This window comes from Semicossyphus pulcher, unplaced genomic scaffold, assembly GCF_022749685.1.
Source record: "Semicossyphus pulcher isolate SPU_LCO1_2020_fin unplaced genomic scaffold, fSemPul1.0.p SCAF_23, whole genome shotgun sequence".
In the NCBI taxonomy this organism is placed as follows: domain Eukaryota; kingdom Metazoa; phylum Chordata; class Actinopteri; order Labriformes; family Labridae; genus Semicossyphus; species Semicossyphus pulcher.
In genome coordinates this window covers 15008910-15080998 of record NW_027211697.1, presented here as the reverse complement: position 1 = coordinate 15080998, position 72089 = coordinate 15008910, and the positions used below count along the sequence as shown (strand labels likewise).

Genomic DNA, 72089 nt, shown 5'->3' with positions numbered 1-72089 from the left:
CGCAAGATTGATAAATGAGGGCCAGCGACTCTAAACGGACAGAATGTGCAGCCTGAAGACACTGCTGTGTATTACTGTGCCAGAGAGCCACAGTGAGAGACAATAACAGGAGAGTCGTACAAAAACTACTTCCTCTGTTTACAACCATCACTGGGAACATTCAGTTCTCTCAGCATCACTTCATAAAAACTGAGTGTTATTATCTGTCAGTGATTAAAATGATGGTTATTGAATGTTTTTTCTTTTCTTTTATTTGTTGGAAGGTTTAATTCAGGTCCAACTTCACAAAAACAGTGAAATCATTTCAGTTTTTACTTGTAAGAAATGTTCACAGACACTTATGAAAGATTATGTCCTGTTTCAATGCTGATTAAATTCATTTTAATTAATGTGGTTGAACTGTGTCCATGTGTATTCAACATGTTAAAGCCCTTTATTATTATTACTGCAATATCTACAGTGGAGTGGGCATTTGTGATGGAACTTCTGAGGCTTCCGTTAAAATAAGCAAAATGAAACATAATTCTACACAAAGAAAGTCAAAAACAAACAGTAACCACCTCTTTACAGCGGTTTGAAGAGACATCCAAACATCTAAACACATTTTAAAGAGTGGGAAACTGAGTTTAATTTGATGTTCAGAGAAGAAGAAAGCTGTTAATCTTCAGTTTTCACATGAACTCTTTTAACAGCAGTGTTTTTTGTGTTGATTTACTCATGGCTTTGCCCGACCATACTGCTGTTAAAACAGAGGAAAATATGATCAAATATGACTGGTCAATACAAAGAGATGTTCTCTCTGTGAGGAGGAGTCAATGCAAACTGTGATGTCTTCCTCCTCTACTTATGTGACTGCAGAGAGGAGGACAGAGAACAGTGGACACACAGTTTAACATGATGGACTACAGGACAGGACTGCTGCTGTTAACTGTCTGCTGGGCAGGTGAAGATCATCACTATATTCATGTTACATAGCGTATATATCTGTCAGCAGCTGATTTCACTTGATGTTTTTATCCTCTCTCCAGGTGTTGATGCTCAGACTCTGACAGAATCTGAACCAGTGGTTAAACGTCCTGGAGAATCCCACAGACTGACCTGTACAGCCTCTGGATTCACAATCAGTGGCTCCTGGATGAGCTGGGTCAGACAGGCTCCTGGAAAAGGACTGGAGTGGGTCGCTGCTATAAACACTGGTGGTAGCACCAAACACTACTCTCAGTCAGTTCAAGGCCGGTTCACCGTCTCCAGAGACAACAGCAGACAGCAGCTGTATCTGCAGATGAACAGTCTGAAGACTGAAGACACTGCTGTGTATTACTGTGCTCGACACACAGTGACTGGAGGAGGCTGAGCAGCTGTACAAAATCCTTCAGGACTCATCTTTACTGCACTGATCGATCAACAATAACTATAGAACTCAAAGGCTGTCTTACAGTAATGATCACTTACTCATGTAACAGACAATAACAGAAAATCCATCTGCTAAAATAATTGTCTAGATATAAATTAAATAAATACTACATGTTTACATTATTGTTGCATTATTGTTTATATTATTTGGCGTCTAAAATCAGTCTCAGTATGAGATTGAAAATAATACTGCAGTTCTCTTTATAGAAACACTAGATGGCAGTCAGTGTCCAGTCTCTCTCTGCTCTGTTACTGTAATGAGACACTCATGTCTACGGTGGCCAGCAAGGGCAAACGTGCTGCAACAGCCCAAACAATTTTGTTTCGAAGAAATGAGCTGCAAATTCAGAAACGATGTAAATTCAAAAACACAAGCAAAAGTCTAAAACAAATTCAACGACGGAAACGCGCTGCAAATGAAAAAACTGCTGCAAAAAAGCCAAAACAAATACATTAACATCAAACACGCTGCAAATACAGAAACGATGCAAAGTCAAAAACACACAAACCCAGAAAACACATGCAAAAGAAAAACGCTGCAAACACAGCCAACACAACGGAAGAGCTCCAGGCCTGTAGGGGGCGCTCTGTGTGACAGGTTAGTATTAACTGGAGAGAGAGGGAGACGAGACAGTGAATTTATTACCTCTCAGACTTTCTCATTTTAGACGCTGCTGGAGCGGAGCGTCTCTGTTGGTCATGTACTACTGACAACTTTAAAATATGAGCAAAGAAATCACACACTTTTGTTGAGACACGGCTCCCGATCAACAACTAGCTTTACTAACTTAACCGCTGCTAATTGTAGCTTCTGTTAGCCGTGCAGCTAGTGGTTCTTTATGATTACTCTGTCCGGTATCGGGCTCCGAGTACAGTTAAGTGTCCGTGTTAACTCAACTAGCAAAAGGTAGTTTGGGTGTTTGGGGTTATCTCGTCCGCAGCAGAAGTCACGGCCGGGCCGCTACCATATGGCCAGAGACCAACACTGCTCAGTTTGAGAACAGGGAAGACAGTAGCGTGGTGGTTTTCTTGCAGAGTTCGGCACCAGTGAGATTTCCCATCTGAACCCCCACTTAGGCTGTCTTCTGTGTCACGAAGCTGCCTTCTTGTTTGCTTTTGTTTTGGACTTTTGCTTGTGTTTTTGAATTTACATCGTTTCTGAATTTGCAGCTCATTTCTTCTAAACAAAATTGAAAAACCAAATTTAAAAACTAAACACTATTAAAAGCATAGACCTAACACTAACACCAGAAGCAGTGGAAGCAGACGGCACTTATTCAGCCGATATTCTAACATTAGCTGCAGCCAAATGCGTCTTGGTGTATGTGTGATGTTATAAAATATGCAGCTTTATATTCTTGTATTGCGTTCACATCGTTCACATCCTGCTTGAAAAAATAACATAAAACATCAAGAGAATTGCACTTTCATTTATTTTCATATTTTTGTAAAACAATCTCTAAACCATTTTAATTTTTATTTAAAATAAAATCCACTGATTTTCTGACCAAGTCAGAGAACTGTGTTGTCTCCTGCAGATGTGGTGAGGTTTTGTCATGTACTTTTGTCACTGTGGTAACTGATAGCAGCTGGGGTGACGACACAGTGTTACACACTGTAACCAAAACCTGTTCATACATTCATCTCTCTTTTTAATCGAAATGGCAGCAGAGCTGCTGGTGAATGACCATCAGGCTGTCACAGGATTGGTTCAGTAAAAGTACTTATGTTCATTTCAACTATGGAGATTGTAGAAATATAGCAAAAAACATGTTTAAGAGAAGTGAAATCCTGTGTTTATATGCAGAGAATATTGTCTGACTTGACTCTGCATTTACTAAACTGAGTCAGCATAAACGATGTCAGCTATAAAGTCATATTTAGTTTGCTTTGCAACATAATGCTTTTGTGACTCTGTGGCTTTGCAGAAATAGCTGTGGCTGTATTCTTATGTATTATTTTCCCATTGCATTGAGTTCATGTTCATTTTATGAAAACACTGTAAACATTGTTTAAACATTAATTTACCTAAAAAAATACTGAACTCTTCATCAATGATGAAGATGAAGGATGATGGTAAGACCATGATAATAAAGTTAAATCTTTCATTTGTAATTTCAGTTGTCAGTTAAACTGTAGTAAATATTATATAGAAAAGAAAGTGGGCTACCATTAATTATAAATGGTACTGTATAGCATAGCACAAATACAATTCAGTATTGTGTCATTACTCTCGTGCACATGAGATAGTAAATCGTGGCCTCGTTTTAAATAATGGTCATAGATTCTCGAAGCTGCAGCTTCGCTCTCATCCTGATGGAGCTCAATTCTGCCACATAGGCACTTTGTACGTCTACTGCCCAAACTTTGCTGTGTTTTAGCCCAGACGCCCGGTCTACGTATAGACGGCAATTAGACTTCTATTAGCTGCAAAATGCTTGCTGGGTAATTCCGTGAGTGCAACCTTAAGAAGTCCAAACTGTGCAGTCGGCTGACGCACGGACATCTAAGTGACATAATGAAAATAGCCACTGCTCAGAAACTAGTTCCTGATGTCGACAGGCTGGTAAGAGCCAAAAGTGTCGGGTGCAAGTGAAAATGCGAGTGTACGGCATTCATCCGCGTTGTACGTCTTGTTTTGAAAGTGTGTCTGTATGTGCGGGGGGTAAGCCTTGGACAGCCTGTACTGATTTAACACCTGGTATTAACAATAATAGTAATGTCTTAATGACTTCACAGTAAACTGGTGAGAGGTGCCTCCTCCCCATCCAGCTCATCATCTGTGAGAGTGGAGGTGCGGACAGCTCCTCTCCTCAATCATACATAAACTAAGAGCAAACTGCACGGAGAAGAGAAACTTTATGCTTGTGTTTGTGCTTGATTATCATTAACACAATATGCTTTGGGAATTGGACCTTGAGACAGGCCTGACATAACCCAGCAAGCAAAAGCCGTCATTTAAACAGATGGGCTCGATATAGGCCCGATTTAGTCTGGCTATGTGTAGCAAATTTCAGCCCGAATTTTAATGAAGTAGATTAGTTAGTTAGTACTGTTATGACATCAACGTGTCAGAAACACATTTTTGTTTAATCATTTTGTTAATTTGTTCATCAAAGCAATGAAAGGGTGATGAAAGTAATGACATAGCTTCATTTCTCAAAAATCATTTGGCAGTGGTATGTGAAATACGGTCCACACAAAGATGTAATTTCAACACATTTTATTTTACATACAAAAACCATAAACACCGCGCTTTATGGGCTGTGTGATGTTAATAATTACATTCAGAGACATCATAAAGGGAACAGTTTGGAACTTTTTCCACAGAAGAAGAAAAACTTCTTTGGCTGTGCAGCTCTGACTGTGAATGCTGAACGATCCCTGGATGCTGACGTAGTTCATTAATACCTAAGGGACATGTGATTAGACAAAGTGTCCGGTAGCCGACAGGGATAAGAGCTCAGCTTGAATACATGCATGCAGTGATGGAATCCCAGTCGATCCTTTTCTGCTTAATATTTTTTGGGTTACTGTGATGCACTGCTCACTTACATAATCATTTTAGCCACTATGAGACTTGAAAGTTGCTGTAAATGTGTGTCAATGTGTGATGAATCTTGTGACAGAAGCAGGTGAAATCTGGTCCGAACACAAACGTTTAATCAAAGTCTTCAAATAGACGTCTACTGAATTATCACGGACAGCCCAAATTTTGCCGTGTATTAGCCCAGACGCCAGGTCTACGCAAAAGATATGAGAATTAAATGTGGTCTGTTAAAGCTGCAGTAGGTAGCTGTAATAATGAACTTAATCTGGCATTGTTAATACAAAGCCCTGAACAAGGACATGATACATCTCCTCTATTCCGTTGGTAAAGAAGCCTAAATAAACCCTAAAATATTACAGAAATAGAAAAGAGAACACCTTCCACTGACTGTTAAATATTTGATTATTATTACTTATGCATTGATGTAGCTGGAAGATGTGGAGTTCATTTTAAACTATTTTGTAATAGTTTTTTTATTATAGGAATGTTGTCACAATAATATAGAGTCTAGCAGGTTTGAATAAATATAAAAATGTGGGGTGCCAGTCAGAGTCAAGTCTGACAAATAACAAAAATAAAGGACAAAAATAGTTTTCTGGTAAGCTGGCGTTCCTCTCCTCCACTCAACAAACAACACATTAGCCTCTGACATACAGTATATAAAGATATGTCTGGGTTTTCCACTGCATGGTTATTTTGGGAGGGTGTGATTGGGTTATTGAATGATTGTGGCTGCTGACTGTGTGAATGAACACAAGGAATATTGGGCGGTGTTATTTGACCCAGATCGCTACAAGAGCTTAAAGGGACACCTTCCGATGTTTTGGTTTGCCCAACCTTTTGCCAAATCTGAACCATGACATGATGAATGGAGATCCTGATAATAGTTGCCAAGTTAAACAGAAAAAGCTTGTAAGCTGTTTTGACATTGCTTCTTGAAGATTCACAACCGAGAATAATTAAAAATCCTCCAGTAAGAACTGAGTCAGAATGACTAAAATCCATACGTTACCTAAACCTAAAAAGTTAATGGACTAAAACATGAGATACTTTCAGTATGGATGTTGTGGATGATTGAGTGGATATGACAGCCCGATATCATAAACCTATTTCCATGTCCAAGTAATGCAGCTAAATCAAGTATATCTGGTTATCCACGCTGCAGTAACTGAAGGTGACAGGAGGATGTGATAAAGCTGTACACCAACTGTTGGCAAACACTTAGTTTTATATAAGCCCCACCACAGGAAAGGAATACCTTTAGGGAAGTGGTTAATAAATGGTACATTGGGGATTGCTTTAGTCAGTGAAACATGTTTGCTTTTCATGGTTTTTTTCATTATAAAAATGTATGTTGGTTAAAACTGTACTCAAACTAACATTTAATCTTTAGTTAAAACATAAGATCAGAGTAAATATTACATATATACACTAATTTACTGAGTAAGTACAACAATTTAGAATATGATACAAGCTCCCAAGTATTTTCCTACTATAGTTCAATTGAAACCTCTCCTTACATTTCAAATGTCATTGATATCACATAATTTGACCTCAGTGGCGTGAAAGGCGTCTTTGAGGTGCTTGTTTTTGTATGTTGGATGTGTTGACATATCACACTGTGACAATGCTTTTGACATCTGGGGAAAAGGAACCATGGTGACCGTCACATCAGGTAAAATAATTCATTTTGGTCTTGATAATGACAATTTGGTGATTACACAGTTAAATATAAGGTATTTTGACCTCAGTGGCTTGAAGGGAGTCTTTGAGGTGCTTGTTTTTGTATGTTGGATGTGTTCACATATCACACTGTGACGGTGCTTTTGACATCTGGGGAAAAGGAACGATGGTTACAGTCACATCAGGTAAGCCAAACACTTATTTTGTCTTTTTAATTTGTTTGTTTGATTTTGAAGCAGAATTAGGAAATCCAGTTTTGACTCCGTAAGTTAATGTATATCTGGAATACTGTATGTTAAAGGTGTTAAAATCCATAGACTCAATTTAAACTGAGCGGATCCAATTTCAAAGTTGGTAATTGCAGAGGCCAATGTAACTATGTAATAGGGTAGATTATTACAAAATCACACACTATGGAACATGTAGATGCTTGAGATCCAGGTTTTTGTATGCAGCGGTTAATTATTTGTTGAACTGTGACAACTGGGCTTTTGACTACTGGGGAAAAGGCACTATGGTCACTGTCACTTCAGGTAAGTGATTTTAATATGTTTGATTAGTGAATGAAACTCCCATTGATCCCATTACTAATGCAATTTCATCTTTTTTCATGTGGTCACAAGTGTTGAACAAGGATATCATAGCCAACAGTATTTTGTAGGCTGGCATAGAATCTCTGATAATATTAAAACTCCTGGCTGGTAGTTCTATGGACAGGTTTATATCTTACTTTGGTTTTGGCAACAGTTCAAATCAAACTGTTTGATGAGAAGTTATTATTAAGGGATATTACAGTAAAAAGTAAGTTTTCGTGTTAAGTCCTTATGACTTTCTGAACTGTGACAACTGGGGTGCTTTCGACTACTGGGGAAAAGGCACTATGGTAACGGTGTCATCAGGTAAGATTTGCACTGCTAAATCCCTTTTTAAGTTACATTTAAATTGCTAAAACCTCTAAAGATTTGGAGTGTCACAAAATGAAAGTGTTTTACTATAAGGGTAAAAAAAAAAACCCATCTGTTTGCCGGTAAAAATTCTCTGAAGACACTGGTGAAGATTTATACTAAGTGTATTTTATTTCATTGGAAGAAAATATATGACAAAGCGAGCATTATTAAAAGTTAGAGTAGAGTAGAGTAGCTCTCAACGTTAGTAGACAGCCTTTTCAGACTAGTGGTTCAGTAATTTCAGCGCTGTGTTACTATGAAGCTTTTGACTACTGGGGAAAGGGTACAATGGTAACTGTTACATCAGGTAAGAATACTGTTTAATCTCAAACATATTTGCCTAATTTAAACAAAAGTTAAAGTTAACAAAATGATATGATGCCATAAACTCAGTACTGTATGTTTGTCAAATGTACAGCTACACTCCATTTACCTTTGAAAAAATAACAATGATTATCATCAAAGTTACGGACTAAAAGTTATCGACATTTATATTTTAAAAAGAGTAGACCACAAATGATATTACTGAGGGAGGCTAGTTCATCAAATAACATCTAAAGAAATGTGATAAGATAAAGATGTATGTACGGAGCGCACTTCTCTCATTCAACATATGAAAAGGTTAAGGTATTAAAATGTATCCTTGATTGCAATGCTTTGCTATGCTTTTGATGAAGTAAGCCAACTTCATTCCATTGTTAACTTATGTTTGATGAAAAATATCTTATTTTAAATGTTCACTTCACTTTTTTAACGGCATTTTTGTTTCTACTTTGTTAGCATGTGTTTCCAAGCCAACCGTGTATCCTCTGATACAATGTGATTCTGGGACTGGTGACCTGGTCACTCTTGGCTGCCTTGCCACTGGCTTCACACCGTCCTCAGTGACCTACACATGGAACAAACAGGGGTCTAACTTGCGGGAATTCACTCAGTATCCTCCAGTACTGAAAGACAATGTTTATACGGGAGTCAGTCAACTCAAAGTGAGCAGACAGGACTGGGACAACATGAAGCCCTTCCACTGTGTTGTGACAAATACAGCAGGAACAGGACAGGGGACATTCATCAATCCACGTAAGTCTTGTGTTTAGTCATATATAAATGCCTTTATAGTAGTTGATTTGAAATTTAGCAGGTTAACATGGCAGAGCTGTTAACATATTTTAGCATTGTGAAACAATTTAAAAGGTTTTCAAATTGATTGTGATGACACAAAGCGTACATGTATTGCCAGTAGATAACAGTAGAATACAGTACCAAATACATAAGATCCATTTCTTACGGTGCACTAATCAATAATAATAATACATTGATAAATGTTATTGGTGCAATGTGTCTCTACTAGTTGGTTTTATTACTGTGTTCTTTAGAGGTGTTATCAGAGGTAGACTAACCCCGTCATTGTACCTTTATCCTGAGCTGATATTTTGACGTTTGAACTAAAAGTAAAAGTGAGCCATCACTGTTGTAATTGTTTTACAATATACTCAATTATGAAGGAACGTGAACACAAAGGAGAGCACAAAAAATAATTTAGCTATTAAAAGGTTAGAGTGTTTCTAAGGTTTCTAATGTCATAATGAGCAGACCTGACCGGTTAACCAAACAGTGTGGTGGAATGAGAAGGTTGGCACTTTCTCGTGCACATACAGCTGCTGACTCAGTCTATATTATCTATTACTAATATTCTGCATGCCCTCTGCACCTGCTGAAGAACAAATTATTGTTGTGTGCTCTGCTTCTTTCCATCTATCTGCATAATCATAGTGATGCAGATAGATTGAACCTTTATGGTGATAATTAATGTTCAAGTTAACTCCATGTTTGCTTGCCTGAGCAGTCAATGTATATGCAGAAGCGAGCATCAGAGCTCTGCTGTTCAATTGTATTTTCCTCGAGTCCTTCTGCGCACTTTAAAAACAAGCTAAAGAGATCCTTTGAGTTTTATCAAACTACATGAACCTCTGCTTCTGCATATATATATTATACACACACACAGACACACACACACACACACACACACACACACACATCCCCTGCTTGCGCATACATATATTTGTTTATATCTTTTTCTTTTTCAGATATGCCTTATCAGATACCAGATGTTAAAGTGTTTGTCTCATGTTATGAGGATCAGGAGGTTGCCTTCACCTGCATTGCCAGTGATTTTTCACCAAGTAATCAAAAAGATCAAATGGCTGAAAAATGAAGCACCAATAGCCGATGAAGCAAATGTGATGAAAAGCTCTTCTGCAGAGAAAAAGACAGCTAATGGACTGTACAGTGTTTACAGTGTTCTCAAAGTACCAGCCAGTGAATGGACTGAGAGCATTAATTATACATGCGAGTTTGAAGGGAAAGGTCAAAATGGTGCAACGTTCAATAGATCCACTGTGTCCTACAAACAGACGTCCTCTCCCTCTAGTAAGTAAATGAATACTAATTATTGAAACATTTTGTGTGAATTTCTATGGTTTATATTCTCATTGGTTTGCAGCCATTCCTGTCCAATAATGTTTCCCTTATTCCTCAGCCCCAAAGGTGACGGATGCAGTGAATTAGCTGCTGACGTAGTGATCAAAGACCCTTCACTGGAGGACTTGTTTTCAAAAGGAAAAGGAACAATAGTATGTGAAGTCAAGGTAAATACGCCATCAGTAGAAGAGGTACGTTGGGAGGACGAGGAAGGAACTGAAATCGCTAATGCCAAATCGAAGGACAAAAAAGGACGTGGAGGCCTTTACAGAGTACCACTCGAGATCACATTTGAGGACTGGACCCGGGGGATAAAACCCAGCTGTGTTGTTATTCATCCAGATTTACATGAACCGCTCAAGAAACCCTTTGAAAGGAATATTGGTAAGAAAACTGAAGGGCTGTCTTTATTTTTTCTAATCATGCCATCAAATCCAGTGATCTTTCTCAGCTGATTATGGAGCAGAGATTTTCTTCAGCACTGTATGTGTGGCAGGAGGTTTAATGTTTCTCTCATGCTTGCAGGAGGACCGACTCGGCGTCCTTCAGTGTTTATGCTGGCTCCAGTAGAACATACTAGACAAGAAATGGTGACCTTGACTTGCTATGTGAAAGACTTCTACCCTCGTGAGGTTTTGGTGTCTTGGCTTGTTGATGACGAGAAAGCAGATTCAACATACACGTTCCATACCACAGAGCCTGTAGAAAACCAAGGATCCTATTCGGCTTATGGCCAGTTATCGCTCAGCCTTGATCAGTGGAAACAGAGTGATGTAGTGTATAGCTGTGAAGTGTCCCACGAGTCTATGGCTCAACCAAACTCAACCAAAGCTATTGTCAGGTCCATTGGGTACAGAATGCATGAAGGGAACAACCTGGTCCACCTCAACATGTTTCGACACATGCCAATACTGCCTTTTTAAAATGCGTTGTTGTCTATTGAATTAACTGACCGAACAACTGTTTAAATCTGGTCTTACCTCGAAGGTTATAAAGTATATAACCCTACAAAAAATGACTCAAATACTTTTGAAATCCAAAAACCAACATTTAGCTTTGAACGTTTTACTTAAACTATGAAGGTCATAATTATGAAGATGTCAGACAAGTACTCATTGTGATATTTTATTATACAGTAATGTAGGCCTAACTGGAAAAGCAGGACTTTGATGACTTTGGTGCATTTTCACTCAACATTTGTTTTCTTTGTCTTCACAGGTTAAATGAAACAAGGTGAACTTTCTGTAAGACTTATTTTGTCTGCCTTTTTTTCATTAACTTAAGAGTCATTATTAAGAGTATTGTGTAAGTATTTTCCTTTGTTTTAATTACAAAAGCTTTATGTCTGCTGAACAAAAATGTTTAAATGTCATTAACCATTGATGTTGATCCATTTTTTGCTTTTCCATTTAATTGTTCATACTATCTATTGTCTAAATGTCTATTTCACCAATAAATATTTTAATACGTAACACTTATTTCTTGTTATTGACATTTTAATTGTTTTATCATGTTATTTATTGCATTACTCTGTTTATCATCTCCATTGCATCTGCAAAAGACAAAAGTTCTCGGTTCTATTATTAAGAGACTTAAACCTTCAGCAGGTCCTGACAAGCAATGCAAAAACTATAGTGCATGTACACTGACATGAGACGACATGAGATATTTAAATGTGCACTCTGTTTCTCTTACTGGCATAACCCCACCTCACACCTGGAGTCTGTGATGCTCCGTTGCTCATAACTTTGTTTCACTTCTGTAATTTGGTGCTTTACTAGGGGCGGCTGTGGCTCAGTGCTAGAGCCGGTCGTCTTTCAAACGGAAGGTCGGAGGTTCGATCCCCAGCTCCCTCACGCTCAGGTCGAAGTGTCCTAAATTGCTCCCGGTGGCATAGCCAACGGGTATGAATGTGATATCTGATTGACAGTTGGGCACTTTACGTAGCAGTCCTGCCATCAGTGTGTGTGAATGGTTGAATGTGAAATGTAGTGTAAAAGCAGCTTTGAGTGGTCGCAAAGACTAGAAAAGCACACAAGTACAGTCCATTTACTTTAGTGGGAGCTGGGTGTTACTCAATGCCTGCTGCTTGCCCTGATCACTCTACCCTGTCATGCTGCAACATCTGTGCAACAGACTTCCAGCCTTCTCTACACCTAACTTTTAGGACACACACCATCTAGCCTAGACACAAAGGTATTACCATTTACAATTCAGGCCCACATAATGTAAAGGTATGTACAACTGCTGATATGATATCAGCTCATTTTTTATAAATAAACATCTAATAGTTAGAAAGAAGCAAGCAAAGGTAAAATAATACTCTCTCTCTCTCTCAGGACCGCAGGTTCTATCTCCAAACATCAATAAAATCAGCAATAAAAAAAAGGTCATAACTTTCTTCAAGGATAGGCTTATACTGCAGTACATTGTTCTCACAATACCAACACCCCTGTGTTACTTAGACTGTCCACAAGAGTGAGACAAAGCTCCACGTACAGCAATGTTGAGCTGCATCCTCTGTGAAACACCAGCTGGGTAGACATTTGATGATTCTGAACTGGACTTGCTAAATGCTAAGACACAGAGGTACATTCACTTGAAGAACAGAGACTGTTTTTCTAACCATTTCTGTTCCTCCATACATACACATGCAGAGTTACTGTCAATGTGTGCACATTCTGTCTTTGAGGTAGAACTGCTTGTTTGTATTGTTTATAGATGCCGATGGTCTCTTTTCCCATTCCCAGTGGAGTGTAGTGCTTTCAGTCTCTTTTCTGCTGCGTCACCATCTGACGTCACAAACGTGCCGGGGACAGGGTTAGTAAAGGTTTTTATTGTACCTATTACTCAGTCTGTTTATCAAACTCGGCACCCACAACTTGGAACGATGTTCGAGCGCTGCTTGGAAGGAGACGGGCGGAAATTGTAGCTGAGTTGACAAGGAGTCACAGAAGTTACCGACGTAGCATGGCATTGCGCCTGAAAGGGGGCGGAGATTAGCGTGTCAACATGGTTTTTGTGTTCCCATCAATGCCGATTGGAGACGAGGCGATAATTACCCGGGTCTACTGCAGAGTCATTTGACCCGGGTCTGAATGTTGATTGTAGCCTTTCCCATTAAGAAAAAAAGATGAGTGTTCCCGGGTGTTAGAGGGTTTTTCGACCAGTGGGGAAAGGGCTTAAGAGAGAGTGTTCAAACATGGTTAGATTAACGTAAGTGGTCCATTCAGGAGACAGGGACTCATATTGGCCCCCGAGCCCACGTTGAGGCACAGATCTTATTCAACATTAAACAGAGCTGAATAAAATTCCAACAAGGTCTTCCACAACATCTATACTTTGATGTTACAAGGGTGATTCCTTTCTTCCTAAACCCTCATTTACAAAAAAACATTGAGATTTCAATTATTTTCATTTTTGGAAATAATATAGTGTAATTATAGTTAATTATAGTGTAATAGTGTGATTAAAAAGCACCTGTAAAGTGCCTTTGAGTGTCATGAAAAGCGCAATATAAATAAAATGTATTATTATTTTAAAATTAAACTGAAATTTAATAAGTGAGCCACTTGTCCCAAACAGTCAAAAAGTACATTTCTATCTGATGCTACTTCAACACACAACCATAAAAATATTGTACCGACAAAAATTGTGACAACTTCAAATCTTCAATACAAAAACAAAAAGACACTTCACCCGTCATAGCTGCAAATGCACAGGTGTTACTCATAAAACTGATAGCTGTTTTATCAGTGTCCCAGTGAGCTGTGATAAAAGAGTCTTTGCTACGTCTTAACTTAAGGATGAGCTCTGTCTCCTCTTGGACCCTTTAACAATATAATGTGATTAAAATGTTTTTCTTGCTCTTTACTTTAATTAACGGGTTTTGCTTTTGCCGAAATTTCAACGTCATGATGCGGATTAGTAAGTAGTAAACATGAAGCTTTGTCAGGTCTGTCCTCAAGAGGAAACTACTTTTACAATGCTGGTTTGTTGAACGGAGGTCGGATTGATCATTTCTTATGCATTTGAAGAAGTCGGGAAATCTAAACGCTGAACGGCTTTTGTGACACCGTGTCAGGAAATGTAACTCAAGTTGAACCTTGATCTAGATGTATCTTTAGCTGTTAGCATGATGTCTGTTTATAGAGATTAATAAAACACTAAATCATCGCCAGACAGCCGCTGATGGGAGCCGGGATGTCATCTGCCTGCTTTTGCTCTCCACACAGACTGTTTTTCCTGCATACGCAGCAGCCTGCTGATATGTGATTGGTCACAGCCTACAGATTAATGCAAATATTAGGTCTGTGGGTAACATGAGCTTTTAAAAAGTATGACATATACATGTATATTGACAATATGTTTATACTGATGACATGTTGGCACTGCAGTAAATATTGTTTGAGAAACTGACCTTGCTTGTTTTGTTCATCTTCTCGTTCTTCGGTGGAAAAAAGCAGCCAGAGTGTTAAGTTTATTACTGCCACCAAACCATGGATGCATGTGCTTCCTGGAGTGACCTTTGTTGTTACTCACTCCTGCAGTCCTTCCAGGGTGGATCGAGCAAAGTTCCCTTCAGTTTTTCAGACAAAAGGAACTACACTTGTTGGCTGCGGGGATACCCCAACTCATGGGAGTAGACACATGAAAGGCATCTTATGTGAAGTCTGCAGAAAGTTTGCTCTGAGGCCTTCGTGGAATGGATGAAATGTGGATTTGGAGAGCATTTCTTTGTTGCAGAAGAACAGTGGTAGAAATTCACGGTGGGAAATGACGTTTTTTGTACGTTTTTGGAGTATGTTTGCTTTTTCAAACATAGAAACAAAACAAGCTCCTCAGACTGGATCAAGTTTCCATTTGTTGGTAAGCCTCAGAAAGAAATACCTTAAGCAGCATCAAGAAGCTGCAGCATCTGTTGTCCGAGCGTTTGTTAGACCTACCTGTAGGGTTGCAAGCCTTTAGGGAAGGTGGCCTGTGGGTAGGATAAGTTTGTGGCATAGACTGGCAGGTTTGTTATGTTTAGTGAATCTCACCTGTGTGTCAATTGTAATTAACTTTAATTACTCAACATGTGTGAAACATTGTCCATCAGCTTTGACTACAATTTGATAATGATGATGTATAATTGATGTAAACACAGTTTACACCAGAGGAGGAGCCCTCAGACCACCAATGATTTCAACAGCAGTTTAGTATTATAGCAGAAAGAAAAACTTTAGACTTCTTCTGTTTTTATTTGGGAGCAGATCTTCAGTTCAAGTTAGTGAATTTAAAACAGTAAAAGAAGGAACGAGTGGTATCTTATTCAAATAGTTGTCGCCCTCCTGTGAGGAGGAGTCAATGCAAACTGTGATGTCTTCCTCCTCTACTTATGTGACTGCAGAGAGGAGGACAGAGAACAGTGGACACACAGTTTAACATGATGGACTACAGGACAGGACTGCTGCTGTTAACTGTCTGCTGGGCAGGTGAAGATCATCACTATATTCATGTTACATAGCGTATATATCTGTCAGCAGCTGATTTCACTTGATGTTTTTATCCTCTCTCCAGGTGTTGATGCTCAGACTCTGACACAATCTGGACCAGTGGTTAAACGTCCTGGAGAATCCCACAGACTGACCTGTACAGGCTCTGGATTCTCATTCAGCAGCTACTGGATGCACTGGGTCAGACAGGCTCCTGGAAAAGGACTGGAGTGGATCGCTGCTGATGGTGGTGGTAGCAGCAAATACTACTCTCAGTCAGTTCATGGCCGGTTCACCATCTCCAGAGACAACAGCAGACAGCAGCTGTATCTGCAGATGAACAGTCTGAAGACTGAAGACACTGCTGTGTATTACTGTGCCAGAGACACACAGTGAAAAACAATAACAGGAGAATCGTACAAAAACTACTTCCTCTATTTGCCAGCACCACATGGGACACTTGGAACACATTTTTGCAATACTGATTGTGATTAACTGTCATGTTCATTCTAACGGTGCCCCAATTGGTCGGCCACCGATCGTGATCAGCCGATATACATACTAACTGGTTTGATCAGTGGCCTGTATTAAAGGCCGATCATAAGAGCTGATCAGATGATGCAAAAAAACAATTTCTCTAAGCGACACTAAAATGGCGTCACCGGTCTGGCAGTTTTACTTGGTGTCTGAAGAAGACAATAAATTAGTCATTTGCAAGGTGTGTTCCAAGTTAGTACCTCGTGGGGGAACGCAAACGATAACATTCAACACCACAAATCTCAGACGTTTGAGGTTGAGTCACGTCAAAGAATATGACGAGTATTCAAAGCGAGCTTGTAGCACTAAGGAGAGAGAGCAGCTGGCATCAGCAACACTGCCACGACTCACTCAAACATCTGCAGCAGAGACATTTCAATGACAGCAACCAGAGAGCAAGGTCAGAAAGAAATCCACCAAAATAATGGTATTGATCACCAGCCGCTGTCAGTTGTGAAAGACGAGGGGCTCAGATGACTCATGTCATACATGGATCTACGTTACTCTCTGCCGGGGCGTAAGTATTTCACAGATGTACGCCAGCCGCAGTTATACCAAACAATCTATACGCTTATCGACAGCCTTATGAAGAACAAGATCACTTTGATGAGTTTCACAAGTGACATCTGGAGTTCGAGTGTGTGTCTCATGTCCATGTTGAGCCTAACTGGGCAGTTTATTGATCAAAACTTCAAACTAAATGTGGCAGTGACAGCGAGTGGAAGCGCATTGGAACAATATCTGTCTAATGTTATCAGATCAATTGAATATTTAGTTGCCAAACAACGCCACTCTGGGAGTTTCACCCAGAGAATTATTTAGTTTACCCACACTTAGGACACACAGATTCATATAGTCAGGAGGCCAGAGACGTGGTTCCAATACTTACAATACCAATACTTTATTTTTAAATCCGTTTTCTTTTTAAAGTACTGAAAACACATCAATCACACAAGGGGGGGGGGGAGGAAAATAAAGAAAAACCTAATCAGGTGCTGAGGCTTACCAGATGGACGAGGGACTAGTGAAGGGCGGAGGGATCCACCAAAACAAACCAAACAAATCACCCAGGCACAAGTGACACACACACGATGGTGAAGTAACTAAATCCCAGGGGAGCACAGCACACAAAGGGGGGGGATACCGCCACCTGGATCACCAGTACCACCACCGGCCCTCAGCAACTGAAAAGGAATAACACATTTAGTGAAGTTGAAACAATAAAACAAACAAACAATATAACAAAACTATACTAACTTATCGGTAGGTTACAAATTAGACAAACTATACAAATTAACTTCCCAAATGAAACAAAACAAACAACTTAAGTTCACACAAAAAGGAAACTACCTACACACCCAAAGGAAAACCCACAAACTACCCAAATTCAAATAAAGGAACTAAGGAACAGGTAATCTGACTAAATCAAAATAATCAAACAACAGGAGTACACTTCTAGAAATTAATCTAAACAAAAAGGGACATAAATCCCCACCACTCGATCACACCATTAAAATGTCCATTAAATGCCAATAAGCGGTGTGGCTGGCATCCGTCTCCCTCTGAAGGAGGAGGTGAAGCAGCCAACTCTAGCAGGTGGCCAGACGAGCAGCATGCAGGGCAAGAGACGGACAACCAAACAACTTCCAAACAGTCAGTCGGATCCTCGAACACAAAGCAGCAGTGTTTCCTCGTCAGCTGATGGTGACGTGACGTATAGCGGCGAAATATTTACAGCCACTCAGTTCAACTTCACCTGTCAGAAATATTAACATTTACCATCTAGCTGACAATGATGCGGTTGCGACCTACAGTGATGGATCTACATACCTCTCAGCAGCAGCAGACCCACACACACACGAGAGGAGGGCAGAAGAGAGAGACCCAGGCAGCTACCGGCATCTCACTTGCGACCACACTAGCATTAGCCAGCTATGAGCATGCACAATAACGCAGAGAGAGATGAGAACACTCACCACAGCAACCCGGAGAGAGACATGCACGCGCCAGGGGCACACCAGTCGCTCTGTCACAGCCGGAAGTGACAGACAGGAGCGCAAAAGAAAGAGGCAGGGGGGAAGTCGCTGCTTAAATGCTTCCCTCTAGTTCAATGATTGGCCACCAGTGGCGCTCCGTTAATTGAAGCCGCACACTGCATAGAGAAATAAATATATTTCTATGCTGCTACATAAACAAAGTTGTTCTTTATCCTCAAGAGTTCTGCAGGTCACACACCACAGTTGCATTCAGTGACATGTTACGAGCAACGGGGATACCGAAGGAAAAAGTGCACGTTATTCTAAGAGATCATGCCAAGAACATGGAAAAGGCCATGAGGGATACGGATTTACCCAGCCTGCCGTACATGGAGCGTACACTCCAGCTTCCCGTTGCCGAAGGAGTTTCGTCACAATGAAGCATCACATTTGAAGCATTTAATAGCCTCTGAAAGACGCATCGTTGGCCAACACTCCCAGCTTGCCTACTGGCGACTTCAAAGTATCCAGAAACAACTGGGTCAGTCTATCAAAAGACTTGAGCAAGACGTACCCACCCGATGGAACAGTTCGTTATTTATGCTACAGAGTCTACTTGAACAGAAACGTGCACTGTGCACTTATGGAGCTGACTACAACAGAGTTGTTACTGTTGATCTCAAATCTACTCACGGCTGAAAGGACATTAAATTAAGCTCTCATCAATTTCAAACAATCGTCATTGCATCATTTTTGTTTATCCTTGTTTACAGCCTCTGGATTCACACTCAGCAGCTACTGGATGCACTGGGTCAGACAGGCTCCTGGAAAAGGACTGGAGTGGCTTGCCTGGATACACACTGGTAGTAGCAGCAAATACTACTCTCAGTCAGTTCAAGGCCGGTTCACCGTCTCCAGAGACAACAGCAGACAGCAGCTGTATCTGCAGATGAACAGTCTGAAGACTGAAGACACTGCTGTGTATTACTGTGCCAGAGAGCCACAATAACACAAACCATCAGCAGAGCTGAACAAAAACCCCTCAGTGCCTGAACACTTGTAACATGAAGCCACCAGAGGAGGAGCCCTCAGACCACTAATGATTATAACAACAGTCTCAGTGGGACAAACAGGCTTTAAATAATATACAATCATATTCGGAAATAATTTTAAAAATGTAATGGTCATATCAGATACTTAAACAAAAAGTCTGAATCTTTTCATCAGTGATCATGAATGAAAAATGTACAAATAGAATATAAACAAAAGTTGTATTCAATTGTGTTAGTGTATGAATTATTAAAACATGTTTAAATGTAAGAGACTCAGATTAAATTAAATTGACCTGCTTCAGTTTAATAAATGGAGGATGTATTTTAAATGGATGTGTTATGAAATGATTGAGCATGAACCTGTTACTTCAAACATGCAGCATAGATGGACAATCAGCTACATGAAATGTTGAATTGAACTCTAACAGTGCTGAGTTCAGGAGCCACTCCCTCTTGATGCAAATGTTCAGTGTGTGCAGAGTACTTGTGTCCTGCTGACTGCTCTCGTCCTCTGTGTGGAGCTTCAGAGGTCACATCTCCAGCCTCAGGATGATGAACACACTCACTCTTCTGCTGGTTGCTCTCTCTCTGCCCTGTGAGTTCTCCTGCTTCTTGCTCTTTAATATTTTATCAGACAACATCGCCTGATGGTCAGTCAGTGATTCCAGATCCCCGTCTCACTTTCTCCTGTGGTTCCTGTCTGCTTTCCTCTCATCAGGTTGTACAGGTCAGAGTATGGAGTCCATTCCTTCCAGTTCAGTGGTGAAAATGCCCGGGGAGACTCTCAGTCTCTCCTGCAGGGGATCTGGCTTCACTTTTAGCTGCTGTGTTATGAGCTGGATAAGACGACCTGCAGGAAAAGCCCTGGAATGGATAGGGAGCAGTTTCTCTGATGCCAGCAGGAACACTTATGCCAGATGACTCTAAGGAGAGTGTAACACACTCTAAAACACACACGCATGAACACACTGAAGGCAACAGCTGTAGTTGTGGTTTGTGACTTCCTGTTTCTTAGTGTCACATTAAACATGAGCTTTTCTACAACAACAATGGTCAGTGCTGTTATCATTACTCACTTTTAACAGCAGCTGTCAATCATTTATTCGGTCATGTATAATATATCCAGGTTATGGATGAAATGCTGCTGTGCAGAATGAATCTACATTTAATGGTTCTGTGGCTTAAAAGGCCTCTTCATCATTTAAAAAAACATGTTTAGAATCATGATGTTAAAAAATGTCTACATCAGATCTCTCTCAGATACATGTATGAGGAGGAGGAGTCAGTGCAAATCTCTGATGTCTTCCATCACTACATATGTGTGTGTCAGAGTGAGGACAGAGACTGAATCACTGACACACACACTGGAGACTGGACAGAGACAACCGGCTTTAACAACGACAACACCTGATTATTTGGTTGTTTTTCTCATACTGTCTTTTCACTGGGCAGGTAAGAACAGTCATTGTTTTTCTGACAAACCTGTTGGAACATTACAGGAACTAATGAGCTGTTGAAATGTCTGCAGGTACTGACCCTGCAGACCCTGACCCTCTGAGGCAGTGGTTAAAAGTCCTGGAGAAGGGCACTGGTTTAGCTCAGTTGGTAGAGCAGGCATCCTATGTCCAGAGGCTACATTCTCGACGCACTGATTGCAGGTTCGACTCCAGGTTCCTATATAATAAAGGCAAGGCAAAGGCAAAATAATCTAAAAAAGAAAAGTCCTGGAGAATCCCACAGACTGACCTGTACAGGCTCTGGATTCACATTCGGTAGCCACTGGATGCAGTGGATCAGACAGGCTCCTGGAAAAGGACTGGAGTGGGTCGCTTACATCTACTATGATGGTAGCAGCAAATCCTACTCTCAGTCAGTTCGAGGCTGGTTCACCGTCTCCAGAGACAACAGCAGACAGCAGCTGTATCTGCAGATGAACAGTCTGAAGACTGAAGACACTGCTGTGTATTACTGTGCCAGAGAGTCACAATAACACAAACCATCAGCAGAGCTGAACAAAAACCCCTCAGTGCCTGAACACTTGTAACATGAAGCCACCAGAGGAGGAGCCCTCAGACCACTAATGATTATAACAACAGTCTCAGTGGGACAAACAGGCTTTAAACAACCCTGATCGCTGTACGAGAAGCACTGAAGCATGTCGGGCTTTAAAAACATTTCCCCTTCAACAATGAAGAATTAACACTGACGCACATTTGATCAATGAAAGTGTGTTTGTCAGCATGTTGGGACAGTTCATCATGACTCACAGCAACAGCTGCATTTATGTAAATACATCATCAATACGACTGAACAGAGAACTGTACTTTAAAAAGCTCTATCACATTATATTCTGTTTTTCTACATAAACCTACAAATACATCTCCACATAAACTTTTACAAGTTTAAACACATTTTCACTGTATGACTCAAATCAGAGCGGCCCTACAAGTTTGATATATTAACCATCTAGATGGTGACATTTCATAAAAACAGAACAAATAAAAAATTACGTTTATGTTCATTTAAGAAGAAAACAGAACCTCCAACTGATTCAAATTAAACTGAGATTATTTAAAAATATGCAAATATATGTAACTTGTACTTAAGGGCGTGTTTGTGTCAGAGAGAGGACAGAAGATCTCTACCTCACTAAATGTTAACTTTATAAAGACAATACTCTCTGATTAGTAGATAAGATAAATGTTTATGTAACTCACAGAATCAGAGAGTTCAATATTTCAAAGAATCAAAGCAGATCTAGTTTCACCTTTACTGCAGCCGACATCAGTACAGAAGAATCAGAGAGAAGCTTCATCTTGTGATACCTAGAAACAGTTTGTTTCTGTTTTTATGGGATGGGGCAGAAATTACCATCTGATAATGTAACTACATAAACATTATAGCTCCCCGTCTCACACTTTTGTAAATCGTCAAGATAAAAACAGGCTCTAAACTGCTGAACCATGAGTTAAAGATCGTCAGTGAGGAGAGAAAGGTGTATTCTCCTTCTCAGCTGGTTCAGTTACTGTATGAATATATAAGTATTAAAGTCGCGGCTCTGTGCTGCAGCGGTTTTTATTCCCTGAGATCAGAAATCGACCAGTTTTTGAAAGAGAAGGACCGACCTCTTCATGAACCGAGTGACCCTCTCTGGTTGGCAGACCTGGCGTTTTTAGTTCATCCGACTGGTCATCTTGACACACTGAACAAGAGCCCACAAGGCAAAGACCAGTTTGTTCCACAGCTTTACACACAAATCATCACTGCTCCCACTGAGTGCAACGCTCTTCACATCTTCCCTGCTGTTTTGAAAATGAGCTGCCAGAAAAGAACGAATTTCACAAGCTACAATTTTAGGCCATTTTATTAAAGTCATGGACCACCGAACCCGCCCTCTTTTCTGTCACCTTCCTGAGACATTCATATTTCAACCCTTTGTGCTCAGGAACAAATGAAAACCATTCATGGAAAGCTGTGATGGAGGCTGTTTGTTTCTTTAAGCATATTCAATTACCAAGCATATCTTACCTTCATTGGATTGGTTTCACTAACTTTAATACACGAGAGGTGAGGTATGTTAAAGTGGGCCAGTTTCTCTCTGTGAGGAGGAGTCAATGCAAACTGTGATGTCTTCCTCCTCTACTTATGTGACTGCAGAGAGGAGGACAGAGAACAGTGGACACACAGTTTAACATGATGGACTACAGGACAGGACTGCTGCTGTTAACTGTCTGCTGGGCAGGTGAAGATCATCACTATATTCATGTTACATAGCGTATATATCTGTCAGCAGCTGATTTCACTTTTATCCTCTCTCCAGGTGTTGATGGTCAGACTCTGAAACAATCTGAACCAGTGGTTAAAGGTCCTGGAGAATCCCACAGACTGATCTGTGCAGCCTATGGATTAGACTTCAGCAACTTCCGGATGCACTGGGTCAGACAGGCTCCTGGAAAAGGACTGGAGTGGATCGCTGCTATAAGCGATGGTGGTGGTAGCAGCAAATACTACTCTCAGTCAGTTCAAGGCCGGTTCACCGTCTCCAGAGACAACAGCAAACGGCAGCTGCATCTGCAGATGAACAGTCTGAAGACTGAAGACACTGCTGTGTATTACTGTGCCAGAGAGACACAGTGAGAGACAATAACAGGAGAGTCGTACAAAAACTACTTCCTCTATTTATCACCAGCAGCAACATCATTACAATAATAACTATATTTTTTTTTTTACATTTGAAGGACATTAATATTAATCCAAATCAATCTCTAAATCTAATTTAGTTTTATTAACATGTTACATGATATTTTAATTGCAGGACTTCAGAGAGTTTTTCAGTGATCATCATCATTAAAGTGCTCAAACATACTTCCTGTTTCTCACTAAAGTTACTTTCTCTGTAGTTTCCTCGTGAGTGTGAAATCTGATCAAACCAGCATTACTGTGACTCACATTCATTCAATTATCTGGCAGTGATAGAAATTCCACTGATTGACTCAATGTTGGGATCTTTTTTCATCTCATTCAGCTGACCACTAATGATTATAACAACAGTCTCAGTGGGACAAACAGGCTTTAAATAATATACAATCATATTCGGAAATAATTTAAAAATGTAATGGTCATATCAGATATTTCCAAAAAATCTGAATCTTTTCATCAGTGATCATGAATGAAAAATGTACAAATAGAATATAAACAAAAGTTTTATTCAAATGTGTTAGTGTATGAATTATTAAAACATGTTTAAATGTAAGAGACTCAGATTAAATTAAATTGACCTGCTTCAGTTTAATAAATGGAGGATGTATTTTAAATGGATGTGTTATGAAATGATTGAGCATGAACCTGTTACTTCAAACATCCAGCATAGATGGACAATCAGCTACATGAAATGTTGAATTGAACTCTAACAGTGCTGAGTTCAGGAGCCACTCCCTCTTGATGCAAATGTTCAGTGTGTGCAGAGTACTTGTGTCCTGCTGACTGCTCTCGTCCTCTGTGTGGAGCTTCAGAGGTCACATCTCCAGCCTCAGGATGATGAACACACTCACTCTTCTGCTGGTTGCTCTCTCTCTGCCCTGTGAGTTCTCCTGCTTCTTGCTCTTTAATATTTTATCAGACAACATCGCCTGATGGTCAGTCAGTGATTCCAGATCCCCGTCTCACTTTCTCCTGTGGTTCCTGTCTGCTTTCCTCTCATCAGGTTGTACAGGTCAGAGTATGGAGTCCATTCCTTCCAGTTCAGTGGTGAAAATGCCCGGGGAGACTCTCAGTCTCTCCTGCAGGGGATCTGGCTTCACTTTTAGCTGCTGTGTTATGAGCTGGATAAGACGACCTGCAGGAAAAGCCCTGGAATGGATAGGGAGCAGTTTCTCTGATGCCAGCAGGAACACTTATGCCAGCAGTGTGCGAGGACGTGCAGAAGTCAGCAGAGATGACAGCAGCAGCATGGTGTATCTGAGACTGTCCAACTTAAAGCCAGAGGACTCTGCTGTGTATTACTGTGCCAGAGACACACTGGTTACAAGAAGCACAGAGGCTTTACAAAAGCGTCTCAGACAGTGTTTTAACAAAGACCTACAGGTGGCAGCAGAACACATGAAGTCAGATGACTTTAAGGAGAGTGTAACACGCTCTAAAACACACATGCAGGAACACACTGAAGGCAACAGCTGTAGTTGTGGTTTGTGACTTCCTGTTTCTTAGTGTCACATTAAACGAATGTTGACCCTGACCCTGCAGACCCTGACTCAGTCTGGACCAGTGGTTAAACGTCCTGGAGAATCCCACAGACTGACCTGTTACGCCTCTGGATTCACATTCAGCAGCCACTGGATGCACTGGATCAGACAGGCTCCTGGAAAAGGACTGGAGTGGGTCGCTGCTATAACTGATGGTGGTGGTAGCAACAAATACTACTCTCAGTCAGTTCGAGGCCGGTTCACCATCTCCAGAGACGACAGCAGACAGCAGCTGTATCTGCAGATGAACAGTCTGAAGACTGAAGATTCTGCTGTTTATTATTGTGCTCGAGACCCACAGTGACCGGAGGAGGCTGAGCAGCTGTACAAAATCCTGTTTCATATTCTTTATTTTACATTATAAACATTATTTAAATAACAAACAAAATATAGAATCCTTCAAACTGCTCCTAAAATGTTTCTAAGAAACACAATAAAGATCACTGGCTCGAACAGGCCGAACACAAAACAACAGTTTGGTTGCTGAAATTATATTTTGTAATATTTTTTTTATCTTGTTCACACAAGATAATAAAAGATTATTTCCACAAGAGTTCAAACACAAGACACACACAGGGCAGCAAGTTAATACATCTCTGAGAAGATGATCGCATTGTGCGCACAAGATTTGCATCTGGTCTCAGATCCTCTGGCCTGCTTGAAGTTTCTTGTATTTCTGTGTCTTTAAACTGTGATAACACTGACACCTTTAAGAGTCTGTATGCAAACCTGCAAAGCAGCGCTATTAAATATGACTACTATTTACATGATGCTGACTGACGTCACTGTATTTCTGTTAGCAGCAAATGAGTAGAGTTAGTGAGAAAATACATTAATTCATAAATGCTACAATTAGAAACAAAGCTGTTTATAAATGTTCAAAGTCAATCATAAATTTAATGTAGCAGGCGACCGGTGATAAATTCTGTCAGGAAAACTGCTGAAGTAATATTTAAAGTGGATTTTAATCATTTGTAAACTTATTATTAAACTTAAGAGATAATGCCAAGAACATGGAAAAGGCCATGAGGGATACGGATTTACCCAGCCTGCCGTACATGGAGCGTACACTCCAGCTTCCCGTTGCCGAAGGAGTTTCGTCACAATGAAGCATCACATTTGAAGCATTTAATAGCCTCTGAAAGACGCATCGTTGGCCAACACTCCCAGCTTGCCTACTGGCGACTTCAAAGTATCCAGAAACAACTGGGTCAGCCTATCACAAGACTTGAGCAAGACGTACCCACCCGATGGAACAGTTCGTTATTTATGCTACAGAGTCTACTTGAACAGAAACGTGCACTGTGCGCTTATGGAGCTGACTACAACAGAGTTGTTACTGTTGATCTCAAATCTACTGACGGCTGAAAGGACATTAAATTAAGCTCTCATCAATTTCAAACGATCGTCATTGCATCATTTTTATTTATCAATGTTAAACATATTCGCCTTCATTTTTCACCAGTTTGATTCAGTGTGATCTGTCCTGTTTAATGATCTTTAAATGCCTTAAACCACCAAGACTTTGAAAGCTTCTAGTTTTTCTTTAATATCTTAAAAGTACTTACAAAATGTTGCTATTGTTAGAAAATAAAAAGGTGTTGTACAAAAATGTAGATGTTTAAACTAATGTAGAAGATTGTGATGCAACAGTTTATTGAATATCATAGCTGACTGAAGAATGGTAATGATGGGACTGATGTTCCACCATCTCTTTCTGTGAGATTCTGAGAAAAACAAAACATTTCATCGACACTTTGAATGATTGAATAAAGTTAGTCAGCTGATTAACTGTCCTGTGTGTGTAAATACGCCTCCTTGTGTGTTGCCTTATAAGGACATGAAGTCTCTGTTGGACATGATACATTTCATGAATTATTTTATACCTAGAAATGATTAGGCACTATTATTTTTTCCACTCAACAGGGTGGAAATTCAGTTGATAACTATAAAATACTAAAATAATGTGGCTCCCTTTCTCACACAAACAGGAACTCATTTTCCCTTTTGTAAATCATCAAGATGAAAAATAAGCTCTTTTTTTACTTTCTTGGAGATGTACAACATATAGTTAATGTATTATTTCCTCCTCTGTCATTTGCTGAGGTTTGCTGTTGAAGAGATACTCTGCTGAACTAAATGTATCTGGTTCATATTTAAATTTCCCTGTTAAACCTGCAGAGGGAGGTCCATGCAAACTCTTCCTCTCTTATAAACACACCATCAGTAACCTGTGGCAGAACACCGGGACACTTTAGTTTATTCTGTAACACTGAGATCAGAGAGAACTAAACTACAGGATGGAACTACTGGATGTTTGATAATGATCACAATTCATTTTTCTACAGGAGTTTGGAGTGAGATCAAACTGGAGCAGTCTCCCTCTGAGGTGAAAAGACCTGGAGAGACAGTGAAGATGTCATGTATCACATCAGGCTTTGATATGACGAGCTTCTTTATGCACTGGATACGACAGAGGCCAGGGAGAGCTCTGGAGTGGATTGGTAGGATGATTACAGGCTCAAACTCTGCTAGCTATGCCAGCTCCTTTCAAAGCCGTTTCATCATGACTGAAGATGAGCCCAGCAGCACTCAGTACCTCCAGGTCAACAGCCTGACAGCAGAAGATTCTGCTGTTTACTTCTGTGCTCGAGAAGAAACAGTGAGTGAAGACAGTGGAGCAGCTGCACAAAAACCTCCACAGGCAAACAGCCATGTGATCTCAATGACATCTGGGTTTACATACCATAATCCTTTTTTACCAAGTCATCCGGTGAGTTTATGTAGAAACAGTTTATGTAATATCATAGATGATAAAGAATGGTAATGGACATCTAGTAGGTTGGCGTTCAATATATCAATACAAGAGTATAAAGTAATGTGATTTAAATCAAATGCTTTATACAAACTATAATGCTAAAAAGTAAATGACCTATTTAAAGCCTTAAATAGTTCTGCACTGTTTCTTCAGTGCAGGAAACTGTGTTGGGTTTTTGTATGAGGGTTTATCACAGTGTTCTATGGGATGGGGCACTGAGATACAGAGCCATACAAAAACCTTACAGCAATAATCTCAAACTCAACCATTCATGTGATGGACCAAAGAGCACAGGACGAAATATATCCCTCTAAAAACGTGGTCACTACTGTGTCGATGACTTTGATACGCAGATTTGTGGTTAGAAGTCTGATTTTTAGTCGTTTACAGCCACAGTTAGTCCACAGATGTAAATGTTACCTCTCAGTAAACCTCTACTTTAAAATAATATTTTGCATCACTCCGAGCCGACGCTTACAAGATGACACCAGGGTTTCACACTGACCGGGACTCCTGACCAGGACTTCTGTCTAATAAGGTTTTAACACATTTTTCTGGTACTTCAGGTTTTTGTTCAAGCTTTGAATGGAGGCGTATCACTGTGACTACTTTGACTACTGGGGGAAGGGGACTCAAGTCAGCGTTTATTCAGGTAAGTCACATTTAATGTAATATATTTAGAGACTAGTTTCTTTTACTTTTCTTAAAATGATCATTGATGTTTGAGAGGTTCAGCTCAGTTCATATTTAGAAAAATGATTTCACTGCAGCCGTTTCTTAGAAAGCATTTAGAAAAGTTCCTCTTTGGCATTAAAAGTTCATATTTAAGAGATGGTTCATTTTAATCTTTAAATCCACCCGGCCGATTGAAATCCATAGTTTTTGAGAGGTTTGTGTGTTTGAATACAAGGTCTCGATGCCCTTCAATTAAACTCTGAGTGAAGAGATTATTGAGCTCACACTTAAATAAAATGTTAAATATATATTATAAAGTTTCTTTTGAAATTCCAGGAGCATTGACTTTAATAGGACTATATAATTACACTGAACTGTTGATCAGTTTAAGTTCTGAGAAAACAATTCTCATCAAGTGTTTTATATGTCTTGTTACAATTAAACAATAGACCCACTACATTCTAATAATAAATACTTCAATACTTTATTAAAACTGATTATTATCATATACGATTATTATGGCCACAGAACAGTGCAGTGACTTCACTGGCTTCACTAGCTTCTAACATTAAGATTTAATACGCAAGTTCATTATGTAAACATTTTTATTTAATCAGTATGTTTTTCTTTATATTACGTTTTATTAAAAATTGTATTATTTAAAGTCTTTTCAGGTTCATGTCTGTGAAATGCTTAAATTTTGTATAAAGATAACAAAATAATTTTAAATTTTAGACAGAAATTGTTCAGTATATCAAATAAGAATTCTTGAACAAAACATTTGGTAGTCGTAGTTTATAGTAGTTTTAGTTTTTAGTGTTTAAGTGTCAGTATCAGAGTCACATCCCTTGAAAGTGTCCACATACTTGGCCAATAAAACTGATTCTGAAATCTGCCGCAATATATTTTATAACAATAGAATAGTTGTTATTTATATATGATTCATATATGATGAGTTGTGATCATTTGTTAATTTCTATTAATTTTATTTTAACCTTATAAAATCTCTCTCTTTGAAAGGACCTCCACCGACTCTGTTCCCTTTGGTTCCATGCGATTCTGGGACTGGAGATACAATCACTGTTGGCTGTATGGCAGACGACTTCTACCCACAGGGTACTTTGCAGTGGACCGATGCCACAGGGAACAGCTTGACTTCTGTACAATATCCTGCGCTTGTCAAAGACAACAAATATATAGGAGTCAGTTTGGTCAACGTACCAAAATCTGACTGGAACTCCTTCAAGTCTTTGAACTGTTCTGCGACTCATCCTCAAGGCCCCCGAAGTGTGAAAGTTAAAAGTATGTAATTTTTTACCCTCTATCGTGGCTCTCTTATGTGTAGTCTAAACGCATGACCTTGTTTTTATGTTAGCAACTGATTTTCTATTTTAAATTTGTATCTACAAAGTCTACAATGAACAATCTTCTTAACTAATCTTCCTCTGCTTTGTCATTACTACGCATAGAGGCCTCCCCTCCAAAGATAAATCTGGTATCAGCGCCAAGAGGAGACACTCAGACTCTGGTGTGTACAATTGAGGAATTACCTAACAAAGACCTGTCAGTAAAATGGAAGAAAAATGGAATCAATGTACAAGACTTCACTTCTTGCCCCGTCCAATCATCCGGAGACCTGTATTCATCTGTCAGTGTCCTGAATGTGAAGAACACAGACTGGGACAGTAATGCTGTTTACACATGTGAGATGACGCACAGAGGCACACCATATACAAAGAAGGCCTCTAAAGGTACAGTCATTACTGTTACTCCAAGTAACCTAGCTGCTGTCACAATGACACTCAAACAACCAAGTCCCAAAGAGCTGTTCAATAACAATCAGGCACAGTTGGAGTGTATCGTTACCGGACAAGACAAGGCCATTGTAGATGTGATGAAGATAACTTGGCTAATTGACGGAAACAATGTGACTGACAACATAACAGAGAAAACAGAATCCAGAAACGGTCAACACAGCAGAACCAGCACGATGACTCGGAGTTTCTCGAAGTGGCAGGAAGTTAACAAAGTGCGCTGTTCTGCTGGAGGAGACAACAGGACACCGGTAATTCAAGAATTCACTGTCCACAAAGGAGGTATGTTACCGAGTGATGGAAACTCATTGATGAAACAGCAAGCTGTGTGTAAAATGAACATTAATCTTGTAGATGAACCTCATTGCTAAAACAAGTGTCTCTTTCAGATCAGACGAAACATACTGTGACAGTCAACATCTTCCAAGAGGATCCACTCACTGTGGTGTGTCTGGTCTCCAGTGACAAAGAGCAGGACTACTACATCACCTGGGCAGAGAATAAAGGAGACAAGACTGGCAACTATGTTGATGGCTTTGACCTCCCCCCACAGAAGACTCCAAAGGGCTACTTAGTTACAAGTATTTACTATCCAACTGAGAAGACAAATATGTTTGTGTGCAACGTCTGGCCTGCTGGCAGCGAAAGATCCTCCATGATTCCAAAATCAGTGTCTCAGACCAAGGGTAACTCGAGTGAATGCGAAACAGTTTAGATTGCATGTGGTATGTAGTGCTCACGTTTTGTTCTGTCTGTGTGTGTAATCTGTGCTGCGGTAACATGTGCACCCTGTGATGTCACCAGTCTTTGTGATTGTAAAACACAACAGTCAACATGTCAATGTAGTTTTGTTTGTCATCATATGGTGTTTCAAACTGTCTGTCACATTGTCTAACAGCTTGAGAAGCATGCTTATTGTTCCAAATAAATGTTGCATGGAGAAAAGTTTGTTACATGTTCATGAATGACTTCTACATTTTTAAACAAACTGAAAAGCTTGCACAAAGTAACTCAATAAATAGGCTTTAATATTAGATTCATTTTGTACTGTTCAACTGGAGAAACCTCCACACGTGTGATCATAGAGTTAACAATGCTTCACGTGCACACACGCTTCAAAATAACCACCTTTACCTTCCTCTTCTTAGATTGTTTTGCTCTGAACTGCATAGATGATGCCAGTGAAGAGGATGAGTTCAGCAGCCTGTGGTCTACAACCTCCTCTTTCATATTCCTCTTCATATCCTCTCTCTTCTATAGCATGATAATCAGCCTGGTCAAGGTAAACATGGAGGTATTTTCTTCATTTTAGCTTTACTGTGTTATGATCATCATAACGTAAGTTATGAAATAAAGGCCAGTGACATACACAATGGAAATGCTGATGATAAAGGAAAGACACCTCTGACCAACTCATCTTTGCATAAGTGCTCTGAGTGCCACAGTTTCCTCTGATCTTCACAGACAAATATGTGCAGGAGAAGAAAAGACTTGTTCAGAGACATCACTGTGAAAGTTAGTGTAGTCTACGTGAGCTTGTGATGAACTGCAAACTCAAATACAGTATAATAATGGTCTTACTGATTATCAACGATCTGTAAAGTTTACTGGCACCAAATCATACATTGTGATACATTATATTTTGTTGACGTTGAAGGACACAATTACACAATAAAGTGGTTAGCTCTGTTATGAAGAGTTTCAATGAAAAGCTTCTCCAAACACTTAAAATGTGCTGGTCTGTGCGTTTAAAATGCTCCACAGCACATAATAAGGATTAAACACTGTGCTGAATCAAATGCATTGCAAGTGTTGGAGTTCCTCTTGCATCAAAGCAAACCTTCAGGCAAATTATTCCAAAAGCAATAACAATGAAGGAATCGGTCCAACACTGAATACAACTGTCATTAAACATCAGTCGCCTGCAGCAAATCTGCAGGTCAGAACTGTCTTCTGTCTTGAAGACACTGGTGAACTCCAGTTTGATTAATCAGTCAAATTGTACTATTGATTAACAATCTGTATTGAATAAGTGAAAATAATCTATTGTTTGTAATTGTTTGATGTTTCTTTATTCCTAGATGAGGAGTCAATAAGGGACGAAATTGCTGCACAGCAGAAACAAGTATTTGTCTTCATTTGTTTGTCTTTTTTTTATCAAGTTTTAAAGCAATGTACATAATGCTACTGCTGTATATCTGCTAAATAAAACTGTCATACATAATGCTTTAAATATTGTTTAAAGTGTACTTATATGTAACCTTTAAAAATATACAGAATATACAGCAGACAATTATTTTGCCATTTTATTTCTGACACTTTTACTGTCATCAAAATGTTGTGTAAGTGAGGTGTAGTGTAACTTTTCATTGGCGCATTAATAAATTGCACTGCAGTGAAAATGGATTTATTGTGATGCTTTTTAAATTTTGACTTGAAATCTTTGCTTTCTACAAACACTCACATAATAGACAAAAACATATGAGATTATGGGAGACATAAAACTAAAGGGAGAAGGAATGATGGAGTGCTCATGATTAAAAGCTTTTGAGGATTTTGTTGTCACTCGAGGCCCAACAAAGGAATTTAAGAACAGCATGTGAAGTCAACGTCCTGCAGACTTCTGTTATCAGTTAAGAGCAGAAGGGTTTTCAATTTCCTGCCGCTGCTAAACATATCATCTTTCGAGAGTCACTTCCCCTTTTCTATGCACCTCTGGGACCACACCTGTGGCAATGGAACTTTGTAGAAACTGTCAGAGCTAGAAATACACTTCCTTGAAGTGAGACACTCATCTTTCACTGCATATATTTGCAAATCAGCACGTAACCAAGCGTGAAGAGGCGAATTTGCACACAGCAGACACATCCTCACAGACAAAGATAACATTAAAAAATGTCTAGAGAAAAGTGTTGATGAAAGCTTTTTACACAAACGTGAAGCAGCAGCATAAATCAGATATATCCAATACACAGAATATTGAAAGCTCGTTAAACAGTACAACAGAACATATGTATGTGTGTAGTGTGTTTGTTTTGCTGTGTGGTGAAGAGTTCATGGTGATATAGAGAGGGATAGTTTCATATAAGCGTTCTTGGTTTGTAGAACATCATGGCAGCACACATCAGACAGAGCTGGAAGCCTCTGAGGTGGTGTTTAATGAGTCTGACCTTCTCACTGGTTCAATTGAGACCAAAGTTAAGAGGCTAGAAATGTGTGATCTTGTAACCAAATTGGCAGATATGAATGGTGATGACAGAGCCAACGAGCAGTTTGCTGCAGTTACTTATAAGGTATGTCATCCAACATTTCTAACAATGTTTAAATATATGTTTAATGAGCGTAATCAGCCTGATGACAGTAACTTTTGGAAATGAAAGCTCGCTGCATCCCACTTCCTGATGGCACACACAACCTCACGCCGTGTGTGTGCTGCAGGTGAAGCCGCTAAAGTAAACCTTTCGCAGTATGTCCACTCAGTTACCAGCCTGTATCTGTAGCACCGAGACGAGGTGCCGCTGACAAAAGCACGCACCCCAAACGTTTTAGCCCAAACTGGATGAAGATTCAGCTGAGCAATTCATGAAAAAAGCAACTGTGCTTAAAGATGGAAACAACTTCAACATTTAATAATAATAATAATACATTTTATTTATAAGCGCCTTTCAGGACACTCAAGGTCGCTGTACAAAAAAACACAAACAAGAGTAAAAACACCAGCAAAGGTAAAACAGACCAGATAAAATACATTAGGAGTGGGTGAGGGACAGTGCTTAGAGTTGGGGAGAGTAGGTGAGGCGGAACAGATGGGTTTTGAGATTTGATTTAAAGATCGGGAGGGTGGAGCAGTTTCGGAGTTCGGGTGGGAGGGAATTCCAGAGCTGGGGAGCAGAGTGGCTGAAAGCTCTGGCCCCCATGGTGCTGAGGCGGGCAGGGGGTACGGTGAGGTGGATGGAGGAGGAAGACCGGAGGGTGCGGGATGGAGTGGCAATGTGCAGGAGGTCGGAGAGGTAAGGAGGGGCGAGGTTGTGAATAGATTTGAAAGTATACAGAAGGATTTTGTAGGTGATCCGTTGGTTGATTGGGAGCCAGTGGAGTTGCTGAAGGATGGGGGTGATGTGGTGGGAAGAAGGTGTTCTGGTGATGATCCGGGCGGCAGAGTTCTGGACAAGCTGAAGTTTATGGAGGGCTTTCTGGGGGAGGCCGAAGAGAAGGGAGTTGCAGTAGTCAAGGCGGGAGGTGACGAGGCTGTGGACAAGAATAGCAGAGGTGTGGGGAGTGAGGGAGGGGCGGAGACGGTTGATATTACGTAAGTGAAAGTAAGCGGACCGGGTGACGTTATTGATGTGTGATTGGAAAGATAGAGTACTGTCGAGGATGACACCCAGACTCTTAACCTGAGGGGAGGGGGAAACAGGGGTGTCGTCAATGGAGAGTGAGAAACTGTCAACTTTAGATAAGGTGGATTTGGTGCCGATAAGAAGGATTTCGGTTTTATTGCTGTTTAATTTTAGAAAGTTTGAGGTGAACCAGGATTTTATTTCAGAAAGGCAGGAGGAGAGGGAGGGGGGTGGGAGTGTGGAATTCGGTTTGCAGGAGAGGTAGAGCTGGGTGTCATCCGCGAAGCAGTGGAAATGGATGTTAAATTTGCGGAGGATATGGCCAAGGGGGAGGAGGTAAGTGATGAAGAGGAGGGGCCCCAGGACAGAGCCCTGGGGCACACCTGTAGTGACTGGGGAGGGGACGGATGTGAAGGACTTGAGCTGAATGAACTGGGTGCGGCCTGTGAGGTAGGAGCGGAACCAGGAAAGGGGGGTGTGAGTGATGCCAATGGAGGAGAGTCTACTGAGGAGGATGGGGTGGGAGATAGTGTCGAAGGCCGCACTCAGGTCAAGGAGGATGAGGATGGAGAGTGAACCGGTGTCAGCTGCAGTGAGGAGATCGTTGGTGATTTTGATGAGGGCAGTTTCGGTGCTGTGACGGGGACGGAAACCAGATTGAAAAGGCTCGTAGAGGCTATTGTGGGTGAGATGGGCGTGAAGTTGAAAAGAGACTATTTTTTAGAAGAACTTCCTATTGCAGAAACGTGGGGTTTAAGCACATCGACGGTATCACCTTTAAGTTCATCACCTTTGTTTACTAAACAAACTCCTTTATTAAAAAGTCATACTTTACTAACCCCAGATACCATAAAAGGTTTGTCTGATATATGATCTGATAAATGCAATGTCACTTCTAACGTAGATGTCAAATTCATTTTGCACATTCAGAACCTCTTGGGCCACCAGAAGAGCCACTTTTTGTAAACTAATTCAATAAAACTAATTTTAAATCATATTTATTGGGCAGTTTACTTGTATGTTGTTTATTGAATGTTGTACTATGTTTCATTCAAACTCACTACAACAACTGTGTCCTCCTTGAGAATCATATCAAACCGTCAGATGGACAGTTTCAACCATCAAGAAATGTTTCAGTTTCAGCTTGTTGATATGCAAGAGAGATATTTTGGTTTAAATGCCAGCTCCTTACTAGAAGTGGGAAAAGTAGGTAAAAACCACCATCTAGTGGCAAAAGCATCAAGTGTTCTGTCATATTGCTGCAGCAAATGAAGGGGACACAGTTTACAACTTAAACCTCTCCTATGTGAGAAGATTTTAACATTGTATAACACTGTTAGATTTGACACATTTATGACATTTGTTGTTTAAGAAAACAAATCATTACAAAGATATAAAAAAAATACCTCTACACTACCACAACATTATTACTAATACTTTGCTGCCATCCACAGGCTTCTACTTTTACTGAACCAGCTGCCCACTCTGCCCGGTGTCACCACTTCACAACACATCATTATCTGACACGACATGCAACGCTGATTTCCATTCTTTTTTGTAATTGATCTTTTAAAAGCTCAAGTGATGAGATAGATCTGAGATGACCAGCGTCAGAAGAAGGGTCTAAATGATACTGAAATTCTCACACACAGAGAAATACATTTAAAAATATGCACTAAGGCTATAATTCATCCACCACTAAGATATTAAAAGCATAGACCTAACACTAACACCAGAAGCAGTGGAAGCAGACGGCACTGATTCAGCCCATATTCTAACATTAGCTGCAGCCAAATGCATCTTGGTGTATGTTTGATGTTATAAAATATTCAGCTTTATATTCTTGTATTGCGTTCACATCGTTCACATCCTGCTTGAAAAAATAACATAAAACATCAAGAGAATTGCACTTTCATTTATTTTCATATTTTTGTAAAACAATCTCTAAACCATTTTAATTTTTATTTAAAATAAAATCCACTGATTTTCTGACCAAGTCAGAGAACTGTGTTGTCTCCTGCAGATGTGGTGAGGTTTTGTCATGTACTTTTGTCACTGTGGTAACTGATAGCAGCTGGGGTTACGACACAGTGTTACACACTGTAACCAAAACCCTGTTCATACATTCATCTCTCTTTTTAATTGAAATGGCAGCAGAGCTGCTGGTGAATGACCATCAGGCTGTCACAGGATTGGTTCAGTAAAAGTACTTATGTTCATTTCAACTATGGAGATTGTAGAAATATAGCAAAAAACATGTTAAGAGAAGTGAAATCCTGTGTTTATATGCAGAGAATATTGTCTGACTTGACTCTGCATTTACTAAACTAAGTCAGCATAAACGATGTCAGCTATAAAGTCATATTTAGTTTGCTTTGCAACATAATGCTTTTGTGACTCTGTGGCTTTGCAGAAATAGCTGTGGCTGTATTCTTATGTATTATTTTCCCATTGCATTGAGTTCATGTTCATTTTATGAAAACACTGTAAACATTGTTTAAACATTAATTTACCTAAAATACTGAACTCTTCATCAATGATGAAGATGAAGGATGATGGTAAGACCATGATAATAAAGTTAAATCTTTCATTTGTAATTTCAGTTGTCAGTTAAACTGTAGTAAATATTATATAGAAAAGAAAGTGGGCTACCATTAATTATAAATGGTACTGTATAGCATAGCACAAATACAATTCAGTATTGTGTCATTACTCTCGTGCACATGAGATAGTAAATCGTGGCCTCGTTTTAAATAATGGTCATAGATTCTCGAAGCTGCAGCTTCGCTCTCATCCTGATGGAGCTCAATTCTGCCACATAGGCAATTTGTACGTCTACTGCCCAAACTTTGCTGTGTTTTAGCCCAGACGCCAGGTCTACGCAAAAGATATGAGAATTAAATGTGGTCTGTTAAAGCTGCAGTAGGTAGCTGTAATAATGAACTTAATCTGGCATTGTTAATACAAAGCCCTGAACAAGGACATGATACATCTCCTCTATTCCGTTGGTAAAGAAGCCTAAATAAACCCTAAAATATTACAGAAATAGAAAAGAGAACACCTTCCACTGACTGTTAAATATTTGATTATTATTACTTATGCATTGATGTAGCTGGAAGATGTGGAGTTCATTTTAAACTATTTTGTAATAGTTTTTTTATTATAGGAATGTTGTCACAATAATATAGAGTCTAGCAGGTTTGAATAAATATAAAAATGTGGGGTGCCAGTCAGAGTCAAGTCTGACAAATACCAAAAATAAAGAACAAAAATAGTTTCCTGGTAAGCTGGCGTTCCTCTCCTCCACTCAACAAACAACACATTAGCCTCTGACATACAGTATATAAAGATATGTCTGGGTTTTCCACTGCATGGTTATTTTGGGAGGGTGTGATTGGGTTATTGAATGATTGTGGCTGCTGACTGTGTGAATGAACACAAGGAATATTGGGCGGTGTTATTTGAACCAGATCGCTACAAGAGCTTAAAGGGACACCTTCCGATGTTTTGGTTTGCCCAACCTTTTGTCAAATCTGAACCATGACATGATGAATGGAGGTCCTGATAATAGTTGCCAAGTTAAACAGAAAAAGCTTGTAAGCTGTTTTGACATTGCTTCTTGAAGATTCACAACCGAGAATAATTAAAAATCCTCCAGTAAGAACTGAGTCAGAATGACTAAAATCCATACGTTACCTAAACCTAAAAAGTTAATGGACTAAAACATGAGATACTTTCAGTATGGATGTTGTGGATGATTGAGTGGATATGACAGCCCGATATCATAAACCTATATCCATGTCCAAGTAATGCAGCTAAATCAAGTATATCTGGTTATCCACGCTGCAGTAACTGAAGGTGACAGGAGGATGTGATAAAGCTGTACACCAACTGTTGGCAAACACTTAGTTTTATATAAGCCCCACCACAGGAAAGGAATACCTTTAGGGAAGTGGTTAATAAATGGTACATTGGGGATTGCTTTAGTCAGTGAAACATGTTTGCTTTTCATGGTTTTTTTCATTATAAAAATGTATGTTGGTTAAAACTGTACTCAAACTAACATTTAATCTTTAGTTAAAACATAAGATCAGAGTAAATATTACATATATACACTAATTTACTGAGTAAGTACAACAATTTAGAATATGATACAAGCTCCCAAGTATTTTCGTACTATAGTTCAATTGAAACCTCTCCTTACATTTCAAATTTCATTGATATCACATATTTTGACCTCAGTGGCGTGAAAGGCGTCTTTGAGGTGCTTGTTTTTGTATGTTGGATGTGTTGACATATCACACTGTGACAATGCTTTTGACATCTGGGGAAAAGGAACCATGGTGACCGTCACATCAGGTAAAATAATTCATTTTGGTCTTGATAATGACAATTTGGTGATTACACAGTTAAATATAAGGTATTTTGACCTCAGTGGCTTGAAGGGAGTCTTTGAGGTGCTTGTTTTTGTATGTTGGATGTGTTCACATATCACACTGTGACGGTGCTTTTGACATCTGGGGAAAAGGAACGATGGTTACAGTCACATCAGGTAAGCCAAACACTTTTTTTGTCTTTTTAATTTGTTTGTTTGATTTTGAAGCAGAATTAGGAAATCCAGTTTTGACACCGTAAGTTAATGTATATCTGGAATACTGTATGTTAAAGGTGTTAAAATCCATAGACTCAATTTAAACTGAGCGGATCCAATTTCAAAGTTGGTAATTGCAGAGGCCAATGTAACTATGTAATAGGGTAGATTATTACAAAATCACACACTATGGAACATGTAGATGCTTGAGATCCAGGTTTTTGTATGCAGCGGTTAATTATTTGTTGAACTGTGACAACTGGGCTTTTGACTACTGGGGAAAAGGCACTATGGTCACTGTCACTTCAGGTAAGTGATTTTAATATGTTTGATTAGTGAATGAAACTCCCATTGATCCCATTACTAATGCAATTTCATCTTTTTTCATGTGGTCACAAGTGTTGAACAAGGATATCATAGCCAACAGTATTTTGTAGGCTGGCATAGAATCTCTGATAATATTAAAACTCCTGGCTGGTAGTTCTATGGACAGGTTTATATCTTACTTTGGTTTTGGCAACAGTTCAAATCAACTGTTTGATGAGAAGTTATTATTAAGGGATATTACAGTAAAAAGTAAGTTTTCGTGTTAAGTCCTTATGACTTTCTGAACTGTGACAACTGGGGTGCTTTCAACTACTGGGGAAAAGGCACTATGGTAACGGTGTCATCAGGTAAGATTTGCACTGCTAAATCCCTTTTTAAGTTACATTTAAATTGCTAAAACCTCTAAAGATTTGGAGTGTCACAAAATGAAAGTGTTTTACTATAAGGGTAAAAAAAAAAAATCTGTTTGCCGGTAAAAATTCTCTGAAGACACTGGTGAAGATTTATACTAAGTGTATTTTATTTCATTGGAAGAAAATATATGACAAAGCGAGCATTATTAAAAGTTAGAGTAGAGTAGAGTAGCTCTCAACGTTAGTAGACAGCCTTTTCAGACTAGTGGTTCAGTAATTTCAGCGCTGTGTTACTATGAAGCTTTTGACTACTGGGGAAAGGGTACAATGGTAACTGTTACATCAGGTAAGAATACTGTTTAATCTCAAACATATTTGCCTAATTTAAACAAAAGTTAAAGTTAACAAAATGATATGATGCCATAAACTCAGTACTGTATGTTTGTCAAATGTACAGCTACACTCCATTTAACTTTGAAAAAATAACAATGATTATCATCAAAGTTACGGACTAAAAGTTATCGACATTTATATTTTAAAAAGAGTAGACCACAAATGATATTACTGAGGGAGGCTAGTTCATCAAATAACATCTAAAGAAATGTGATAAGATAAAGATGTATGTACGGAGCGCACTTCTCTCATTCAACATATGAAAAGGTTAAGGTATTAAAATGTATCCTTGATTGCAATGCTTTGCTATGCTTTTGATGAAGTAAGCCAACTTCATTCCATTGTTAACTTATGTTTGATGAAAAATATCTTATTTTAAATGTTCACTTCACTTTTTTAACGGCATTTTTGTTTCTACTTTGTTAGCATGTGTTTCCAAGCCAACCGTGTATCCTCTGATACAATGTGATTCTGGGACTGGTGACCTGGTCACTCTTGGCTGCCTTGCCACTGGCTTCACACCGTCCTCAGTGACCTACACATGGAACAAACAGGGGTCTGACTTGCGGGAATTCACTCAGTATCCTCCAGTACTGAAAGACAATGTTTATACGGGAGTCAGTCAACTCAAAGTGAGCAGACAGGACTGGGACAACATGAAGCCCTTCCACTGTGTTGTGAGAAATACAGCAGGAACAGGACAGGGGACATTCATCAAGCCACGTAAGTCTTGTGTTTAGTCATATATAAATGCCTTTATAGTAGTTGATTTGAAATTTAGCAGGTTAACATGGCAGAGCTGTTAACATATTTTAGCATTGTGAAACAATTTAAAAGGTTTTCAAATTGATTGTGATGACACAAAGCGTACATGTATTGCCAGTAGATAACAGTAGAATACAGTACCAGATACATAAGATCCATTTCTTACGGTGCACTAATCAATAATAATAATAATACATTGATAAATGTTATTGGTGTAATGTGTCTCTACTAGTTGGTTTTATTACTGTGTTCTTTAGAGGTGTTATCAGAGGTAGACTAACCCCGTCATTGTACCTTTATCCTGAGCTGATATTTTGACGTTTGAAGTAAAAGTAAAAGTGAGCCATCACTGTTGTAATTGTTTTACAATATACTCAATGATGAAGGAACGTGAACACAAAGGAGAGCACAAAAAATAATTTAGCTATTAAAAGGTTAGAGTGTTTCTAAGGTTTCTAATGTCATAATGAGCAGACCTGACCGGTTAACCAAACAGTGTGGTGGAATGAGAAGGTTGGCACTTTCTCGTGCACATACAGCTGCTGACTCAGTCTATATTATCTATTACTAATATTCTGCATGCCCTCTGCACCTGCTGAAGAACAAATTATTGTTGTGTGCTCTGCTTCTTTCCATCTATCTGCATAATCATAGTGATGCAGATAGATTGAACCTTTATGGTGATAATTAACGTTCAAGTTAACTCCATGTTTGCTTGCCTGAGCAGTCAATGTATATGCAGAAGCGAGCATCAGAGCTCTGCTGTTCAATTGTATTTTCCTCGAGTCCTTCTGCGCACTTTAAAAACAAGCTAAAGAGATCCTTTGAGTTTTATCAAACTACATGAACCTCTGCTTCTGCATATATATATTATACACACACACACACACACACACACACACACATCCCCTGCTTGCGCATACATATATTTGTTTATATCTTTTTTTTTTTCAGATATGCCTTATCAGATACCAGATGTTAAAGTGTTTGTCTCATGTTATGAGGATCAGGAGGTTGCCTTCACCTGCATTGCCAGTGATTTTTCACCAAGTAATCAAAAAGATCAAATGGCTGAAAAATGAAGCACCAATAGCCGATGAAGCAAATGTGATGAAAAGCTCTTCTGCAGAGAAAAAGACAGTTAATGGACTGTACAGTGTTTACAGTGTTCTCAAAGTACCAGCCAGTGAATGGACTGAGAGCATTAATTATACATGCGAGTTTGAAGGGAAAGGTCAAAATGGTGCAACGTCCAATAGATCCACTGTGTCCTACAAACAGACGTCCTCTCCCTCTAGTAAGTAAATGAATACTAATTATTGAAACATTTTGTGTGAATTTCTATGGTTTATATTCTCATTGGTTTGCAGCCATTCCTGTCCAATAATGTTTCCCTTATTCCTCAGCCCCAAAGGTGACGGATGCAGTGAATTAGCTGCTGACGTAGTGATCAAAGACCCTTCACTGGAGGACTTGTTTTCAAAAGGAAAAGGAACAATAGTATGTGAAGTCAAGGTAAATACGCCATCAGTAGAAGAGGTACGTTGGGAGGACGAGGAAGGAACTGAAATCGCTAATGCCAAATCGAAGGACAAAAAAGGACGTGGAGGCCTTTACAGAGTACCACTCGAGATCACATTTGAGGACTGGACCCGGGGGATAAAACCCAGCTGTGTTGTTATTCATCCAGATTTACATGAACCGCTCAAGAAACCCTTTGAAAGGAATATTGGTAAGAAAACTGAAGGGCTGTCTTTATTTTTTCTAATCATGCCATCAAATCCAGTGATCTTTCTCAGCTGATTATGCAGCAGAGATTTTCTTCAGCACTGTATGTGTGGCAGGAGGTTTAATGTTTCTCTCATGCTTGCAGGAGGACCGACTCGGCGTCCTTCAGTGTTTATGCTGGCTCCAGTAGAACATACTAGACAAGAAATGGTGACCTTGACTTGCTATGTGAAAGACTTCTACCCTCGTGAGGTTTTGGTGTCTTGGCTTGTTGATGACGAGAAAGCAGATTCAACATACACGTTCCATACCACAGAGCCTGTAGAAAACCAAGGATCCTATTCGGCTTATGGCCAGTTATCGCTCAGCCTTGATCAGTGGAAACAGAGTGATGTAGTGTATAGCTGTGAAGTGTCCCACGAGTCTATGGCTCAACCAAACTCAACCAAAGCTATTGTCAGGTCCATTGGGTACAGAATGCATGAAGGGAACAACCTGGTCCACCTCAACATGTTTCGACACATGCCAATACTGCCTTTTTAAAATGCGTTGTTGTCTATTGAATTAACTGACCGAACAACTGTTTAAATCTGGTCTTACCTCGAAGGTTATAAAGTATATAACCCTACAAAAAATGACTCAAATACTTTTGAAATCCAAAAACCAACATTTAGCTTTGAACGTTTTACTTAAACTATGAAGGTCATAATTATGAAGATGTCAGACAAGTACTCATTGTGATATTTTATTATACAGTAATGTAGGCCTAACTGGAAAAGCAGGACTTTGATGACTTTGGTGCATTTTCACTCAACATTTGTTTTCTTTGTCTTCACAGGTTAAATGAAACAAGGTGAACTTTCTGTAAGACTTATTTTGTCTGCCTTTTTTTCATTAACTTAAGAGTCATTATTAAGAGTATTGTGTAAGTATTTTCCTTTGTTTTAATTACAAAAGCTTTATGTCTGCTGAACAAAAATGTTTAAATGTCATTAACCATTGATGTTGATCCATTTTTTGCTTTTCCATTTAATTGTTCATACTATCTATTGTCTAAATGTCTATTTCACCAAAAAATGTTTTAATACGTAACACTTATTTCTTGTTATTGACATTTTAATTGTTTTATCATGTTATTTATTGCATTACTCTGTTTATCATCTCCATTGCATCTGCAAAAGACAAAAGTTCTCAGTTCTATTATTAAGAGACTTAAACCTTCAGCAGGTCCTGACAAGCAATGCAAAAACTATAGTGCATGTACACTGACATGAGAGGACATGAGATATTTAAATGTGCACTCTGTTTCTCTTACTGGCATAACCCCACCTCACACCTGGAGTCTGTGATGCTCCGTTGCTCATAACTTTGTTTCACTTCTGTAATTTGGTACTTTACTAGGGGCGGCTGTGGCTCAGTGCTAGAGCCGGTCGTCTTTCAAACGGAAGGTCGGAGGTTCGATCCCCAGCTCCCTCACGCTCAGGTCGAAGTGTCCTAAATTGCTCCCGGTGGCATAGCCAACGGGTATGAATGTGATATCTGATCGACAGTTGGGCACTTTACGTAGCAGTCCTGCCATCAGTGTGTGTGAATGGTTGAATGTGAAATGTAGTGTAAAAGCATCTTTGAGTGGTCGCAAAGACTAGAAAAGCACACAAGTACAGTCCATTTACTTTATTGGGAGCTGGGTGTTACTCAATGCTTCCGCCTGCTGCTTGCCCTGATCACTCTACCCTGTCATGCTGCAACATCTGTGCAACAGACTTCCAGCCTTCTCTCCACCTAACTTTTAGGACACACACCATCTAGCCTAGACACAAAGGTATTACCATTTACAATTCAGGCCCACATAATGTAAAGGTATGTACAACTGCTGATATGATATCAGCTCATTTTTATAAATAAACATCTAATAGTTAGAAAGAAGCAAGCAAAGGTAAAATAATACTCTCTCTCTCTCTCAGGACCGCAGGTTCTATCTCCAAACATCAATAAAATCAGCAATAAAAAAAGGTCATAACTTTCTTCAAGGATAGGCTTATACTGCAGTACATTGTTCTCACAATACCAACACCCCTGTGTTACTTAGACTGTCCACAAGAGTGAGACAAAGCTCCACGTACAGCAATGTTGAGCTGCATCCTCTGTGAAACACCAGTTGGGTAGACATTTGATGATTCTGAACTGGACTTGCTAAATGCTAAGACACAGAGGTACATTCACTTGAAGAACAGAGACTGTTTTTCTAACCATTTCTGTTCCTCCATACATACACATGCAGAGTTACTGTCAAAGTGTGCACATTCTGTCTTTGAGGTAGAACTGCTTGTTTGTATTGTTTATAGATGCCAATGGTCTCTTTTCCCATTCCCAGTGGAGTGTAGTGCTTTCAGTCTCTTTTCTGCTGCGTCACCATCTGACGTCACAAACGTGCCGGGGACAGGGTTAGTAAAGGTTTTTATTGTACCTATTACTCAGTCTATTTATCAAACTCGGCACCCACAACTTGGAACGATGTTCGAGCGCTGCTTGGAAGGAGACGGGCGGAAATTGTAGCTGAGTTGACAAGGAGTCACAGAAGTTACCGACGTAGCATGGCATTGCGCCTGAAAGGGGGCGGAGATTAGCGTGTCAACATGGTTTTTGTGTTCCCATCAATGCCGATTGGAGACGAGGCGATAATTACCCGGGTCTACTGCAGAGTCATTTGACCCGGGTCTGAATGTTGATTGTAGCCTTTCCCATTAAGAAAAAAAGATGAGTGTTCCCGAGTGTTAGAGGGTTTTTCGACCAGTGGGGAAAGGGCTTAAGAGAGAGTGTTCAAACATGGTTAGATTAACGTAAGTGGTCCATTCAGGAGACAGGGACTCATATTGGCCCCCGAGCCCACCTTGAGGCACAGATCTTATTCAACATTAAACAGAGCTGAATAAAATTCCAACAAGGTCTTCCACAACATCTATACTTTGATGTTACAAGGGTGATTCCTTTCTTCCTAAACCCTCATTTACAAAAAAACATTGAGATTTCAATTATGTTCATTTTTGGAAATAATATAGTGTAATTATAGTTAATTATAGTGTAATAGTGTAATTAAAGAGCACCTGTAAAGTGCCTTTGAGTGTCATGAAAAGCGCAATATAAATAAAATGTATTATTATTTTAAAATTAAACTGAAATTTAATAAGTGAGCCACTTGTCCTAAACAGTCAAAAAGTACATTTCTATCTGATGCTATTCAACAGACAACCATAAAAATATTGTACCGACAAAAATTGTGACAACTTCAAATCTTCAATACAAAAACAAAAAGACACTTCACCCGTCATAGCTGCAAATGCACAGGTGTTACTCATAAAACTGATAGCTGTTTTATCAGTGTCCCAGTGAGCTGTGATAAAAGAGTCTTTGCTACGTCTTAACTTAAGGATGAGCTCTGTCTCCTCTTGGACCCTTTAACAATATAATGTGATTAAAATGTTTGAAATGCCCCACAGCATCAATGGAGGCATAGCAAATCAGTTCATGCAAATGCAATCTCGGATCCCATTGGCTACAGTCTGACGATGATATAGTCTCTGGGCACACCTGTTAACATGCCGGAGCAAGTACCCAGCGGTTAGCAATAAACAACTTCCTTTTCTGCCTGCTGCATTGTATACAGAAAAAGAAACCGTTTTTCTTGCTCTTTACTTTAATTAACGGGTTTTGCCTTTGCCGAAATTTCAGCGTCATGATGCGGATTAGTAAGTAGTAAACATGAAGCTTTGTCAGGTCTGTCCTCAAGAGGAAACTACTTTTACAATGCTGGTTTGTTGAACGGAGGTCGGATTGATCATTTCTTATGCATTTGAAGAAGTCGGGAAATCTAAACGCTGAACGGCTTTTGTGACACCGTGTCAGGAAATGTAACTCAAGTTGAATCTTGATCTAGATGTATCTTTAGCTGTTAGCATGATGTCTGTTTATAGAGATTAATAAAACACTAAATCATCGCCAGACAGCCGCTGATGGGAGCCGGGATGTCATCTGCCTGCTTTTGCTCTCCACACGGACTGTTTTTCCTGCATACGCAGCAGCCTGCTGATATGTGATTGGTCACAGCCTACAGATTAATGCAAATATTAGGTCTGTGGGTAACATGAGCTTTTAAAAAGTACGACATATACATGTATATTGACAATATGTTTATACTGATGACATGTTGGCACTGCAGTAAATATTGTTTGAGAAACTGACCTTGCTTGTTTTGTTCATCTTCTCGTTCTTCGGTGGAAAAAAGCAGCCAGAGTGTTAAGTTTATTACTGCCACCAAACCATGGATGCATGTGCTTCCTGGAGTGACCTTTGTTGTTACTCACTCCTGCAGTCCTTCCAGGGTGGATCGAGCAAAGTTCCCTTCAGTTTTTCAGACAAAAGGAACTACACTTGTTGGCTGCGGGGATACCCCAACTCATGGGAGTAGACACATGAAAGGCATCTTATGTGAAGTCTGCAGAAAGTTTGCTCTGAGGCCTTCGTGGAATGGATGAAATGTGGATTTGGAGAGCATTTCAGAATGTGTCCAAAGTGAAGAGACATTTACGAGACAGAACTGATGAATGTCATTCAGGTTTACTAAAAAAATAAATCACACCGACACATTACTGCTTATGTTGGCATTAGAGTATTTGTCAACTAGCTACCATGCATTTTGGCCTGCAGGCAGATAGCATTGTTGACTATTATAGACTCATTACACTCTATTTAAACAGTTTTACTCAGACCCTAAACATTACATGTAGAACCGTGCGCATGCTCTCATTTGAAGGACATTAAAATAAATCCAAATCAATCTCTAAATCTAATCTTGTTTTATTAACATGTTACATGATATTTTAATTGCAGGACTTCAGAGAGTTTTTCAGTGATCATCATCATTAAAGTGTTCAAACATACTTCCTGTTTCTCACTAAAGTTACTTTCTCTGTAGTTTCCTCGTGAGTGTGAAATCTAATCAAACCAGCATTACTGTGACTCACATTCATTCAATTATCTGGCAGTGATAGAAATTCCACTGATTGACTCAATGTTGGGATCTTTTTTCATCTCATTCAGCTGAATCTGAAATTCACATTCAACCTGAAAATCAACATTAATATAGAAAGTTGTTTTTTCTCTTATGAAGAAAAATAATGTGTGTGTGTTTTTACTGTGAAGCAATGTTTACAGATGATGGACAAAGACTGTTTTCTGTTTGACACTATGTTGATTAAATTCTCTGTATTTGAGGTGAAACTGTGTCCACATATCTTCAAACAGTCCTTAACTGTCCTTTGAACAACAATCACAGTGAGGCAGTCATGGCAATAAATCTAAATATTCAGGCTCCATTCATCAATGAGTTTATCACATAACAGAAATGTATTGTGTCCCTATGGCGTCAAAAACGAGGAAACAACACATTATTCTATAATTCTTCATAGACACTCAAAACAGTCATGTGATGAGTAGGAGAAACTTCTGTCCAGTTTAGTAAATATGAGGACTTAACCCTGAAATCTATGTGGTTAAAAACATTGAAAAACCTTCGACTGTCTCTGATTGCACTGAAACGTTTGTTCATTTTATAGAGTCACAAAGAAAGGAAGGGTTTCTGTTCATGTGTCAGAGAATGAGAAAACTGTAGATCTGCATTTATTACATGAAGTCTGTGGTTGTTATATTTTCTATTCAATTCTGAATAAAGTTATAAGAAGAAGAAACTGGATCAATAATGACAAAAAATGTGACAGAGAGAGAGAGAGAGAGGGAGAGAGAGAGAGAGAGAGAGAGACAGAGAGAGAGAGAGAGAGAGAGAGAGACAGAGAGAGAGAGAGACAGAGAGAGAGAGAGACAGACAGACAGACAGAGAGAGAGAGAGAGCGAGAGAGAGAGAGAGACAGACAGAGAGAGAGAGAGAGAGAGACAGAGAGAGAGAGAAGAGAGAGAGAGAGACAGAGAGAGAGAAGAGAGAGAAGAGAGAGACAGAGAGAGAGAAGAGAGAGAAGAGAGAGACAGAGAGAGAGAAGAGAGAGAAGAGAGAGACAGAGAGAGAGAGAGAGAGAGACACCATCATCCTCTCAGAAAAGAAATTCATGCAAACTGTGATGTCTTCCTCCTCTACTTATGTGACTGCAGAGAGGAGGACAGAGAACAGTGGACACACAGTTTAACATGATGGACTACAGGACAGGACTGCTGCTGTTAACTGTCTGCTGGGCAGGTGAAGATCATCACTATATTCATGTTACATAGCGTATATATCTGTCAGCAGCTGATTTCACTTGATGTTTTTATCCTCTCTCCAGGTGTTGATGCTCAGAATCTGACACAATCTGAACCAGTGGTTAAACGTCCTGGAGAATCCCACAGTCTGACCTGTTACGCCTATGGATTAGACTTCAGCATCTACTGGATGGCCTGGGTCAGACAGGCTCCTGGAAAAGGACTGGAGTGGATCGCTGCTATAAACCCTGGTAGTAGCACCAAACACTACTCTCAGCCAGTTCAAGGCCGGTTCACTGTCTCCAGAGACGACAGCAGACGGCAGCTGCATCTGCAGATGAACAGTCTGAAGACTCAAGACACTGCTGTGTATTACTGTGCCAGAGACACACAGTGACTGGAGGAGGCTGAGCAGCTGTACAAAATCCTACAGGACTCATCTTTACTGCACTAGGAAACAATTTAATACTAATATAACATATTTCATTAAACTGGCCTTGTAGAACATCACCAACAATAACCTTTAATCTCATAACTTAAAAGCTGCTTTTGAAAAGAAACTCTGCTGTTCATTATTGTGCCACTCGTGGACTGAGTTACAGTACTGCCATTAAATATATATTGAGATCAATGTCAAAAGTAATAATAATAATATTAACTTTATTTATATAGCACCTTTAAAAACAAGAGTTTACAAAGTGCTTTGACAGCCAATCAAACAAAGTAAAGCAGAGAACAAGCAGATCATAAAACCAGCAACTCACTCAGGACCAGCAAATCACACAACAAGCAAAGCACAAAACCCAATACCCAATAGGCAGCAGGAGAACCCACACAACCAAGACCAAGGGGACGAAGCAGGAAGAAGTAGAAAGAGTTAATACAATAAAATAAAATACCTAAAAGAGATAAAGAAAGGAAATAATGCAAAAAGAAATAACAGCTGTAAAAGCAATAGGAGAGATAGAAACCAGTAAAAGGCAATAAAAAGAGCTAAAACAATACAAGCAATAAAAAGGAATCAAATCAGTCAAGCATGAAAGAGATTAAAGAAATAAAAGCAATAAAGGAGATAAAGGATCAATAAAAACAAGGAAAGAAGGAAAAGTAAGAATAAGGTGAAATAACATTTAAAAAACATAAATAAGAGCCAATAAGAAGACGTGTACATCCAATCTATTTCAAAGGATTCAGAGCTTAACTTCAGTCAACAAAGTGTTTTTAATGTAGAGAACAGAACTTCAAAGGGCACACTCGTGACACTCAGATATCTAAATCATCATCATTAATATCATCATCATTAATATCATCATCACAACATCAACAGTAATCATCTGTCCATCCATCCTTTTATTCTTCAGCTTCTTCTCCCTGTTCACTGTCAGGTCAGTTACAGTCCCTCCTTTAAAACTGTTGAGGGCAGACAAGGACTGACTGTATTCAGTGCTGATCACAGTAATGGCCTCCATGGAACGAGCTGTATGTACAAGTAATGGCCCTGAGGAAAACACTGACAGTTTAACACAGTTAACACCCTCAAACATCCTCTGAGTGTCTGTGATGCTTTCCTCATCCTGTCAACACACATGTATTTAGGTAAAATGGCTTTTGGAATCCTTTCAGGTGACAATATGTGTGAATGTGTTTGTCTCGTGTTTCAACTTGCTTGTTGAGAATGCAATGAGAAAAGTCCAGTCACCATGAAAAAGACAAAGTGGTTTGGAAGCTTGAAACAATCCTGGTACCGCTCTACAAACAAAGTTGTGTCTCACGTCAGGCTATAAAACTCATTAGTGCAACGTGTCATTAATTAATGAAAGGGGTTATATGTTGCTTCTACTGTCTGTCTGTCTGCCTGCTGAAATCTGGCACCAAAGACTCGATCCATTCAGTTTGATTTATCGTGCACGTCTTGTCCAACCAGCCCTGAAACCTCCAATAAAAAACAACATGGAAATATGAGGCTAAATCTTCATGCTTCTATTTTCAGCTCTGTGAGGCGGAGTCAATGCAAATCTACATCTCTTCCATCGTTATTAATCTCACTGCAAACTGAGGACAAACCAATCCACCAACCAGACATACAAACACATTTTCACAATGACTTTAGCTGCATGTGTGACGTTTCTCCTGCTATCATCAATGTCTGGTAAATACATACTTATCCTCTTGTCTTTGTATGTGTTGGGGTTTATGTGTGGCTCTGCTCTGATCAGTCTCTTTTTTCCACAGTTGTTTGCAGTCAGACTCTGACTGGGTCTGAACCAGTGGTAAAGCGGCGAGGAGAATCCAACAAACTCACCTGTACATACTCAGGAATATCAGATGGAGATGCTGCTATCAGCTGGATCAGACAAGCTGAAGGGAAAGGACTGGAGTGGGTTGCCCACATTTCTGCTCCGAGTGGCAGCACTAAAGCTTATTCCACATCAGTCCAGAACCGTTTCACTGTTTCCAGAGACAACGATGTGGACCAGGTGTATCTGCAGATGAACAGCCTGATGACTGAAGACTCTGCTGTTTATTATTGTGCCAGAGCCCCACAGTGATACAGGAAGCCAGAGAGCTGCACACAAACCGCTGCAGGTGTCACTGTGACAGTCTCATAGAAAGTTCTGTGAAACATCACGTTCAGGTTTTGTTTAGATACCACTCAGAATATGAAGCCTCTCCCGACACCATGCATCTGTCACTATTTGGCCTAAACTGAAGAGTTGATCACACAGCACACTGTGATCATCTGCAGTCATTAGGCTCAGCTGCACTTTAAGACTTTATCTTACTGTTGATCTCAAATCTACTGACGGCTGAAAGGACAACTTTAAATTAAGCTCTCATCAATTTCAAACAATCGACCATTTTTATTTATCAATGTTAAACATATTCACCTTCATTTTTCACCTGTTTGATTCAGTGTGATCTGTCCTGTTTAATGATCTTTAAATGCCTTAAACCACCAAGACTTTGAAAGCTTCTAGTTTTTCTTTAATATCTTAAAAGTACTTACAAAATGTTGCTATTGTTAGAAAATAAAAAGGTGTTGTACAAAAATGTAGATGTTTAAACTAATGTAGAACAGTAATGGCAGTTTACTGGTTTGGTGTTGTTATTATTTTTCATTTTGAATGATTGAATAAAGTTAGTCAGCTGATCTACTGTCCTATGGATGTAAATAAGCCTCCTTGTGTGTTGCCTTATAAGGACATAAAGTGTCTTCTCCTCTTGCTGGTTTCTAGTTTCTATTCATGGCTGCTCCTTTAGTTTCCATTAGTGCTCATCTTCATTGTTACAGCAACGCTGATTTTAATAAACACATTTTATATTGTCCGTGAATGTTAAATTTGACATTAAGAATCATAATAATGATGCTTTTGGTTGTTTGCAATTTGAACATAAATAAAATAATGTTTCAATATCAAATTTACTGGCTATAAAAGCTTCACATCAGGCTGTCAGTGGAGTTCACAGCACGTTTTACATAAAGCATGTTTTCTGTAGCTCTGCTGCTGCTGAGGAGCCCGGACCTTCTAAACCTTCCAACAAGGACTCTGCAGCCAATACAGTACCAACTCTAACATTAAACTACATAAACATTCTATAATAACTGCACTGATACAATTTTGTCGTGTTACAAAGTGTTCTTCAAACTCTAGAGGGCAGTCTAGGACCGACTGAGTTTGATACAGGTTACTTGATTTGTCTTATGTGACATGAACACAACGACTGATGATGGTTCATTTGTCCAAATCAAGCCCATGTTCCTATGTCACCTGGTCTGATGATGTAAACTACTAATCCATCAAAACACTGACCTACAAATACTAAATGTCTCTTTGGCTGCTTGATTTTGAGTTTTATCAGAACTTTACATCAAACTCTGTGAAAAATTAAAGGAACAGATCAACTCTGATCCAGGTTTATCCTCCCTGTGAGGAGGAGTCAATGCAAACTGTGATGTCTTCCTCCTCTACTTATGTGACTGCAGAGAGGAGGACAGAGAACAGTGGACACACAGTTTAACATGATGGACTACAGGACAGGACTGCTGCTGTTCACTGTCTGCTGGGCAGGTGAAGATCATCACTATATTCATGTTACATAGCGTATATATCTGTCAGCAGCTGATTTCACTTGATGTTTTTATCCTCTCTTCAGGTGTTGATGCTCAGACTCTGACACAATCTGAACCAGTGGTTAAACGTCCTGGAGAATCCCACAGACTGACCTGTACAGGCTCTGGATTCTCATTCAGTGACTACGGCATGAACTGGGTCAGACAGGCTCCTGGAAAAGGACTGGAGTGGATCGCTTACATCAGCACTGGTGGTAGCAAATTCTACTCTCAGTCAGTTCAAGGCCGGTTCACCATCTCCAGAGACGACAGCAGACAGCAGCTGTATCTGCAGATGAACATTCTGAAGACTGAAGACACTGCTGTGTATTACTGTGCCAGAAGAGACATAGTGAGAGACAATAACAGGAGAGTCGTACAAAAACTACTTCCTCTATTTGCCAGCACCACATGGGACACTTGGAACACATTTTTGCAATACTGATTGTGATTAACTGTCATGTTCATTCTAACGGTGCCCCAATTGGTCGGCCACCGATCGTGATCAGCCGATATACATACTAACTGCTTTGATCAGTGGCCTGTATTAAAGGCCGATCATAAGAGCTGATCAGATGATGCAAAAAAACAATTTCTCTAAGCGACACTTAAATGGCGTCACTGGTCTGGCGGTTTTACTTGGTGTCTAAAGAAGATAATAAATTAGTCATTTGCAAGGTGTGTTCCAAGTTAGTACCTCGTGGGGGAACGCAAACGATAACATTCAACACCACAAATCTCAGACGTTTGAGGTTGAGTCACGTCAAAGAATATGACGAGTATTCAAAGCGAGCTTGTAGCACTAAGGAGAGAGAGCAGCTGGCATCAGCAACACTGCCACGACTCACTCAAACATCTGCAGCAGAGACATTTCAATGACAGCAACCAGAGAGCAAGGTCAGAAAGAAATCCACCAAAATAATGGTATTGATCACCAGCCGCTGTCAGTTGTGAAAGACGAGGGGCTCAGATGACTCATGTCATACATGGATCTACGTTACTCTCTGCCGGGGCGTAAATATTTCACAGATGTACGCCAGCCGCAGTTATACCAAACAATCTATACGCTTATCGACAGCCTTATGAAGAACAAGATCACTTTGATAAGTTTCACAAGTGACATCTGGAGTTCGAGTGTGTGTCTCATGTCCATGTTGAGCCTAACTGGGCAGTTTATTGATCAAAACTTCAAACTAAACAAAGTTGTTCTTTATCCTCAAGAGTTCTGCAGGTCACACACCACAGTTGCATTCAGTGACATGTTACGAGCAACGGGGATACCGAAGGAAAAAGTGCACGTTATTCTAAGAGATAATGCCAAGAACATGGAAAAGGCCATGAGGGATACGGATTTACCCAGCCTGCCGTACATGGAGCGTACACTCCAGCTTCCCGTTGCCGAAGGAGTTTCGTCACGATGAAGCATCACATTTGAAGCATTTAATAGCCTCTGAAAGACGCATCGTTGGCCAACACTCCCAGCTTGCCTACTGGCGACTTCAAAGTATCCAGAAACAACTGGGTCAGCCTATCAAAAGACTTGAGCAAGACGTACCCACCCGATGGAACAGTTTGTTATTTATGCTACAGAGTCTACTTGAACAGAAACGTGCACTGTGCGCTTATGGAGCTGACTACAACAGAGTTGTTACTGTTGATCTCAAATCTACTGACGGCTGAAAGGACATTAAATTAAGCTCTCATCAATTTCAAACAATCGTCATTGCATCAATTTTGTTTATCCTTGTTTACAGCCTCTGGATTCACACTCAGCAGCTACTGGATGCACTGGGTCAGACAGGCTCCTGGAAAAGGACTGGAGTGGGTCGCTGCTGATGCTGGCGGCAGCACCAAATCCTACTCTCAGTCAGTTCAAGGCCGGTTCACCATCTCCAGAGACGACAGCAGACAGCAGGTGTATCTGCAGATGAACAGTCTGAAGACTGAAGACACTGCTGTGTATTACTGTGCCAGAGAGCCACAATAACACAAACCATCAGCAGAGCTGAACAAAAACCTCTCAGTGCCTGAACACTTGTAACATGAAGCCACCAGAGGAGGAGCCCTCAGACCACTAATGATTATAACAACAGTCTCAGTGGGACAAACAGGCTTTAAATAATATACAATCATATTCGGAAATAATTTTAAAAATGTAATGGTCATATCAGATATTAACAAAAAGTCTGAATCTTTTCATCAGTGATCATGAATGAAAAATGTACAAATAGAATATAAAATAAAAGTTTTATTCAAATGTGTTAGTGTATGAATTATTAAAACATGTTTAAATGTAAGAGACTCAGATTAAATTAAATTGACCTGCTTCAGTTTAATAAATGGAGGATGTATTTTAAATGGATGTGTTATGAAATGATTGAGCATGAACCTGTTACTTCAAACATCCAGCATAGATGGACAATCAGCTACATGAAATGTTGAATTGAACTCTAACAGTGCTGAGTTCAGGAGCCACTCCCTCTTGATGCAAATGTTCAGTGTGTGCAGAGTACTTGTGTCCTGCTGACTGCTCTCGTCCTCTGTGTGGAGCTTCAGAGGTCACATCTCCAGCCTCAGGATGATGAACACACTCACTCTTCTGCTGGTTGCTCTCTCTCTGCCCTGTGAGTTCTCCTGCTTCTTGCTCTTTAATATTTTATCAGACAACATCGCCTGATGGTCAGTCAGTGATTCCAGATCCCCGTCTCACTTTCTCCTGTGGTTCCTGTCTGCTTTCCTCTCATCAGGTTGTACAGGTCAGAGTATGGAGTCCATTCCTTCCAGTTCAGCGGTGAAAATGCCCGGGGAGACTCTCAGTCTCTCCTGCAGGGGATCTGGCTTCACTTTTAGCTGCTGTGTTATGAGCTGGATAAGACGACCTGCAGGAAAAGCCCTGGAATGGATAGGGAGCAGTTTCTCTGATGCCAGCAGGAACACTTATGCCAGCAGTGTGCAAGGACGTGCAGAAGTCAGCAGAGATGACAGCAGCAGCATGGTGTATCTGAGACTGTCCAACTTAAAGCCAGAGGACTCTGCTGTGTATTACTGTGCCAGAGACACACTGGTTACAAGAAGCACAGAGGCTTTACAAAAACGTCTCAGACAGTGTTTTAACAAAGACCTACAGGTGGCAGCAGAACACATGAAGTCAGATGACTCTAAGGAGAGTGTAACACACTCTAAAACACACATGCAGGAACACACTGAAGGCAACAGCTGTAGTTGTGGTTTGTGACTTCCTGTTTCTTAGTGTCACATTAAACGAATGTTGACCCTGACCCTGCAGACCCTGACTCAGTCTGGACCAGTGGTTAAACGTCCTGGAGAATCCCACAGACTGACCTGTTACGCCTCTGGATTCACATTCAGCAGCCACTGGATGCACTGGATCAGACAGGCTCCTGGAAAAGGACTGGAGTGGGTCGCTGCTATAACTGATGGTGGTGGTAGCAACAAATACTACTCTCAGTCAGTTCGAGGCCGGTTCACCATCTCCAGAGACGACAGCAGACAGCAGCTGTATCTGCAGATGAACAGTCTGAAGACTGAAGATTCTGCTGTTTATTATTGTGCTCGAGACCCACAGTGACCGGAGGAGGCTGAGCAGCTGTACAAAATCCTGTTTCATATTCTTTATTTTACATTATAAACATTATTTAAATAACAAACAAAATATAGAATCCTTCAAACTGCTCCTAAAATGTTTCTAAGAAACACAATAAAGATCACTGGCTCGAACAGGCCGAACACAAAACAACAGTTTGGTTGCTGAAATTATATTTTGTAATATTTTTTTTCTCTTGTTCACACAAGATAATAAAAGATTATTTCCACAAGAGTTCAAACACAAGACACACACAGGGCAGCAAGTTAATACATCTCTGAGAAGATGATCGCATTGTGCGCACAACATTTGCATCTGGTCTCAGATCCTCTGGCCTGCTTGAAGTTTCTTGTATTTCTGTGTCTTTAAACTGTGATAACACTGACACCTTTAAGAGTCTGTATGCAAACCTGCAAAGCAGCGCTATTAAATATGACTACTATTTACATGATGCTGACTGACGTCACTGTATTTCTGTTAGCAGCAAATGAGTAGAGTTAGTGAGAAAATACATTAATTCATAAATGCTACAATTAGAAACAAAGCTGTTTATAAATGTTCAAAGTCAATCATAAATTTAATGTAGCAGGCGACCGGTGATAAATTCTGTCAGGAAAACTGCTGAAGTAATATTTAAAGTGGATTTTAATCATTTGTAAACTTATTATTAAACTTACTGTAAATGTGGCTCATAAAGTAACAGATAGACAGCTGCTCCTTTAGACTCCATTAGTGCTCATCTTCATTATAGCAATGCTGATTTTAATGAATACATTTTCTATTATCCCTGAATGTTAATGTTAATATTCATAAGAGGAATAATTATCCTTATTGTTGTTCTCAATATGAAAATAAATTACATTATTATTATGTTTCCAGTCTGCAGATATAAAAGCAGTGAACAGACTCTTCTACTGGCTCCACTTAAACCAACACTGATGCTTCATATGTTTGACTCTATGCAAACTCAGTGAGCTTCCTTGTTACTCGGCTATAAAAGCTTCACGTCAGGCTGTCAGTGGAGTTCACAGCACGTCACTTTAACATAAAGCATGTTTTCTGTAGCTCTGCTGCTGCTGTTGGCAGCTGGATGTGAGTCTCTCTGGATTTGTCAAAGTCAACAGTTCTTCTTTTGCACTTTAACTTGATCATTTCTTACAAAACATGTTCTTTATTTTAACAGGTGTGAAGTGTGAACAGTTGACACAGCCAGCCTCTGTGACTGTGCAGCCAGGTCAACGTCTGACCATCACCTGTCAGGTCTCTTATTCTGTTAGCAGCTACTGGACAGCCTGGATCAGACAGCCTGCAGGGAAAGGACTGGAGTGGATTGGTAGCAGAGTTGGATCCACAACATACTACCAAGATTCACTGAAGAACAAGTTCAGTATCGACTTAGACTCTTCCAGCAACACAGCGACTCTAAACGGACAGAATGTGCAGCCTGAAGACACTGCTGTGTATTACTGTGCCAGAGAGCCACAGTGAGAGACAATAACAGGAGAGTCGTACAAAAACTACTTCCTCTGTTTACAACCATCACTGGGGACAGTTGGAACATATGTTTGTAATACTGATGTGCCATAATGTAAATTCTTATTATAGATTCAATGTTGAAGTCTTGTTTAATCTCATTCGTCTGAATGTTAAAGTCGTTTCCATCAAGAATTCAACATCATTCATTTGTCATTGCACAACAGAGTTCCACAATGATTCAATGTTTTAGCCCATTCCTGCAACACACAGAACAAAAGGACACATTGTTTAAAGTAGAATAGAAAAAGATACATTGTCATATTTGAGTTATTTAGATACTAATACACTGGTTCATTAGCACAATTAAAATTATAATTCTGTTGCACTCTTTTTGGATTTGTTGTTTGGGGGAATGTAAACGGCAGCAACAAGATAGTGCTGATAACTTTATGCTGAAATCTGAACTTTAAAAACTTGACATCTGGGAAATATTATTAACTTTTACAATATTTGAGCACCAAGTATCATCGATAAAAACAGTTTCTCCCCTTGTGAACACTAACATGAAGCCACCACAGGAGGAGCCCTCAGACCACCAAAGATTTCAACATCAGTTCACTGTTACAGCAACAACAGAAACAGTCTTTAGAACATTGGAAATAATAGACAATGTTCCAATCACTGATAAAATAGTGTATGTTGTCACAGTAACAAACTCCACGATACATTATTAAATATTAAAGCATTCAACAACTTATACAAATGAGGTTGATTACTTTGCTCAGTGTTCCTCGTCTCTGAAAGTCAGTTCCTTTTTGAGAACATACTAAAAAATATCAAACTGATAAGTTATCAGAATCATACGTGCATTAGAGACTGAACCGGTCTTTAGCCAAAGTCATGGTGGTGTTTATTATTTAGGACATAAAACATGTGATTTAAACATCAATCTCATTACGTTTGATATGACTGAAGTTTCACCAACTCTTTCTGTGAGACGGAGAGAAAACATTTTAATAAACTTTACTGTCCCATGGATGTAAATAAGCCTCCTTGTGTGTTGCCTTATAAGGACATAAAGTGTCTTCTCCTCTTGCTGGTTTCTAGTTTCTATTCATGGCTGCTCCTTTAGTTTCCAGTAGTGCTCTTCTTCATTGTTACAGCAACGCTGATTTTAATAAATATTATCAATGAATGCTTCTGGTTGTTTGCAATTTGAAAATAAATGACATGATGCTTAAAAATCAAATGTCTCTCAGTGCAAAACATTCAGACATTTATATTCTGTAAATGTTGGGACATTTTAAATGTTGAGTGTTCTGAAATGAAAATATCACATGTGAAGCAAAGGTGATTTCCAGGCATGTTTCTACTCGACTGCCCCTCCCTGCTTCACACACATAACATTCATAAACACGTTTAAATCAAGAATTCATGAATTTAAAAATAAAGTTGAGATAAACACCAATACACGTATGCATGAAGTGATATTATATAATATAATTTCCATCAATAGAACTGATCATTATCAGAATCATGTGGGCATTGGAAACTGAACCAGAAGTCACCTTTATTATTCAAATGGTAAATGGACTGTACTTATAGAGCGCTTTTCTCACTCAGAGCTGCTTTTTACACTACATATCACATTCATCCATTCACACACTGATGGCAGAGGCTGCTACTAAAGTGCCCAACTGTCAATCAGATATCACATTCATACCCTTTGGCTATGCCACCGGGAGCAATTTGGGGTTCAGTGTCTTGCCCAAGGACACTTTGACATGTAGCCTGAGGGAGCTGGGGATCGAACCTCCAACCTTCCGATTGAAAGACGACCGACTCTACCACTGAGCCACAGCCGCCCCAAACTACAAAACTACAACAAATGAAGCTTTCAATACCAATCTAAACTCTGGGCAGATACCCAGAAACAAAGGAGACAAAACCTCCCACACATGTCGACAGTGAGATCTATAATGAAAGAACATCACGGGCAGTTAACACCTGATAGAGGTTTATATGGGAGCAGATCTTCTGGTGTCAAACAAGAGAAGAACTTACTGCTTCGGTCTGGTGTGTGAGTGTGTGTTATTTGCCTTCTGTGTTGATGTTGATGGACTTAAGTTCAAGTTAGTGAATTTAAAACAGTGAAAGAAGGAACAAGTGGTATCTTAGTCAAATAGATGTCACCCTCCTGTGAGGAGGAGTCAATGCAAACTGTGATGTCTTCCTCCTCTACTTATGTGACTGCAGAGAGGAGGACAGAGAACAGTGGACACACAGTTTAACATGATGGACTACAGGACAGGACTGCTGCTGTTAACTGTCTGCTGGGCAGGTGAAGATCATCACTATATTCATGTTACATAGCGTATATATCTGTCAGCAGCTGATTTCACTTGATGTTTTTATCCTCTCTCCAGGTGTTGATGCTCAGACTCTGACACAATCTGAACCAGTGGTTAAACGTCCTGGAGAATCCCACAGACTGACCTGTACAGCCTCTGGATTCTCATTCAGCGACTACAACATGAACTGGATCAGACAGGCTCCTGGAAAAGGACTGGAGTGGATCACTCAAATTCAAATCACCAGCAAATACTACTCTCAGTCAGTTCAAGGCCGGTTCACCATCTCCAGAGACGACAGCAGACAGCAGGTGTATCTGCAGATGAACAGTCTGAAGACTGAAGACACTGCTGTGTATTACTGTGCCAGAGAGTCACAGTGAGAGACAATAACAGGAGAGTCGTACAAAAACTACTTCCTCTATTTACAACCATCACTGGGAACTTTCAGCTGTCTCAGCATCACTTTGTAAAAAGGCACCAAATGTAAAATCTAAAAGTAAATAAAAATGTAATAATGATCGCAGAGTTGAAGTTCATTGATAAAAAAAAACAGCTGATTGGTCTGCGGCTAAGCAGCCCCATACACAACAATGTGATGCTCTGTGTGTTCTGACACCTGTCTATCAGAACCAGCATCAACTCTTTCAGCTCTTTCAGCTACAGTAGCTCTTCTGTTGGATCGGACCACATGGTCCAGCCTTCACTCCACACGAGCATCAATGAACCTCGGCTGCCCATGACCCTGTCAGCAGTTCACCTGTTTTCCTTCCTTGGACCACTTTTGGTCGGTACTGCCCGCTGCAGACCGGGAACACCCCACAAGAGCTGCAGTTCTGGAGATGCTCTGACCCAGTCATCCAGCCATCACAACTTGGCTCTTATCAAAGTCGCTCACATTCTTACTCTTGACCAATTTTTTTCCTGCTTTCAACACACCAAGTTCGAGGACAAAATGTTCCCTTGCTGCCTAACATATCCCACCCACTGACAGGGGCCATTGTAACGAGATTATCAATGTTATTCACTTCACCTGTCAGTGGTCATAATGTTATGGCTGATTGGTGTATACACTGTAGCGTGGCATCAGGATAGGCCTGATCCAGGCCTGACCTGGTCATTTGACCCCAGCAGGAAGAGAGCTAGACCACGAGCTCTGCTATTAATCAAGAGGACACTAATGGACTCAGAGGGGGGGTTTACAACCCTCTCCCTCATTTGTTTCAGTATTCCACAGAGTCAGGATGTAAACCTTGGGACACCTTCCAATAAACTGCAATGATTGTCGTTGTTTAAAAATGTGCATTTAGAATTGTATGTTGAGGATCAGTAACTAAATGCTTTGATCCAAGGACTGTGGACAACAGGGACGAGTCACACTTCAGATGCCAGACTGAAAGACTTTGTGGGTCACATATCTGCTTTCCCCCCTCTCCCTCACACAGAGAGGAGAAGGGAGGGGTGAAACAGAGCTAACTTAGGACAGAGAAAAGGTTGATTCATCACTGTGGCTCTTTTATTTGGTTTAATAGTCTGTAAACACACATATACATTCACATATACATGTGTGTTCACCATGATATGTTTATTACTGAATTAACTTACTTTCATGAACTGTTTGTTTCATTTCATTCTGTGTCTCATAACCCAACAATGTTTGGAGTCTACGCGCAGCTGAGAGTCCAGAGGGGGGGGGTTATATAGATGAGATTAACTACTTAAATTTAGGTAGAAATAGTTTATTTGATAAGAAAGTTTTGGACAAAGGAGTGGTCAACTTCGCACCGTTTCGCTCAGGACACCGCCCTCGGGAGAAGAGACCCTTGAAATAAGAGACGACACCCCAAGATCGCTCTCTTACTCTCTTCCCCTTTTCCACTCTTTGACCCTTCGCGTTCCTGCATCCTCTTTGACCTGACAGCTGACGAGCGCTACACCCTGCCTCCGGACTTTTAACCCTTTCTTTATCTTTTAAGTTTTGCCCCGCGTGAAGGCCCGGAGCCTGCGTGCGCCTGAAGACCTCGCGAGTAGACATTGCTCCAAGTAAACTTTAAGCTGTTCTAGCCCTGTGTTCCAAGAACTGAAGACCACAGCTCTCTTTTTGCTCCAATCCTTGCGCTCTGACAAGCCTCGAACCCAGAGCCCAAAAGACGCACACAGCCTCCATCCAGTACCAGTCACAACACGGAGTGACCTGCACATTGTCATCTAGAGAGACCGAACCGGATGTGCGGCTGCACCGTGCTCCCTTAACAGGTTTCATTTGAAGCCAAGTTTTCCATCATATTCATCCTATTATTAATCATTTTCATGCTCATCACCATATTTCTTTATCTCATGTGTATTTAGTAGTTGAGTTAATTCTTAATTTAGAACTGATTACGTGCTTTGCATGTGTAAAGTACTAAGCCTCTGTACACCGCGAAACAAACTCAATTCTAGACTGTAGCAACCTTCAGATTATGAGATTGAATAAAATAATTAGGTAACTAATTATAAGCTTTCCCTGTTTTATTAAAATAGGGTGGTGCCACAATAAATACCTACAGTAGGTTAAATCTTTTAATTACAGTTAAACTTTAATTTCCAATAGTCAAAATAGAGTGCAGGCATTCTACGACTAATTAATAATTAAATAATTAATCAACCGAATTATGCTACAATGAAATGACCCTTGGCTGCGTGATCTTGGAACTTTAGTCACGTATCAACTCTGCAGCAGCAACGAGATCGAGCTGAAAATATTTCTGACATCTGAACATTAACAACTCAACATGTGTGAAACATTGTCCATCAGCTTTGACTACATTTGAGCCCCATGTATAATTGATGCAAACTCAGTTTACACCAGAGGAGGAGCCCTCAGACCACCAATGGTTTCAACATCAGGTTACTATTATAGCAGAAAGAAAAACTTTACACTTCTTCTGTTTGTGTTTTTATGTTGGAGCAGATCTTCTGGTGTCAAACAAGAGAAGAACTTGCTGCTTCAGTCTGGTGTGTGAGTGTGTGTTATTTGCCTTCTGTGTTGATGTTGATGGACTTAAGTTCAAGTTAGTGAATTTAAAACAGTGAAAGAAGGAACAAGTGGTATCTTAGTCAAATAGTTGTCACCCTCCTGTGAGGAGGAGTCAATGCAAACTGTGATGTCTTCCTCCTCTACTTATGTGACTGCAGAGAGGAGGACAGAGAACAGTGGACACACAGTTTAACATGATGGACTACAGGACAGGACTGCTGCTGTTAACTGTCTGCTGGGCAGGTGAAGATCATCACTATATTCATGTTACATAGCGTATATATCTGTCAGCAGCTGATTTCACTTGATGTTTTTATCCTCTCTCCAGGTGTTGATGGTCAGACTCTGACACAATCTGAACCAGTGGTTAAACGTCCTGGAGAATCCCACAGACTGACCTGTTACGCCTATGGATTCACATTAAGTAGCTACCACATGGGTTGGGTCAGACAGGCTCCTGGAAAAGGACTGGAGTGGATCGCTCTCATCTTCACTGATGGTAGCAACAAATACTACTCTCAGTCAGTTCAAGGCCGGTTCACCATCTCCAGAGACAACAGCAGACAGCAGCTGTATCTGCAGATGAACAGTCTGAAGACTGAAGACACTGCTGTGTATTACTGTGCCAGAGAGCCACAATAACACAAACCATCAGCAGAGCTGAACAAAAACCCCTCAGTGCCTGAACACTTGTAACATGAAGCCACCAGAGGAGGAGCCCTCAGACCACTAATGATTATAACAACAGTTCACTGTTAAGAACAGAACAGACATATTTAGAAACAGGAAAAGTCAAAGATTATAATGTATAAAAAGATATTTAAAGTGAAGTGTCAACATGTGAAATAGTGACATTATTTCTCTTCACAACTCTGTCTCAAAAAGGTTTCCATGAAACAAATGAAACATTAAAGATGGAATTTCTGTCTTTGACTAAATAACATGGGGTTAAATGGCATCTATGTTCTGAGGGCTTACACACGTTTCCTCACTTTGTTGTTAAAGCTTCATTAATATCCACAAATGTTTTCTACACATTTATTCCTGCTGTTTTTTTCCTAATGATGTTCTGAAAAATAAAACTGATGAGAACTCAGTGAGAAAATAAACAACAGAAAGAAAAACTCTGAAGGTTTGATTTGTTGGGAAAACTCACTTTGGCAAAACTTTCAAACTGATTAATTGTTGTCAAAGTCGTCACATCATGCAGCCTGAGCTCCGGAACGTGAAGTTTAGTTTAGTTCATTTCGGTCATTATCTGACTTCTAATAGTACAATGCACTGGTAGATAAATAATAAATAGACAAAACAAAAACTGAATGAGTCGATGCTCCTGGCATTGACAACATATGGTAAACAAACAAAACAGGACTGAAAAGGTGTAGGTTGAAGCCTTAGCTTATGACACCTACCCTTTTAACATTCATTATTTTTCTTGTCAGCTTCCTTTAAATTCTACAAAGTAATAAAAAAAAAGTAACAAGCTAAATATAGAGCTAAGTTATGTAATCCTATTGTCTACCCAAGATCCCAAACACATTTTGGGCCGGTTTCACAGACAAGGTTTAAGCCTAGTCCCAGACTAAAATGCCTGTTTGAGCTGTCTTAACCAAAAGCGACTTGCACAGACCTATTTTAAAATAGTCATAGACTTAGCCTGTTCTGGATTAAACTAAGCTGATTGCAAGAGGGAAGGTTAGAGCTACTCTAGGCCTAAATTGAAGCTTAAATTAATCCTTCAAAGAGGCAGGTTTAACTTCTGCTTAGTCCTGTTTGTGAAGAAGCATGGACTATTTGGAATATCTAAATGAAGACCAACATGCACTACAGAGGCCAGCCAGACGAGTACTTGTGGATAAGTGTAATCGGAGTGCTGCACAACTACCTGAAAAAGCGCTACTGTCCTGATCCTCCAATGGAAAATCAGGATCAAGCAGTTGTGCCCATGGCTCAGGCCAGCAATGACAAACAAGGACTTGCATACAGAGATGCTTTTACATTGAAGCACAACCAGATGAGATGCATTTAAATATGTAGTGTATTTATTATGGCTTTTTTAATTTTATTTTTTTATTTAAATATTGTGCACGGAAAATCAAATGAGAAAATCAAGGCCGTCTTAAGATATTGTTTGCGGTGATTAAAATACTCCATTAGAAGCAATAAACTCATTTGGTCCTTGGTATGAAAAAAGAATAAAGATTGACGCAGACAGTGGAATATATTGACCAAAAACACTGACCAATTTACTTTCGGTCATCATGAGGTGTACAATTCACCAGTATTAATTCGCTCTCTTCCAATCTCTGCATTCTCTATTTGTTTACACCAGTTTAAGGTTCTTCCACAGAGTCTATAAAGGCAGATATCATTCTAAAGTGTATGTCACAAAAATAGAAATATGAGAAAAGTAAAACACTGAAAACAATAAAGATATCTCACAAGAACTTTTCTTGTTATATTTTAATTTGTGTTGGATTTACTGCAAATTGCAGCCCAACCACTCTTCTTCTCTTGCTCAGTGAAAGCAGTCTGGCTTTTACTTTCAGTTACTGGAGTGTTTGACACAGTTTTGTTTTAGTTTTTTCAGACTTTTTTCAGACTCACTAAAGTATTTTGAACAAATTATCTTTGCTTCTGCCGTTGTTTTATCTCCAGGTTCACACCAGTCATTGTGTTTTTCAATTCCATTCCGGGTTTTTATGAGCACCATTAGACCAACAGCATGTGCTCATACTTAACCCAATGAGGCTTAACCCTGGTGTTCTCTTTTAGGCTTACTTACCTTACTCCAGGACTCCATAGTCACCGACTAACTAAGCTAAACTTAGGCCACGTCCATGAAAGCCACTTAAATTTCCTGGTTTAACTAGTACACATTAAGGCCTACTCCTGGCTTAATTAAAGCCTTGTCTGTGAAACCGGCCCTATATGTTCACTCTGATACTCTAACTTCATTTTGATATTTGTTGATCATCTTGCTTTGAAATATTTTTTTAATATTACACACTTTCATTTCCATTTCTACGCCATTCCACACATTTACTCCATATACTGAAACACATCTTTGTTTTACATTTGTTCTGTTCTTGTTGTTGTGAACATACAGGTCCCTCTCAGTTCAAACTGACATTCTCTTGTTTGGAACAGCCTCCGGATACAGTCTGGTGACGTGTTATTGAATGCTTTGTACGTGAGTGATGCTATTGTAAAGTCTACAAGCTCACTGAATTTAAGTGCCTGTGAATTAATAATTTATTTGTTGGTTCTCCATAATCAGCTCTGTTTATAATTCTGATCACTCTCTTCTGCAGCAACAACATCGGTTTTTCCCCAAACCTCCACACAATATGTAACGTATGGAAGTATGAAAGAACGACACAATATATGTAATGAATTTACGTTGAGAACATCTTTTGTCTTATGTAATATTGCAATGGACTTTGATATTTTGGTTTTAATATGACTTTAGAGCAACCAATTAAAAATGCTTTAGTCAACATATCACACAAATTAAACTGAAACATGAGAGGAACGACTCATCACACTGAACATTCATTCTCCTGTTTCATTAAACAGTAACTGAGATCCAAGTTAAACCCAGTTTCTCTCTGTGAGGAGGAGTCAATGCAAACTGTGATGTCTTCCTCCTCTACTTATGTGACTGCAGAGAGGAGGACAGAGAACAGTGGACACACAGTTTAACATGATGGACTACAGGACAGGACTGCTGCTGTTAACTGTCTGCTGGGCTGGTGAAGATCATCACTATATTCATGTTACATAGCGTATATATCTGTCAGCAGCTGATTTCACTTGATGTTTTTATCCTCTCTCCAGGTGTTGATGCTCAGACTCTGACAGAATCTGAACCAGTGGTTAAACGTCCTGGAGAATCCCACAGACTGACCTGTACAGGCTCTGGATTAGACTTCAGCAGCTCGGCTATGAACTAGATCAGACAGGCTCCTGGAAAAGGACTGGAGTGGATCGCTTTCATTAGCAGTGCTAGTAGCAGCAAATACTACTCTCAGTCAGTTCAAGGCCGGTTCACCATCTCCAGAGACGACAGCAGACAGCAGTTGTATCTGCAGATGAACAGTCTGAAGACTGAAGACACTGCTGTGTATTACTGTGCCAGAGAGACACAGTGAGAGACAATAACAGGAGAGTCGTACAAAAACTACTCTAGGCTCAGTATAAAAGCCAGGTGCAGGGTGGGCAGCTGGCCAAGAAAAACAGGTGTCCCCCCGAGCCCCCCCCTTATCTGTTGTACAGTGCATGAACGTGCCTAATTTATTCATTTATTTATTTATTTATTTATTCATTCCTTCCTTTCATGAAAAATGCACAACATACCACAAAACCGGTACACAAATCCACAATACACATTTCAAATAAAAAATCCATGCCCTTCATGTCTGAAAAGGAAAGGAAAGGAAAGGAGCAGAAAGAAGAATATAATTCTTGTTATTTATCTGCCCCTTATTAGAACACAATACATCTTAGATGGTCTGTCATTTCCAATAACCTACACCATTATCTACACCCTTGGTTACAACATCATTAAACAAAATAACCTATAAAGTAAAAAAATTACAGGCACAAAAGAAATAAAGTTAAGTTTCATTTGCATATTGTCTAATTTGTAAATTTTTTTAAACTGAAAGATATTTATACAACCTTTTAAATCCTTCTATTGAGAATTCCAAAGTTTCACACCAACAACAGAAACACACATTTGTTTTAAAGTGGTCCGAGCAACTTGATGCTTAAAATCAAATCTCCTTCTGTGATGATCATCATCTGAGGCAAACACAAACAGTTTTTGCATGTTCTCTGGCAATACTCTGTTTTTAGCCTTGAACACAACTAATAATGTCTGCAATTCTATTATTTCTTTGAATTTCAATCATCTTGACTCAATAAATAATCTATTAGTGTGCTCTCTATATTCAACTTAATGCATAATTCTAAGTGCTCTTTTCTGTAATAAAAACAATGGCGTTATATTGCTTATATACGTGTTACCCCACACTTCTACACAGTAAATAAAGTAAGGCAGTATAAGTGAACAGTACAACATTGTCATTGTGTTACAATCTAAAACATGCTTAGCTTTGATCAAAATAAAAATATCCTTAGACACTTTTTTTTTAACATATGATATATGGGATTTCCATGTCAGTTTTTCATCCACTATAACTCCCAAAAATCTAAACTCAGGTACTTTCTCAATGTTAACTCCATCAATAGATAATAAGACTTCATTCTTTCTTTTATTAGCAAAAATCATGAACTTAGTTTTTTTTTTATTTAACAAGAACTTATTTTCATCAAACCAAGATTTTAGTTTAACCATTTCATTTTCAATATTTTCAGATAACATTTTTAAATTATCTCCTGAACAGAAGAAATTTGTGTCATCTGCAAATAAAACAAAATGCAATAACTTTGAAACTTCACAAATGTCATTAATATATAAAATAAAAAGTTTCGGCCCCAAAAACGAACCTTGTGGAACCCCACATTTTATTTTCATACAGTTTGACGTTTTACCAGCAAATTGCACATATTGTTGTCTGTTGTTTAAATAACTAGTTAACCAGTTTAGAGCAACCCCTCTCACACCATATGTATTTAACTTAGAGATTAAAATGGAATGATCTATTGTGTCGAATGCTTTCTTTAAATCACTGAATACCCCTATTGTAAATTTATGTCTATCAATTGCTGTTGTGATTTCTTCTAATATTTTCATTATTGCTAGACCTGTAGACCGGTTTTTCCGAAAACTATATTGACTCTCACTCAATAAATTATTGTTTTCCATAAAACTATCAAATTTTTGAACAAACAATTTTCCTAGTACTTTTGAAAATTGTGATAGCCTTGATACTGGTCTATAATTGTCAAAACTGTGTTTATCTCCTGCTTTAAAAAGTGGAATGACCCTAGCTATTTTCATGCTATCCGGAAAAACACCAGTTCTAAATGAAAGATTACAAACATAACTTAATGGTTTAATTATACAATCAATAGTCTTTTTTACTATGTTCATGTCAATTCCATCACTATCAGTTGATGTCTTGTTTTTTGTTTTAGCTACCACAGATAGTATTTCACTTTCACTCACCTCTCCTAGAAACATTGACTGCAGCACCTTATTTTCCCCTTTCCAACTACTTCCTGTTTGTCCATGTTTTTTTGTAATGTCATTAGCCAAGCTAGGCCCAATGTTTACAAAAAAAGAATTAAATTCATTAGCCACTTCATTCATGTTTTTAATCACCTTATTGTCTTTTACAAAATGACTGGGTAGATCTGTTGATCTAATTTTGTTCCCTATTACATTATTTAGAATGTTCCATGTACCCTTAATGTTATTTTTATTTACATGTAAAATCTTATTATAATATTCCTTTTTCGCTTTTCTCAATATGTTGGTTAACTTATTTTTGTACAATTTGTATCGTTTTCCAGCAGTCTCTGTTCTAGATTTTATAAAGTCCCTATACAGTTTGTTTTTCTTTTTACATGCATTTTGTAAACCTTTTGTTATCCAGGGTTTTTTATTATATCTATGTTTATGCTTACATAAAACTGTTGGACACTGTTTGTCATAGAGAGCCAAATAACAATTTAAGAATGAATCATAAGCAGTATTTACCTCATCTGTATAAACCCCTCTCCAGTCTTGTTTTAAGAGGTCATTTCTGAAGGTATTAATTGCCTCATCAGTCCATACCCTTATATATCTGTGACAATCTTCTGCTTTCTTTCTCTGTAATCGATAATTAAATGTTGCAAATACAGGTAAATGGTCACTTATATCATTTATTATTAGCCCACTAGTTATACTGTTATCCAAGACATTTGTGAATATATCGTCAATTAATGTTGCACTAGTTGTGGTTACTCTACTGGACTTTGTAATTAGTGGGTACAGCCCTCTACTATATAATGCATCCAGAAAATCAGAAGTTTGTTTATGTGTAGATACCTTGAAGAGGTCGATGTTCAAATCGACACAAATTATAAGTGTTTTGTTGTCATTTAAGCTATTCATTAATTCTTCTAAAGTGTCCTTAAAAGTTTCCACATTTGACCCTGGTTTCCTGTAAACACATGTAACAACGATATTTCTCATTCTTTCTAATTGATTTCCACAGAAATACAATCCATTAGATCATCAATTACAGCTGTCATGCATTCTACTGGTCTGCCTTTTAAGTCACTGTCCACATAGATAGCCACACCCCCTCCTCTCATGTTAGCTCTACTGCTGACATATAAATCATAACCATTAATATGCAAATCAATATCTTTCTCTTCATTTATCCATGTCTCTGATAAAGCTATCAACTTAAATTTACTTTTAAACATGTCTAAATATTCATTGATTTTAGCAAAATCTTAAGGTAGGCTTCTACAATTGAAATTAATTACTGAGAATGTCTTATCAAGTTCAACAATATCATTAATTGGCCGGAGTGAGGAAGAGTCCTGCGGAAAAGTTGGAAATGGGTTGGGCAAAACTGAAAGGAAACAAACTGAGGGCAGAGAGCCAGAGCGAGGGGGGGTCTCCAACAGGTGTTGATACATGCTGAAGGCCAGCGACGGGGGGGGGGGCTTAAGAGTATATAAGACCCGAGCGGCTGAGCTGTGGGCAGTCTCATCCGGATGGACCCGGGTTTTTTTCGTTGTATTTATACGAGAATAGGAGTGCTTCTAAGAGCAGGACCAATATGTGGGGCATGTTACCTGCCTGTTTAAATAAACAGTTGGCAGTACACGGTTCTCTCTCATCTCTTAATTTTAAGACATTATATACAATGTTGTCAAATAAAAGAATAGATCATGTTAAAACAATAAATAGAGCTACACAATCCATCCAGGGCTTCAAAAAGACCCTGTGATCGGCATCGGCAGATCCTGCATCCGGTGATTGGCCTGAAAACTCAGGATCGGAGCACCCCTCTTAAATCCATACTATAGATTCAATGTTGAAGTCTTGTTTCATCTCATTCGTCTGAATGTTAAAGTCGTTTCCATCAAGAATTCAACATCATTCATTTGTCATTGCACAACAGAGTTCCACAATGATTCAATGTTTTAGCCCATTCCTGCAACACACAGAACAAAAGGACACATTTTGTAAAGTAGAATAGAAAAAGAAAAAATAAATTGTTATATCCAAGTTATTTAGATACTAATACACTGTTTCATTTGCACGCATAAAATTATAATTCTGTTGCATTCTTTTTGGATTTGCTGTTTGGGGGAATGTAAACGGCAGCAACAAGATAGTGCTGATAACTTTATGCTGAAATCTGAACTTTAAAAACTTGACATCTGGGAAATATTAACTTTTATTATTATTTATTATTATTTAACAATATTTGAGCACCAAGTATCATCGATAAAAACAGTTTCTCCCCTTGTGAACACTAACATGAAGCCACCACAGGAGGAGCCCTCAGACCACCAATGATGTCAACATCAGTTCACTGTTACAGCAGCAAGAAAAACTTGAGACTTCATGAAAGAACTCTTCTGTTTCCATCAATAGAACTGATCATTATCAGAATCATGTGAGCATTGGAAACTGAACCAGAAGTCACTTT

The 72089-nt window shown here is 39.4% G+C and overlaps 2 pseudogenes and 3 gene segments (V, D, J or C); all 5 read left to right on the top strand.

Moving 5' to 3' along the window:
- LOC138602587 (immunoglobulin gamma-1 heavy chain-like) overlaps positions 1-10994 on the top strand; it is a 16985-nt pseudogene extending 5991 nt beyond the window's left edge.
- Positions 10995-22806: 11812 nt separating this feature from the next.
- LOC138602586 (immunoglobulin gamma-1 heavy chain-like) lies at positions 22807-43198 on the top strand (annotated as a pseudogene).
- Positions 27175-32560, top strand: LOC138602766 (immunoglobulin gamma-1 heavy chain-like). The segment is given in 8 exon segments: positions 27175-27513; positions 28261-28321; positions 29365-29646; positions 29814-30095; positions 30129-30440; positions 30548-30844; positions 31307-31440; positions 32240-32560. Coding segments are annotated over 8 exon segments (1722 nt in total).
- A 3053-nt stretch (positions 43199-46251) lies between the features above and the next one.
- LOC138602585 (immunoglobulin heavy variable 3-7-like) lies at positions 46252-49298 on the top strand. The segment is given in 2 exon segments: positions 46252-46263; positions 48999-49298. Coding segments are annotated over 2 exon segments (312 nt in total).
- A 1745-nt stretch (positions 49299-51043) lies between these two features.
- On the top strand, positions 51044-51450 carry LOC138602584 (immunoglobulin heavy variable 3-49-like). The segment is given in 2 exon segments: positions 51044-51050; positions 51134-51450. Coding segments are annotated over 2 exon segments (324 nt in total).
- Positions 51451-72089: the final 20639 nt, after the last annotated feature.